The sequence below is a fragment of the Bubalus kerabau genome, chromosome 3 (genome assembly GCF_029407905.1).
Source record: "Bubalus kerabau isolate K-KA32 ecotype Philippines breed swamp buffalo chromosome 3, PCC_UOA_SB_1v2, whole genome shotgun sequence".
In the NCBI taxonomy this organism is placed as follows: domain Eukaryota; kingdom Metazoa; phylum Chordata; class Mammalia; order Artiodactyla; family Bovidae; genus Bubalus; species Bubalus kerabau.
Window position 1 is genome coordinate 182279526 of NC_073626.1, and position 61663 is coordinate 182341188.

The window sequence follows — 61663 nt, forward strand, 5'->3', positions numbered from 1 at the left end:
TGTTATTGAGATGTATAACATCAGTCTAATCTTGGCACTTTGTAAGGGAGGCTATTTCTCCCTGCCCTTCCTCTTTGTCTTTCAGATTTTCAATTTTATCATGATATTTTGTGTGGATTTTTCTGCTGTTGGCGACTCCATGAGTCCTTTCAGTCTGATTTCATTCATTTTCCTTTAATCCTGGAACATTTAATCTCTATTATTTCTTCAGTTCTTCCTTATTCTGCATTTTTCGTCTTCTCTCCTTTCAGGACACCTACTTTTATTCTCTGTCTCTCTTTGATTTTCTTTTTCATTTGTTATCTCTTTATTTTTTCCTGCTTCCTTCTGGGACAGTTCTCAATCTGATTTTCCTCTTTACTGAATGCATGCGTGCTAAGTCAATTCAGTTGTGTCCGACTCTTTGTGACCCTATGGACCATAGCCTGGCCAGGATTCTCTGTCCATGGGATTCTCTAGGGGAATACTGGCATGGGTTGCCATGCCCTCCTCCAGGGGATCTTCCTGACCCAGGGATCTAACCCACGTGCGTCTCTTATGTCTCCTGCTTTGGCAGGCAGGCTCTTTACCACTAGCACCACCTGGGAAATGTTAATTCAATTGTATCCAACCTGATATTTTAACCATCTATTGTGTCCTTTATTTTTTTTTCACTACAAATTTGTTTTTTTTTTTTTTCTTTTGTGCCAGAGCCTGATTTAGAGTTGATTTGACAGCCATATTGGCCCAAAACGTATAATGAGGCAATGTGAAGCATTTCTGAATGAAGAAGTGGAGAAAGGAACAGGCTGAGAGATGGCAATGTCTCTTTCGTCGCTGGGGCACAGGGTCTGGCTGGATTGCAGAACTCTGTTCTGTTTACGGAACATGAGAACAGAGCGCTTTCCTCTGTGGCGCTTCTGACCTGAGGCTAAGTAGAGGGGAGGCGTGGACTTCTGCCAGGTGTGTCCTTTATTTTAAGTAGTATATCTCCCATGGGCTTCCCTGGTGGCACAGGGGTAAAGAATCCGCCTGCCAAGCAGGCATCACAGTTTGATCCCTGGGTCAGGAAGATCCCCTGGAGGAGGAAATGGCAACCCATTCCAGTCTTCTTGCCTAGAAAATCCCATTGACAGAGGACCCTGGGGGGGCTGCCGTCCATGGGGTAGCAAAAGAGTGGGACACCACTTAGCAACTAACCAACAACTGTAAGTTTCATAGCTAATCTTGTGCTTTGGTTGTCTCCTATGACTTGTCCTTGTATTATTCTACAAAGGTCTTCCCTTATCTTTTTAAGTATTAATAAAATTATCATGCTTTACTTCAAAATCTTGGTCCATCTACTTCAATCATTCTGCTTCAGATGACATATGCTGCTTGATTTACTGTCTTTTATAACAGTTGTACTTCTTAGGCATCTAATTATTTTGGTGAGTGAATTCAGGTTCCCCTGGGGGTACATGTTCTCAGCCTGGTAATATGCCCTGCAGAAGAGCCAGAGGCACTTGGAAAAGAAAAAATGAGCCCAGGGGCAGAGAGATACAGACTGCCTCAGCCACTCTCTTCTGGTTGGCACGCTGCCTGTGTGTCTGCCAGGCTTCATCTCTGAGTTCCAGGGAGCAGCAGCCTTGGCAGGAGGTCAACTCCTTTGGTGGGATTCTACAGACTGGGGTGGGGGCTGGGGTTGGAAGGACATCGATGGGCAAGTGAATACCTGAGCCTTGGTCTGTTTTGATTGATTCCTCATCTCATCAGGGCTTTGAGCTGCTCCAAGGGCTTCCATGGTGACTCAGTGGTAAAGAACTTGCCTGCCAATGCAGGAGACTCAGATTCAATCCCTGGGTCAAGAAGATCCCCTGGAGAAGGAAATAGCAACCCACTCCAGCATTCTTGCCTGGGAAACCCAACGGACAGAGGAGCCTGGTGGGTTGCAGTCCATGGGGTGACAAAATAGTTGGACATATCTTAGAGACTAAAACAACAGCAGACTCCCCCAGGGCTGTAGCTGCCAACTTCTGCACTACAGGGACAGAAGGCAGCGACTGTCCCAAGACAGGGAGCAGGGACCCAAAGCGGGTTAAGTGTCTTTAGAGAACAGTGCAGAGGTCAGTCACTCATTCCACACTGAAAGTGTGTGTACCACGGCACTGTGCCAGATGATGGGGGAGACCGTGGGATACGGTCCCTGCCCTCGCGGGGTTCACGCTCTGACAGCAGACTAACAGACTCAGCCTAGTTGCCTACTAAGGTCCCCATCCTGGTCCTGCCTTTTGAGCATCTCACTTAGTCTTTCTAAGCTTCAGTTTCTTCATCTGCAAAATGGAGATGATAAAAATATCATCTTGCTTTTCTTTAATTGACATACCTCATGCTTAAAGATAACTAAATTTGTCAACCTTGATTCTAGATTCACATTCTGCCACCTTTTCTTCTGGGGGACTGACAAGATATCTCAATTTTCCCCCTACTCTCCCATAGGGTTAGGTTTTCAGGAGACAGTTCATGCCAAGTGATTACAAACGATTAGCAAATGCCCAGCACCCTGAGAGCTCTCAAAAATATGAATCGCTGTTGTTATTATTACTATGACCAATGACATCGTTTCTGGGGATTAGGTAGGAACATGAAGCTGCTTCTGTACAATAAATCAATCCTCTTTTGTCCTCTGGGCAAACCAGTTACGTTAAGGTCTGAGACTGGAGAGAAGACCAACGTAGGGCATCTACAGTTTCTACAAAAGAGGACAGAGTGGACTTGGCTCTTGGAAAAGTTTTGGTCAAGAAATAGTGAGAAAGGGGGTAGGAGTTGGGAGGGAGGTGAGGAAATAAACCAAGTGACATTTTCCAGAAAGAACTACTAATACCGCCACAGGCATTAGGAGTTTGGATAACTAGTCCCTTTTCTGCAGTTTCTTGCCTGTTCTTTTCTTTTTTTTTTCTTAATTGCTGAAGGCAGTACAGGGAGGAGGTTAGGACTTCCTGGAATCTCAGCCTAGCTTCTGCCTAGCCTCGGGGCCTGCGTCTCTCCAGGACCCAGGAGACCAAGTGCCCAGGGCTCACAAGACTTTTGGGAAACATAAAAATGTTTCTTATTTCTTCCAAAATCAGAAGAAAACAGGAACTTTTAGGATGAACAAAATGTTTTAATGTACCAATACAGTTATTAATATAACTGAATATTTTTTATGGAGCAAGGGGCCCACCAAGGCAAAATGGCGTCCCGGGTTAGCTCTGTGACCGCCAGCGCTCTGTGAACCTCAGCAGGGAGCGAGGGAAAACCACTCACTTCCTGGGCTGCCGTGGTGGGAAAGGGACTGAGGCATGTGCAGCATTTAGTGCTGTGTGGGCCTCAGCAAGCAGGAATTAACCACTGACCATTTATCTCTCTCTGAGACCTGAAGGCTAAAACCTTAGGAATATCTGGAGGAGAGTTAGGGAATCAGGGATAGCAGCTGAGGGAACAAGTTACACAATTGCCTTTTAAGTTTTTTATTCATTTATTTTTATTTATTTTTCCGCCATGCGGTGCAGCATGTGGGATCTTAGTTCCCCAACCAAGGATCAAACCCATGCCCCCTGCATTGGGAGAGTGGAGTCTTAACCACTTGTGAACCAGCAGGGAAGTCCTCGTAGGGTTAATTTTTTTTGGCTGTGCCACGGGACATGTAGGAACTTAGTTCCCCAACCAGGGATCAAACCCATGCCCCCTGCATTGGAAGCACAGTGATTTAACCACTGGACCGCCAGGGAAGTCCCACACTATTGCTTTTTATTGCACAGCAGACTGAAAGAGATGATCCCTGGTGGAGGAACAGATGAAAGCTGCGGAAGGCCAGGCCCCATGTGCTGGGGGCTCTGCAAGAAACCAGACACACAGCAGGAAAAAGCGGTCTCTATGAACTTTCAGCACAGGCCAGAGGCAGGTGTTAGTCTTGACGAATGAGTGAGTAACTGAGTGAATGAATGAATGATGAGTAAACTGTGGAAGAACTGAAACACCCTGATGCTCGTTGGCCTGAACAGCTGACTCAGTAGGTACCAAGACACAAGCTTCTCTGAAGGGGAAGGGAAACTCATCTTTATAAGTAAGGGCCTTGGATAGCATCCCCTTTAATAAACTGGGAAACCGAGGCTAAGGGAGGTGATGTGGCTTGAACAAAATCCCACAGCTGGAAAACCGAGGCCTCCCTCCCCGCTCTGCGCCCCATCCTCCCCGCTGGCTGAGGCTGCCCTGGCCATCCAGGGTCTGCACGGACCCCTGACATGCCAGGAGCTTCCAACACCACCCCCTCCACCTCTTCAAGCCGCCCACTGGGTACCATAGGACCTGGCAGCCCTGCTGAGGGCCCCAACTGCTCAGGAGTGTCTGGCCCAGGCAGGAGGCCCTCACCACAGGCCTGGAAGCTGGCTGAAGAACAGGCCTCTTCTGTCTTTAGAGATCGGCACAGCCCCTTTTCCTTCCTTAGGCCAAACTACAGCCACCACCCCCGGGAGCTTCAAACCACAGGAGAGCTTCCAGCCCAGCTGCCATGCTCTGGTCCTACCCCTCAACTGTACTGACACCCAACCCTGCTGAGGAATCCACGGAGACTTGCTGACTGGCAGGCTCTGGCCTTGGCTTGGTCCCCTTTCTCCCTTCCTGCCTCCTCCTGCCCACGGAGGACCTATTGTCCTGATAAGGAACTCCTTTGAAAAAAGACAAAGCAGGATCCACCCTGCAAGATCCCGAAGCAAAGAGTGGGATATCAGAAGCCCAGACGCCAATGACTGCATCAGGAGGCTGGATGGATGGAGATGCAGAAACCGATAAGGCAGTGCGCTCCGTGCTTGGAGGTGGTCCAGGAGAAACAAACCCACCACTGATTCTGGGCTGCCTGCAGAGGCCCTGGTAAGGTAGCCTGCAGGGTACACCCCAGCACAGGCACTGCTTGGCCAGCAATACCTGGCCCAGGTTAGAGAAGTTCCTGCTTTGGATTATTTTTCTCCAATAGCAAACATATATCTTTTAAAAAGTAAATAGAACATATATAATTTGGGGTCTTTATTTTCAATATATATGAGGGTTTTTTTTTCCTTCTTTTTAATTAAAAGGGTTTACTGGGCCACTTAAAATCCACGTTACCTTTCCTTTTTTAACCTTCCATTCTATTTTATTGGAAGACTGGAAAGTACAGCCAAGTGTTGTGGTATTCATATTCCCAGAGAATCTCCCAGATCACTGTAGTGACAAAGCACTTGGATAAGGAGACTTGAGGTCTCCCCTAACAGTTCTTCACTGGGTGTATCTCATCCTTTCTGGACTCCAGTTTCCTCATCTGAAGGAGCCCTCTATTACCTTTAAGGGTTCCTGTAGCATCTATTTCTGCTTTATTGACTATGCCAAAGCCTTTGACTGTGTGGATCACAACAAACTGTGGAAAATTCTGAGAGATGGGAATACCGGACCACCTGACCTGCCTCCTGAGAAACCTATATGCAGGTCAAGAAGCAACAGTTAGAACTGGACATGGAACAACAGACTGGTTCCAAATAGGAAAAGGAGTACGTCAAGGCTGTATATTGTCACCCTGCTTATTTAACTTCTATGCAGAGTACATCATGAGAAACGCTGGGCTGGAAGAAGCACAAGCTGGAATCAAGATTGCTGGGAGAAATATCAATAACCAACAAAGGTCTGTCTAGTCAAGGCTATGGTTTTTCCAATAGTCATGTATGGATGTGAGAGTTGGACTGTGAAGAAAGCTGAGCACCGAAGAATTGATGCTTTTGAACTGTGTTGTTGGAGAAGACTCTTGAGAGTCCCTTGGACTGCAAGGAGATCCAACCAGTCCATTCTAAAGGAGATCAGTCCTGGGTGTTCTTTGGAAGGAATGATGCTAAAGCTGAAACTCCAGTACTTTGGCCACCTCATGCGAAGAGTTGACTCATTGGAAAAGACTCTGATGCTGGGAGGGATTGGGGGCAGAAGGAGAAGGGGACGACAGAGGATGAGATGGCTGGATGGCATCACCAACTTGATGGATGTGTTTGAGTGAACTCTGGGAATTGGTGATGGACAGGGAGGCCTGGCGTGCTACAGTTCATGGGGTCGAAAAGAGTCCGACACGACTAAGGGACTGAACTGAACTGAACTGATTGGATAAGACTCTTGAGAGTCCCTTGGACTGCAAGGAGATCCAAACAGTCCAACCTAAAGGAAATTAGTCCTGAATATTCATCAGAAGGACTGATGCTGAAGCTGAAACTCCAATACTTTGGCCACCTGATGTGAAGAACTGACTCATTTGAAAAGGCCCTGATGCTTGGAAAGATGGAAGGTGGGAGGAGTAGGGGATGACAGAGGATGAGATGGTTGGATGGCATCACTGACTCAATGGACATGAGTTTGAGTAAACTCCGGGAGTTGGTGATGGACAAGGAGGCCTGGCATGCTTTAGTCCTTGGGGTCACAAAGAGTCGGACATGACAGAGCTACTGAACTGAATTGAACTGTAGCTCCTATACCCTGTGATCCTGCAGGATAGGGATCAGACTGGATGTTGCTTTCCTCCTCTCAGAGCCTAGGGGGTCTTTAGGGGGCTGACTATCAGGCTGGGAGAAGCAGCACAGTGTCCAGGCCTGTCCCTCAGGTGTAAATTCTACCAGCAGGGGATTCTTCCCTGAGAAAAGACCCTGATGGTGGCAGGAGAGAAGGCAGAGGCTCAGAACATGTGATGGGGGACACACCTTTCAAGGTAGGGGGTGGGGATTGGATGGGAGATGAGGGTGATGGTGGGGAGGTGGGTAGGAGGGGAGAACTTGAGGTGTCTACATCACTTTTGTAAAGAGATGCTCTCCCTGGAAAATCAAAGCTCTCCTCTCAAAGCCAAGAGCCCCAGTCCTCAGCCTGGGTTCATGCATTCCACAGACATTCACTGAATGCCTGCTATGTGCAGGGGCACTGTTGTAGGTGGGGATATGGTGAGAAAGGAGGCAGGCTTACTCCCTGAGTTTACAAGTCAGTGGGAAACACAGATATCCAATGATTATGAGCAATCATGGAAAGCACTAAGAGGAAACGCTTTGAACTTGGCTCTTTAGAGAGATACAGTGCCTCCCATGTCCTCTTGATGTGTTTGCCCAAATCTCTCACCTCCACTTCAGATCTCTGCTTTCCTAGTCACCGCAGGGAGATGGAACCCTCAACAGGCTGCCTGCCAGGACATCAGACAGGCTGTAGGCTCCCGTCTTGGCTAAGAGTGGTTCCACCTCGAGGACACAGCTCCCTCCTGGCCTGAGGCGGCAGTGGCCACGGTCCACAGGAGGAGATGAAGGATGTGGGAACCGGCTGTGGGGATAAGCTTTTCCCCACAGAGCAGATTTCCCCAGAGACCCAGCACGATCCCCTGGCCCAGCTCCCCATGAGCCTGGCTCAGCACGCACACCTGGGGGGTTGGCCCACCTGGCCCCACACGGCCCCCTTCGGCTACCTCACCAGCAGCCAGGACACAGCAGGACCAGGTGAGGAAGGTCCCACTGCCACGAAGGGGCCACAGGAGCCCCTTTCCCGTTTCCTCTTCCATTCTCATCAGGCACCCGCCGTCCTTTGCTGTCTCTTGGCACCCCTGACCCCTGCAACTTGGGGATGGACACTTAGAGGATGTGAGAAAGGCATCTGACCTACCTAGAGCTCCAGCTGCTCCATCTACTGCCATGTGGCCACCAGGTCAGGATTCCAGCATTCTGTGTGCCTTCCCCTACTCTGCGCTCTGGCTGAGCTTATCGTGTTACTCCCTTGCCCCCCTCAAGAAGGGGTGCCCCAAATCTGTTGCTTTGGGCTTATCTTAATCTGTTACACTGCTCCATCCACCTAGACCACCGTCTCCTATCCATACCCATCTGTTAGGATCTGGCCATCTGTAAATTCACTGTTTATTGACTACTTGCCACATGCCGACTGTGGTACTACATACTCACTCATTGTTCATTCATTCAACAAATATGCGGTGAGACCTACTGTTTTGTTGTTGTTTAGTCTCTAAGTTGTGTCCGGCTCTTTTGTGACCCCAGGGACTGGAGTCCCCCAGGTTCCTCTGTCCATGGGGCACCATATAATGGTGAACCAAAGAGACATGGCCCCTGACCCCAAGAAGCTACAGTCTGGTGGAAATTAATAGCTCATTTTTACTGAGTGCCTATAATATATAGACCTTGTTCTAAGCACTTATCAGATAGTCAGATATGGATCTGACAATCTGTCAAAGAAATTGCCTTGTTTACGGAGTAAAGGAAACCATGTTAGTTAGTTCAGTCGCTCAGTCATGTCCGACTCTCTGCGATCCCATGAATCGCAGCACGCCAGGCCTCCCTGTCCATCACCAACTCCCACAGTTCACCCAGACTCACGTCCATCGAGTCAGTGATGCCATCCAGCCATCTCATCCTCTGTCGTCCCCTTCTCCTCCTGCCCCCAATCCCTCCCAGCGTCAGAGTCTTTTCCAGTGAGTCAACTCTTCGCATGAGGTGGCCAAAGTACTGGAGTTTCAGCTTTAGCATCATTCCGTCCAAAGAAATACCAGGGCTGATCTCCTTCAGAATGGACTGGTTGGATCTCCTTGCAGTCCAAGGGACTCTCAAGAGTCTTCTCCAACACCACAGTTCAAAGGCATCAATTCTTCGGCACTCAGCCTTCTTCACAGTCCAACTCTTACATCCATACATGACCACAAGAAAAACCATAGCCTTGACTAGACGGACCTTTGTTGGCAAAGTAATGTCTCTGCTTTTGAATATGCTATCTAGGTTGGTCATAACTTTCCTTCCAAGGAGTAAGCGTCTTTTAATTTCATGGCTGCAGTCACCATCTGCAGTGATTTTGGAGCCCCCCAAAAATAAAGTCTGACACTGGAGAAATGCAAAGTCCTGCCCAAGACTCCCTTGTAGCTCAGTCGGTAAAGAATTTGCCTGCAGTGCAGGAGACCCAGGTTTGATCCCTGGGTTGGGAAGATCCCCTGGAGAAGGAAATGGCAACCCACTCCAGTATCCTTGCCTGGAAAATCTCATGGACAGAGGAGTCTGGTGGGTTGCAGTCCATGGGGTCACAAAGAGTCGGGCACGACTGAGCGACTAACCCTCACTTAAGGGGCAGAGCAGGGATTCCAACGCCCAGGCTGACTGATAACAAAGCAGCAGCTCTGAGCACTATGCTTTCTTTCTTCATGCTTGTTTCATCACTCAGTCGACTCTGACTCTTTGTGACCCCATGGACTGTAGCCTGCCAGGCTCCTCCGTCTATGGCATTTCCCAGGCAGTCTTCTCCAGGGGATCTTCCCCATGCAGCGACTGAACCTATGTCTCCCGCAGCTCCCTCACTGGTAGGCGGATTCTTCACCACTAGCGCCACTCAATCCCACTTCCTGCAAGGAAACTTCCCGACCCTCCTCCCAGACTAGAGGGATTCCTAGATCCTTGGAAGCCCGCTTAGTATATGACACACCCATGTCCTCCTCCTGACAGGTACCCAGACCACAGAACGCGTCCCCGCCTCCTTTCCCCGGGGCTGCTGAGTTGGCTGATCTGAACTAGAACCCTGGGTTCTTCCTCCTAGCTGTGAGTTTTCATTGCAGATGCTCCTCCAAGAGGGGCTTCCACACAGGTCCGAACCTTCCAGGCGCCCATTTCACAGATGAAGCCAACAGAGGTCCTGAGTGGTTTAAAATCACTTCAACCTCCTGGCTGGACGGGTCTCTTTTCTTCCGGGGAGTCTCGGTCCCTCCGAAAGAGGCTTAGTGAGGGAGGTGGGACAAGGAAACGACTCGCCTGCCGGATGCTCGGAATAACACGCCCCAAATGCAGGCTTCTCCGCGAGGGTCGAGCTTGCGACGCGTGCCCCATCCCCATTTCCAAAGCCCGAAAAAGACAACCGACCTCCCTCTCCACTCGGACCACAACCCACCGCCCTCTGGGCGCAGACCCCAGGCACTTCCACCAACGAAGGGGGAGGGGGGTGGGTGGGACTTGGGGACCCCTCACCTTCCTCTCTCGGCTCGCCTCCGAGGATCGAGGCCGGCAGGTGGCCTGTGACCCGCCGCGCTCGAGCCGGACCGCCAGTGCCCCCGGAGACTCAGGGTCCCCCCTTCCCGCTCCTCCTACCTGTTCGGGGGAGCCCCGCGCACCGGCCGCCGCCCCGCTCCGCCTCCCGCCAGCGCCGCAGAGGCCGCCCCGGCTCCAGCTGCCCCGGGATCCAGCCCCCGGCCCCGCCCCATCGCGCGCAGGTGATCCCGGGAGGGGCCCCGTTGCCGCCTCGGTCCCTGCCTCGGGGGCCGCCCCAGGGGCGCCAGGCTCGGGGCACTGGCTGGGCGGCGCTTCCTGGCCGTGTCCTCACGCTTCTCCCGGCCCAGGTCCTTCTTGGGGTTCCAGTTCGCCCAACCCAGCCCCTCGGTCCACCAAGGCCACTTCAGCCAGGGCCGAAAGGGAGAAGGAGCCTTACAAATATGCCAGGCTAGCTAGATGTGAACTGCAGGGAGTCTGTTAGGTGTCTTTTTTTTTTTTTTTAATAATATTTGTAGCCCTAAAAAAAATTTTTTTTGTTGGAGTATAGTTGATTTACAAAGTTGTGTTAGTTTTACTTATATAGCCAAGTGGTGGAGAAGGCAATGGCACCCCACTCCAGTACTCTTGCCTAGAAAATCCCACGGGCGGAGGAGCCTGGGAGGCTGCAGTCCATGGGGTCGCTAAGAGTCGGACACAACTAAGCGACTTCACTTTCACTTTTCACTTTCAGGCATTGGAGAAGGAAATGGCAACCCACTCCAGTGTTCTTGCCTGGAGAATCCCAGGGACGGGGGAGCCTGGTGGGCTGCCGTCTGTGGGGTCTCACAGAGTAGGACACGACTGAAGCGACTTAGCAGCAGCAGCAGCAGCATTTTATATACAGTAGTGTGTATATGTCAATTCCCATCTCCCAATTTATCCCTCCCTGCTCCCCTATCCCCTGGTTTGTTCTCTACATCTGTGACTACTTGTGGTTTGTAAATAAGTTCATTTGTATCCTTTTTTTTAGATTACACATTAAGCTGAATCATATGATATTTGTCTTTCTGAGTCTGACTTCACTCAGTATGACAATCTCTAGGTCCATCTATGTTGCTGCAAATGGCATTAATTTTGTTCTTTTCTTTTTTAATGGCTGAGCAATGTATGAGCCGTGTCTTTATCCATTCCTCTGTTACGGACATTTAGGTTGCTTCCATGTCCTGGCTATCGTAAATGGTGCTACAATGAACACTAGGGTGCAGGTACCTTCTCAAGTATGATTTTCTCTGAGTTTGTGTCTACAAGTGCAATTGCTGGATCATATGCTAGTTCCGTTTTTAGTTTTTTAAGGAACCTCCATACTATTCTCTGTAGTGGCTGTACCTGTACACTGCTGCTGCTGTTAAGTTGCTTCAGTCGTGTCCGACTCTGTGAGACCCCACAGACGGCAGCCCACCAGGCTCCCCCGTCCCTGGGATTCTCCAGGCAAGAACACTGGAGTGGGTTGCCATTTCCTTCTCCAATGCGTGAAAGTGAAGTCGCAGAGTCGTATCTGACTCTGTGCAACCCCATGGACTGCAGCCTATGTACCTGTATAGCTGTCTTTAAAGTTGGATTGTGTGGGGAATTCCCTGGTGGTCCAGTGGTTAGGACTCCACGCTCCCACTGCAAGGAGCATGTGTTCCATTCCTGGTCTGGGAACTAAGCTCTCCAAGCTGCATGGTGAGGCCAAATAAATAAATAAATTGGAATTATGCTAATCTGACTGAAGGGTTTGGGGGAGGCTGGGGTCTGGCCAATCACAGAATGTTACATGGGAGGTTTGCCAGCTGGCGAGTGTCAAAAGCTCTGCCCTGTAGAATCTGGCAGTCTCCTGCATCAGGCTGGTTTGTGGCTGGATCCGTGAAGCCTAGCACTCTATTATGGACACACAATGGGCCCTCAATATTTATAGAAAAGGAGAAGAGATCTTAGGGGAGTCCCCGTTTACAAACAGGAAACTGAGGCCCAGGCTGCAGAGGTGAGTTGCCCACAGTCACACAGCAAGGGAATGACAGAACCAGGAGTACAGTCGGGTTTCCCCACTGTGTTTTCAAAGTATTTCTAGAAAATGTTTGGTTTGGGGCCTATTGCTTTGCCACTGGTGCCTATAAGATGCTGTCAAAGCCTTGATAACTTCTTCCCAAGTTGACTGAGAACTAAGAGAACCATGTGTTTTCATAGGAAACTCTGGTGATGTTTATTAAAAAGGATTAAGACGTGAAATTCTGTGAATCACTATATTGTACACCTGTAACATTGATATATTAACTATACTTCAATTAAAAAAGAAGTGCAATTCTATCATTCTACTTTTTTTTTTTTTTTAAAGTGAAAGCAGGTTTATTGAGAAAGAGACACGTTCCATAGACAGGATGCTGTCCATCTCAGAAGGTAAGAGCAGCCCCAGGACATGGAAAGTCAGAGCAACCTGTGATTCTACTTTTTCAGTGAATACTTGAAACATGGTCTTTGGCTTCAGAGAGCTCCTCTGTGATGGGAGAGGCAGAAGGCAGGGAGAGTTCACTGAAAAATCACTCTGTTCTTGAGAACTGAGATCTATGAGGCCACCTCAAGATGCTTCCAGAAGCTCTTGCTGTGTTGTGCAAGGGGTCAAGAGCTCTAAAGTCAGATGGTCTCAAGTTCCAATCCTTTTTAAACCTCTTTGAGACTCAGTTTCTTTCAGTTGAATGAAGGTAATATACCTACGCTAGTATTGTTGTGGTGAGAATTAAAAATGAGATAATGCTTATAAAATGCTAGGTAAGTGGAAGAATTTTTATGCTAAGTGGTAGGGGCTGGGGAGGTGGACATGTTGACACAAGGGGACCTTAGCATCTCTGGTACGGTCCCCTCTGAGGGATTCAATGATCTTCAGCTTTCTGTCATCCATGGCTCTACCCCACCCTCTGCTTCTCTGTTAACCCAGGCCAACCAAGTCATAGGACACCTGCCATGTCAGAATGGCTTTGCACACACCTGCCATGAGGGATCTGGGGATGAAACTCTGAAACCCAGCAGGACCCTGCAAAGCCTTGCGTGGTACAATATCCTCTGTGTCCCTGACTTCTTGTTTGGCCTTCTCTGGTTCCAAACAGCAGACTCAAGCAGTCAGCGATTAGAAAATAGAGTCAAAGGACTCCTAGTTCCTCCTGAAGGCATGTAGATAATAATCTGACACATACCCTTGCATTGTCCTATAGAAACTAAGCCACCCCCACTCACTGGAGTGACTGGTGACTACATGTTGACCATAAGGACACAGACTCCAGACTGGTTGGAACAGGAAGGTGGATGCTTGAGATTCAAAAACCATCTCCCTGTTACGTCACCACCAGCCAATTAGAAGAATGTCCATAAGCTGATCATGTGCCCTGCGACCTATCCCTAATGCTATAATACTTTTAAAACTCTTGCTTAAAGGCCAGGGGAGTTCAGGTCTTTTGAATACTAGCTGCCCGTTCTCCTTGCTTGATGCCCTGCAATAATTGATGCCCAGCACAATAATTGTGCTGTACTTTCCCTCAGTACAATCCGTTGTCCGTAGATTGGCTCTGCTGGTGTCACGTGAGCAGACTCAAGTTCAGTCTGGTAACAACTCTTCCTCTCACCAGCCTCCCTCATAAGGAGTTGACCAGGGTCAGACATACAAGCCAAGCTCAGCGAGGCAGAGGCATAAAAAGGCTCTAGCTAAACTTCTTCTCTCAGTTTATTTATTAAGTCCTCCTGTTCACGACAGGCCAGGCACTCCGCAAGGTGGGGCAGAATCAGTGGGGGCCCTGCCTCGTCCTGTAGACGTCACCTTCCAGAGGGGCTGTGGGGACAGCTGACATGAAGCACAAAAGATGGTCACACAAGAGAAGGACAGTCTGGGAAAAGTCCCCTGAAGGACATAACATGCTGTTTTTGATTATTATCGGTGGGAGAGCAGGAGCTCCTTCAGAAACAGAGGGAAGGGTGAGTACCATCTGCCAGGAGAAGACAGCTGAGCTGAGATGGAAAGGACAAGCAGGTAGATGGAGGAGGGGCTGTGGCTGGGCAGTGTTCTGGAGGCAGGGAAAGCCCACAAGGTCAGATGGTTGACTGGAGTAGGAGCAGAGGGCAGAGTGGACAGGAGGAGATCAGAGGCAGACAGAGGTCAGATCTTCTAAGGTCTTGAAAGTGAAAGTCACTCAGTCATGTCTGACTCTTTGTGACCCCATGGACTATCAGTCCATGGAATTCTCCAGGCCAGAATACTGAAGTGGGTAGCCTTTCCCTTCTCCAGGAGATCTTCCCAACCCAAGGATTGAACCCAGGTCTCCTGCATTGCAGATTTCATTCCACGAACCATGAAACCCATGGGATGGGGAGTTAAGAAAGGCAGTGGCCTGATCTAACCTGTTTGTTTATTTTTTCTTTTTTGCCTGTGCTGGGTCTTCACTGTGGTGCACAGGCTTCTCTAATTGTGGTGTGTGGGCTTAACTGCCCCATGGGATCCAAGTTCCCTGGCCAGGGATCAAAGCTGTGTCCCCTGAATTGGAAGGCAGATTCTTAACCACTGGACCACCAGGGAAGCCCCCAAGTGTTGAAAAGTTTAGTGCCACCCTCCCCACACACACATCCAGGGAGGGGAGAGGGGCTGGAGATCGAATCAATCTTCAGTGGCCAAGATTTAATCAATTGTGTTTAGATAATGAACCCTCCATAAAAAAGCCAAAAGAAGCTTGGAGAGCTTTCCCAGTGGGCAAAGAAGGCTACGTTCACATGCTGGGAGGGTGGCGCCCCCCAGGCTCCATGGAGACAGAAGCTTCTGTGGTCAGGACCCTTCTGGACCTCGCCCGGTGTATCTATACTTATGGCTTTTCATTCGTATCTTTTAATATCCTTTCTAATAATCTGGTAACCTAGTAAGTAAACGGTTTGCCTGAGTTCTGTGAGCCATTGTACCAGATCAATCAAGCCCATGGAGAGGGTCCTGGGAACCTCTGATTTCCACCAGGTCATCAGAAGCACAGGTAATAACCTGGACCATTAATTAGCATCTGCAGCGAGAGTCAGTCTTGTAGGACTGAGCCCTTAACCTGTGGGATCAGATGCTATCTCCAGGGAGATAGTGTCAGAACTGAGTTAAATTGTAGGGCATTTGCTGGTGTCACACAATTGCTTGGTGTAAGAAAACTACCTGCCCCTCCCCCGCCCCCTTTCCCCAAACACATTTGCTGGCCAGAAGTGTCAGAAGTAAAGCTGCATATTGAGAGCAGAGGAGATATGAGTACGTTTTTGCATGAGTGTAGAAACAGAAAATAAAAACAGCACGTGCGGACTCTGACAAGTATATAAAATGAATGTCCGTGTACTGATGAAGATTTGAAGAGTTTGGCAGAGTGTAAATAAAACATGGGGATTTTCCGTGTTCTTTTTTTCCCTGTAGAGAAGATGGTGTTTATGTTAAACAGTTTTCTAAGTGAATTAAAATGGCTCATGAAATTACCCAACAAACCACCCCTGTTTCAGATGTACCATATGGATCCTTAGGCTCTGGGAGATTTAAAAAGAACAAAAAAAACTGCTCTTTCCACATAGAAGGTACTCAAATGCATGGAGCTAACCTTCCTTTTCTTGTTAGCAGAGGGTGTTGCTGCAAACCAGCCTTTGAGCACCTGGGTTTTTATCTCCTGGCTGGAACTGTTCAGTCTCTCACTTCTGCCCTCAAAGCCTTAATCTGCTATTTATGGCTTTTGAGATGGTTGCTGGGGAAACAAGACAAATGTCACAGAGGATTAGAATGCAATTTCGAGGGGAGACAAAGCACAGAGATTCATGAATCCAGAGACATCCAAGTCCACACTGACTCAGCCAGCACACACAAAAGAGGAGGCAAACATACCCAGGCCCATTGATTCTGAAATCAACGCCTTGCCTCTCAGCCAAGGGGATGAAGACAGCAACAAAGGCCAACAGACTCAGAAACCACGATTCTTAACCATCTACAGTGCACACTGCGTGACTGTCCATGTGACTGTTGCCCATGTAAATAGTACTCTTTGGGGACTTTCCTGGTGGCCCAGTGGTAAAGAATCTGCCTTGCAATGCAGGAGGCATGGGTTCAGTCCTTGGTCTGGGAACTAAGATCCCACGTTTGTTGCTGTTCAGTTGCTAAGTTGTGTCTGACTCTTTGCAACCCTATGAACTACAGCACGCCAGGCTTCCTTGTCCTTCATTATTTCCCGAACTTTACTCAGACTCATGTCCATTGAGTCAGTGATGCCATCCAACCATCCCATCCTCTGTTGTCCCCTTCTCCTGCCCTCAAATTTTCAAGCATCAAGGTCTTTTCGAATGTGTTGGCTCTTTGCATCAGATGGAGCTTCAGCTTCTGCATCAATCCTTCCAATGAATATTCAGGCTTGATTTCCTTTAGGATTGACTGGTTTGATCTCCTTCCTGTCCAAGGGACTCTCAAGAGTCTTCTCCAGCACCACATTTCGAACGCATCAATTCTTTGGCGCTCAGCCTTTATGGACCAGCTCTCATGTCCATACATGACTACTGGAAGAACCATAGCTTTGACTAGATGGACCTTTGTCGGCAAAGTAATGTTTCTGCTTTTTAATACACTGCCTAGGTTTGTCATAGCTTTTCTTCCAATGAGCAAGCATCTTTTAATTTCATGGCTGCAGTCACCATCGGCAGTGATTTTGGAGCCCAAGAAAACAAAACCTGCCCATCTATTTTTCCCCATCTATTTGCCATGTCATGATGGGACAAGATGCCATGATCTTAGTGTTTTAAATATTGAGCTTTAAGCCAGCTTTTTCACTCTCCTCGTTCACCTTCATCAAGAGATTTGTTTTATTTCCTCTTCACTTTTTGCCACTAGGGTGGTATCATCTGCATAACTGAGGTCACAGAGCAACTATGCCCGTGGGCCACAACTATTGACCCTGTGCTCTAGAGCCCGGGAGTTACAACTAGTGAGGCCTCGTGCTGCAGCTTCTGGAGCCTGTGCCCCAACTAAAGAGTCCATGCGCCACAGTGAAATATCCCATGACACAACAAAAATCTCACGTGCCCCTACCAAGGCACGACACAGCCAAATAAATAAATTTTTTAAAAAGTGTATTCTGTGGTACCCAGAGATGTGATCCAGAGGAGGCAGGGCCCATTCCCCCAAGCTGTGGTCCTGCATTTGGATTAATTCCCATTTGAGTTCTGGGAGCATCTGGGTGATGGAAGGTGAAGAAAGGAGAGAGTGACCAAGACTGAGCCAGACTTCTGGAACTCCCAGCAAGCCACCTGGTCTCTCGAGGCTTCTGTTTTCACGTCTGTAAAATGGCAGATTGGGCTGTTTTGTATCTGAGGCTTCTTCCAGTGAGTTTGACTCTCATGACTGTCGCTTTAACCAGCTAGCCCATGTCACACCTGACAACTTCCTCATTTTTATGATAATTTTTAGGAACCCTATGATTCAATCTCACTGGTTGCTAGGGAAGAATTTTCTGTTCCCAGAGTGAAAACGAGAGGCTGTAAATGAAGCCCTTTGGCCGCCAGTGCAAGCTGCCTTTCCTCACCTTGGCAAGGAAACTGTCTTGTTATCTAGGATTCTAGGAGCACTTCCTGGCAGCAGCGAGCCTGTCGGCATCTCTCTCTGCTGCTGGATTCGCTCTCCCCTGGTACCTCCTGGTCCCCTCTAATATCACAGTCACCCTAGGAAATCCAGAGCAGGAGTAGAAGGAATATACACACACAAAGAAGTGACTCCATTTCCTTCTGGGTGACCTCAGGCAGATCTCCTAACCTTTCTGGGTCTTGATTTACTCTTCTACAATTCATTCACCCATGCAAATATTTACTGAGTGCCTGCTATGTGCCAGCAATGAATAAAAGGGACAACAACTAGTGTCTTGATGAAGCTGATATTCTCATATGAGGGGAAAACACTAAAAATAAATAAGCCAGGGATAGGGCATGTTGGAAGGTGGTAAGTGATTTGGGGAAAAATAAAAGGAAGGTGGACTGGTGATATCTGCTGCCTACCCAAAGAGTTGCCATCAGGACTGAATGAGCTGATGTTCATAAAATTACTTCCTCAAACAGTAATGGGCTATGCAAATATAAAGGATAATTATATCATAATGTTTTGTTCAATGAAAGCATATTCAAAAGATCCGAAAGGCATGGAGAATGTGGTGACCCAGGAATGAAGAAGCCAAGTCAGCTTGAATCATGGCTGGAACCGGGAAGGGAGCTTGGACATCCTCTAGCCCAGGGATCTGGCAGTCCCTCAGAGTCACCCATGTGCTTTGAAAAGAGATCAAAGTCGCTCTGCAGAGTCCCTGGAACCTAAGTCTCTGAGGGCAGGGACAGACATGCACATAGTTTCTTATAACCATCCAGGTGATGCTAATGTGTGATCAGGGTGGAGAGCAGCATCTGACCACAGAGAGGGGAGGACTTACCTAAAACCTGAGGTCTTTCCTCCCCCAGGCCCAGTGTCACTGCGTGTCACTTGGCACCTCGTTCCCCTCCCTGCCGGGAGCCCCCCAGGGCCGCCGTGGCGTCTCAGCCCCTCCCCCCACCTTCCTGAAGGCCGGAGTGGCTCTCTTGACTGTGTGCTCACTCAGTCATGCCCAACTCTTTGTAACCCTATGGATGGCAGCCTCCCAGGCTCCTCTCTCCATGGATTCTTCAGGCAAGAAAACTAGAGAGGGTTGCTATTTCCTACTCCAGGGGATCCTCCCAGCCCAGGAATTGAACCTGCATCTCTTGTGTCTCCTGCGTTGGCAGGCGGATTCCTTGCCACTGTGCCACCCGGGAAGCCCAGTGGCTCTCTTACCTGAAGGCTAAGAAACTGCGTGAGTTTTCAGCAATGGCCAGGCTGTTGATCACTCCGAATTCAATTTCTGTTATGGGCTGAATTGTGTTCCACTGCCTGAAAATTCCTATGTTGGAAGTTCTAACTTCTAATATAATTTCTTCAGAATCTGATTGTGTTTGGAGATATGGCATTTAAACAGGTAATTAAAATATTAATAAAATGAAGTCGTATGAAAGTGAAAGTGTTAGTTGCTCAGCCATGTCCGATTCTTTGCGCCCTCATGGACCACAGCATGCCAGGCTTCCCTGTCCATCACCAACTCTTGGAGCTTACTCAAACTCATGTCCAAGAGTCGATGATGGCATCCAACCAACTCATCCTCTGTCATCCCCTTCTCCTTCCACCTTCAGTCTTTCCCAGCATCAGGGTCTTTTCAAATGAGTCAGTTCTTTGCATCAGGTGGCGAAAGACTTGGAGTTTCAGCTTCAGCATCAGTCCTTCAAATGAATATTCAGAACTGATTTCCTTTAGGATTGACAGGTTGGATTTCCTTGCAGTCCAAGGGATTCTCAAGAGTCTTCTCCAACACCACAGTTCAAAAGCATCAATTCTTTGGCGCTCAGCTTTCTTTATGGTCCAACTCTCACATCCATACATGACCACTGGAAAAACCATAGCCTTGACTAGACGGACCTTCATTGGCAAAGTAATGTCTCTGCTTTTTAATATGCTGTCTGGGTTGGTCATAGCCTTTCTTTCAAGGAGCAAGTGTCTTTTAATTTCATGGCTGCAGTCACCATTTGCAGTGATTTTGGAGACCAAGAAAATAAAGTCTCTAACTGTTTCCATTGTTTCCCCATCTATTCGCTATGAAGTGATGGGACTGGATGCCAATATCTTAGTTTTCTGAATTTTGAGCTTTAAGCCAACTTTTTCACTCTTCTCTTTCACTTTCATCAAGAGGCTCTTTAGTTCTTCTTCACTTTCTGCCATAAGAGTGGTGTCATTTGCATATCTGAGGTAATTGATATTTCTCCCAGCATATCTTGATTCCAGCTTGTGCTTCATCCAACCCAGCATTGCGCATGATGTACTCTGTATATAAGTTAAATAAGCAGGGTGACAATATACAGGCTTGATGTACTCCTTTCCCGATTTGGAACCAGTCTGTTGGTCCATGTTCAGTTCTAACTGTTGTTTCTTGACCTGCATACAGATTTCTCAGGAGGCAGGTCAGGTGGTCTGGTATTCCCATCTCTTTCAGAATTTTCCATAGTCTGTTGTGATCCACAGAGTCAAAGGCTTTGGCATAGTCAATAAAGCAGAAATAGATGTTTTTCTGGAACTCTCTTGCTTTTTTGATGATCTAACGGATGTTGGCAGTGTGATTTCTGGTTCCTCTGCCTTTTCTAAAACCAGCTTGAACATCAGGAAGTTCATGGTTCACATATTGCTGAAGCCTGGCTTGGAGAATTTTGAGCATTACTTTGCTAGCATGTGAGATGAGTGCAACTGTGCGGTAGTTTGAGCATTCTTTGGCATTGCCTTTGGGACTGGAATGAAAACTGACTTTTTCCAGTCCAGCAGCCACTGCTGAGTATTCCAAATTTGCTGGCATATTGAGTGCAGCACTTTCACAGCATCATCTTTTAGGATTTGAAATAGCTCAACTGGAATTTTATCACCTCCACTATCTTTGCTCATAGTGATGCTTCCTAAAGCCCAGTTGACCTCACATTCCAGGATGTCTGGCTCTAGGTGAGTGATCACACCATCGTGGTTATCTGGGTCATGAAGATCTTTTTTGTACAGTTCTTCTGTGTATTCTTTCCACCTCTTCTTAATATCTTCTGCTTCCGTTAGGTCCACACCATTTCTCTCTTTTATTGTGCTCATCTTTGCATGAAATGTTCCCTTGGGATCTCTAATTTTCTTAAAGCGATCTCTAGTCTTTCCCATTTTATTGCTTTCCTCTATTTCTTTGCGTTGATCACTGAGGAAGCCTTTCTTATCTCTCCTTGCTATTCTCTGGAACTCTGCATTCAGATGGGTATATCTTTCCTTTTCTCCTTTGCCTTTTGTTTCTCTTCTTTTCTCAGCTATTCTCGTGGCAAAACTCCGTTAGCCTTTGACCTGCTTCATTTTGTACCCCAAGGCCAAATTTGCCTGTTACTCCAGGTATCTCTTGACTTCCTACCTTTGCATTCCAGTCCTCTATGATGAAAAGGACATCTTTTGGGGGTGCGTTCAACTTCAGCTTCTTCAGCGTTACTGGTTGGGGCATAGACTTGGATTACTGTGATATTGAATGGTTTGCCTTGGAAAAGAACAGAGATCATTCTGTCGTTTTTGAGATTGCATCCAAGTACTGTATTTGGGACTCTTTTGTTGACTATGATGGCTACTCCATTTCTTCTAAGGGATTCTTGCTCACAGTAGTAGATATAATGGTCATCTGAGTTAAATTCACCCATTCCAGTCCATTTTAGTTCGCTGATTCCTAAAATGTCGATGTTCACTCTTGCCATCTCTTGTTTGACCACTTCCAATTTGCCTTGGTTCATGGACCTAATATTCCAGGTTGCTATGCCATATTGCTCTTTAAAGCATCAGACTTGACTTCCATCACCAGTCACATACACAACTGGGTGTTGTTTTTGCTTTGCCTCTGTCTCTTCATTCTTTCTGGAGAAGGCAATGGCACCCCACTCCAGTACTCTTGCCTGGAAAATCTCATGGATGGAGGAGCCTAGTAGGCTGCAGTCCATGGGGTCACTAAGAGTCAGACACGACTGAGCGAATTCCCTTTCACTTTTCACTTTCATGCATTGGAGAAGGAAATGGCAACCCACTCCAGTGTTCTTGCCTGGAGAATCCGGGGGACAGAGGACCTTGGTGGGCTGCCGTCTATGGGGTTGCACAGAGTCGGACACGACTGAAGTGACTTAGCAGCTTCATTCTTTCTGGAGGTATTTCTCCACTTATCTCCAGTAGACTATTGGGCACCTGCCGACTTTGGGAGTTCATCTTTCAGTGTCCTATCTTTTTGCTTTTTCATACTGTTCATGGGGTTCTCAAGGCAAAAATACTGAAGTGGTTTGTCATTCCTTTCTCAGTGGACCATGTTTTGTCAGAACTTACCACGAAGACCAGTCCTCTTGGGTGGCCCTACATGGCATGGCTCATAGTTTCATTGAGCAAGACTGGGCAAGATGGTCCATGTGATCAGTTTGATTAGTTTTCTGTGATTGTGGTTTTAAAAGCATAAAAGCGTATACTTAGATAATTAAAAGCATATACTTAATTACATATACATTTAAAAGCATATGCTTAATTATCCATGTTCTGATTAGAGTTTGAAAGTTTATTTCCACTGCTGTTTTGTTGCAATTATGAATGGTATCTTATTGCTTACAGTTTGGCTATTGATAGTGGAAGAAAATGCTACTTATTTTTGAAAGAAATTATTCTATTCAGCAACATCACTGTAACTTCTTAGAGATTCTGAGAGTTTCACTTGGTTTTTACATTTATCAAACCATGAAGTTTCCCTCTGATGTCCCAATCTAAGAATACTCTTACTTAGAGAAATTATTAAACAAATTTTAATTTGTAAGCCTATCCTTTAACTGATTAAAGTCAGGATTTTAGTAGAAAATTTCTTTCAGTGTTCTTCGTGCACCAGTGCAATGAAACACTCCTAAGCAAAAGGGCTCCATAGTTGATCAGAGTTTTGGAGACTCAGAATGTACAAATTTGTAAGTTCCTAGAAGCACAACAATATAGAAGCTGTTTAACTTTTCCAAACATTTCAGACAACAAGCTTTTCCCAAATAACAAATTTTGATACACCCTATTTAAATACCTAACCTATAAATTACTTACATTTATACTCTCTATGTCTCAGAAGACCAGGGGAAGTTTGGCAGAATTTTAGATCTTTCCTGTAAGCTTTAGATTTATATCTTTTTTTTCTTATAGATTAGAATTATATTTTGATGTGTTCAGTGAAGGCAGAGTGGGTTACTGCTCACTCCTCATATCTGTTCTAACATGTTTCTTGGTGATAATACAATTCCAATACAAACATTGTTGAATTTAACTTTTAAAGCAGTCTATTTTTTCCCCCCATTTTCTTTCTTTTATTTAAGTCAGCCTACTATTATGAGGTAAATTACCTAAAGCTTAATTCTTGTATTCTCTATTCTGCATTACAACAGTGTTTTATTTTTAGGTTATTTGCAGTGTTTTTCCAACTTGCTGTTTCAGGAAAGAATTTTTAGCTCCAGTGAAATCTTATTTTAAGGTCATTATGTACAACAGACTGCCAGGCCCCAGTCACCTGGAGGCCCAGCTCCACCTGGAGGCCACCCCCCAGAACACAGCTTGAAAACATCTGGGACAATGGCAACGTCCTCAGCAACTCTGAGTTAGTGGTATTAAAACAGAAAAACACTACTGATTTTAAGAACCTTTGAATCCTAGTATGTTTCCTCCTGAAAAACGAAAGATATCAGTTCAGCAGAGTAGAAGAGTGTGGTAGAGAGAACCTGGGGACAGAGGCAAGAAACTCAGATCTCCCAAGTGGGCGACCATCCAGATGTGTGAACTTGGCGATGTCTCTTGGGCCATTTGCTCGCAAAGGTGTGAGTAGGAGGCGTGGGGCGGGGGAGTGGCGGCCACTGAAATACGTGTGTTCTGAACTGTCCTGTGAGCTCTCACAGCTGCTGGAGGGGGGGCCTGGGTCTCCACTCTCCCACCCTGCCTCCTTTCAAAAGAAGCAGCTTTGTTTACCTATTTTTTTTTTTTTTTTTTTTTGGTAATCGGTTTTACACTGGGATTTATATAAGATTTTATTTGAACAAATAGCAGATGGCTTAAAAACTGGTATGGGGACTTCCCTGGTCCAGTGGTTAAGAGTCCACCTTCCAATGCAGGGGACACAGGTTTGATCCTTGATCAGGGGACTAAGATCCCACATCCTGCAGGACAGCTAAGCTCGGGCACCACCACTACTGAGCCCCCGTGCTCTTCAGCCCGAGCACCACAACTGGAGAGAAGCCTGGCAACTAAGACCCAATGTAGCCAAATAAACAAACAGAGAAACAATATATTTTTTTAAAGTGGTATGTATATTTTAAAAAATCACTGTACTAAATAATCTCTACAGTCATTTCTTCTAGCTTTAACATTTTGGAGTTTTTTTTTTTTTTTTTTTTTTAAACTAAGACAGAAAATAGGTTTTTACCAAAAATAAATAATTTTTAAAAAAGATGTATTTATTTATTAGCTGTGGTGGGTCTTCGCTGCTGTGTGTGGGCTTCTCTAGTTGAGGCGAGCAGGGGCTACTCTCCGTTGCAGTATGTCGGCTTCTCATTGCAGTGGCCTCTCTCGCTGTGGAGCATGGGCTCTAGGGTGCTTGGGCTTTGGTAGCTGCAACACATGGGCTCAGCTGATGCAGTGCACGGGCTTAGCTGCTCCATGGCATGTAGGGTCTGCCTGGACCAGCAATGGAGTTGGTGTCCCCTGCACTGCAAGGAAGATTCTTAATCAGTGGACTACCAGGGAAGCCCAAAGGCAAATCATTTCTAGCTGAGGAGCAAACCAGGGTAAAAACTTTTCTTGGTGAAGAACATAAACCAGAGTGGTTATTTCCAGAGTCAGTGGCGAGTCACCACCATCTTTAACTCCGGCACAAACACAGCACTAATGTGCAGTGGGATCAGGTTAAACAATCAAACATAATATTTCCCTTTTCTGCCTTTTCTGTGTTATTACCTAAACGTAAGTGATACTTATTGAAAATACTACAAAGAAAACTCAATTCACAGGATTTAAAAAAAAAACACAACTAACTTTATTAGCTTTAAAAACAAAACTGTTACCATTAATCACAAAGATTTCCCCCAAAATTACATTCTGCTTTTGTCACCTTGACAAGACAAGGAATGTTTAAATGTCCTCAAAATACAGAAGAGCTGAAGTTGACAAATAACACAGTATACACACTACGAATCGCCACTGTAAGCACACTGAAATGTGGAATACACACCTGTGAATTATCAGCCAGTTTTTGGAAGTATAGGAATATCCACTACAGATGATAGTAGCAGAAAGGTAACGTCCCCCAAAATGTAACAGAAGGTCAGACATTTGCAGATAAAATAATAAATCTGACTCCTGGGTTCAGTTAACACAGAAGTGAAATGGTGGAGAAACATTTCTTGAACTTGGAGGCTACGCACAGTATGCTGCTGCTGCTGCTGCTGCTGCTAAGTCGCTTCAGTCGTGTCCGACTCTGCGCGACCCCATAGACGGCAGCCCACCAGGCTCCCCCGTCCCTGGGATTCTCCAGGCAAGAACACTGGAGTGGGTTGCCAGTTCCTTCTCCAATGCATGAAAGTGAATAGTGAAAGTCAAGTCGCTCAGTCGTGTCCGACTCTTCATGACCCCATGGACTGCAGCCCACCAGGCTCCTCCGCCCATGGGATTTTCCAGGCAAGAGTACTGGAGTGGGGTGCCATTGCCTTCTCCAATGCACAGTATAGGAGGATTGAAATCACGGGGCCCCGACTTGGGCTGAGAAGCGGTGGGAGGAGTATGGCACACCAGCAGGACTAGCCACCTTTATCTCTCCTCAGTCCCCAATCTGAGTTAGGAAGACTGGGGACTGAATAGAAAACAACACAGAAAACCACAGATTAGGTGCATAGATATGTCTTCCCTTATGACAAGAATGAACAATCAGTCAAAGCCACGCAGGAGTTCCAAGAGCCTGCAGAACACAGTTTTGTTTCCAAAGGAAATGTAGGTTTACAGGAGAGACCACATGACTGATTTAGCAAAAGGCCTTCAAATTTTTGTTTAAATGGACAGTGATACTTTGACCTAGCCCAAGATTAGCTCTTTTTAACCCTAGCTGGAAAGTTCTAATTTGACCATTTTTATAATTTTTTGATCAGTGAATCTAGGAATTGGAAATTTCAGTTGCTTAGTTGCTTGTATAGTCATTAATAATGACACTCTACAAATTATTACAATTTCCCCCTGATTCACGGTTAAAAAACAATGGCATTCCAATGAAGGTGCTCTGACTGACCCCACTCCAATGGAAGTTTAAAAAACATGTATTTATCAAATTGTTGGACAAGGTTCATAAATCTTATTCTTTAAATCTGTTGAACCTTTTAAAAGACACAGTTCTACAACACGGACTTACTTCTTAAGCTAGAAGGCAACTACGTCTCTAAGTCTTTAGTTTCTTTATATTAGCATACTTATTGTAAGAAATTCCTTTCCAACAGGAAGATAAAAATGCAGGTGAGCCAAGAAGGGAAAGACTGACTGATCTCACCTGCAGGAGAGGTATGAAGTACATAACTCTGGAGAAAACAGAGATATCCACCAGACAGTGAGCCTGAGGCACCAAAGAATTTTGTTGTTTCCAATGCTTAATTATATTTTAGATTTTCCCTTCTAAAAAAAAGCCATGGACTGTAAACAAGTCTGTATAAAAACACGAAGCACAGGTCAGCCTTCAATCATTGACAGAATTGCATCTCACAAACACTGAGTGAGCATTCCCTTCCACAGCAAGCCCTTTCCAAATCATATTAGGTCTCATTCTGCTTCATTACAGTCATGTTTCAAGTATGCCTATTTATATTGTAATCCGATTATTATGAAAATCTATGAAAGCCTACATAAAATGTCACCACAATTCCTGGCTACCAAAATAACATTAAGTAGATTCCAAACCCAATGGTACAAGGACAACAAAAACACAAAACATGGAACATGAAATTCATTCATTGAAATTACTAAGTCACTGACTTTGTCAGATAAGAGTTTTCTTATTCATTGTATCTCACTGGGGAAAAGGAATTTTTTCCACTTTTGTTTCTTATGACTGGTTATCGTGGCCTCTGAGTGTCTTTAAGAAGTCAGTTCAAGAAAAAGTAGAGAAAAGCCACAGCCTGGACATTGGGACTGCCAATTCGAGAACCTGGGCTGCCTTCTGTGGGCTTCATACCAAGTCACATCGCCTGCTTTCTCATCTAAGCAACACGAGGATTCGACGATATGATTTCCAAAGCTGCCCTCAGCTCTGTAATTGAGATTCTGAGAAATCAAATATTTCCACTGTATATCACAACATTTTAAAAAGATGGGATTAATGTGAATGGGAAAAACAATCATATTCTAGAAGAATGAAAGAGCTAGACTGACGCTATCTCCTGGCATCTCTTTGATTTGAATATCCCATAAACCAAAATGTTGATTTAAACTTTTATGCTACAAACAATAAAGTCCAGTTGTACAGCACAGGGCGCTAGTCAATACCCTGTGATAAACCGTAATGGAAAAGAATATAAACAAGGATATGTATCTGTATGTGTAACTGAATCACTTTGCTCTGCAGCAGAAACTAACACAACACTGTAAAATCAACTATATTTCAATTACAAAAAATACCCTTTACGTTGAACTTAAAAGTTCCCAGTAGCTTTTATTTGGCTCTTAATTACCGATAGGCTTTAGTGTACAACATTTTGGAGAAGCAGAATGTGAAAGGATTAGTTTGCTTTCACCTGATTTTCAGCTCTCCAAGGCAAGGGAACTGTTTTTACCATTTCTGCCTCTTAGCACCTAAACCAGTAGATGCTCAGAGGCGTACACTTCTAAATATAACAGATTCACTTCTGGTTTCGTCAGGTGGGTAAAGTGAAAGAACCTAGACCACAAGAGCCCACGCATTGCAAGTTCTGTCAACTATTTTTATTGTATTATAATTTTCTTATCTTCTACAAATGTTTTTCCTAACAAAAAGCATCGTCTTCTTCCCTCATAATTGCCTAACCTGATTCGAGATTATGGTGTCTAAAGAAACCATGGCTATTATACTTACAGTTAAATCTAAGTGATGACTCAGTTTCAAAGAAGAAACTGAGTTCATGTACATGAACTTATTAAAAGGTACTTAAATAAAAGATTAATGAGACTCGTCTCTCACAAGATGGATACATGAACTGGATACAGAATAGTCAAAAAAGATCAGAGATCATAATACCTGGGGAGATTCTGGTTGATTTCACAATATTAAAATGTTGACGGGTAGGAATTGCCTGGAGGTCCAGTGGTTAGGACTTGGTGCATTCATTGCCAAGGGCTTGGGTTCAATCCCTGGTCAAGGAAATAAGATTCTCTCAAAGCTGTGGGGTACAGTCAAAAATTTTAAAAAGTTAATGGGTTTAGTAGTTTTTCTTTTAGAGCTCATGTTGTGGAAACACTATACTAGAAAGAACAAAAATATTAATGTTTTCCATTCAGAAAAGTTGCAGTGGAAGCTTGGAGTCTTAACCACTGGACCACCAGGGAAGTTCTCAGAAAAGTTTTACATATATTAAATTAAAAACACATTATTTAATATATACTAAATTTTGGTTTAAGTTTTTCTTTAATTTATTCAACATTGAAAAAAATAAAGAGAAAAAGAAATATTCAGGTAATTCGCATTGTTGGTGGGGCTTCCCTGGTGGCTCACGCGGTAAAGAATCTGCCTGCAATTCAAGAGATCTGGGTTCGATTCCTGGGTTAGGAAGAGGCCCTGGAGAAGGAAATGGCAATCCACTCCAGTATTCTTGCCTGGAGAATTCCATGGTCAGAGGAGCCTCGTGTGCTATAGTCCATGGGGTCACAAAGAGTTAGATACAACTGAGCAACTAACACTTAAATTTGCATTGTTGGACTATAAAAGACAGTTTTAAGTTAGGGATAGAATATTCTTTAATTGGAAGGTACAGCATGAAAGCCAAGCCAAATAATAAAACATCATGACTTTTGATCACTTAGAAAATTACAGTGAATAAATATTATCTAAAAGAAAACTCAAAAATTTCCAAACATTGAAAATACATACATTTCCTGACTTACAGAGTTTGTTCTGCAATGATAAGTTAGTGCACCCAGATAAGATTAAAAACTGGCTGAATTTAGAACTGCAAAGTAAATTTATTAAGTGGCTGCCAGTTAAACTGCCAAATAATAAATTTAATAAGTTTAATAAACAGCTTACAGAATCACAAATTTCAACTGAATTTACATCGAGGCTTACCGTAAGTGGTGGATATATACAAACAGAAGAGTTGATCATCTCAGCATATTTGAAGGTAAGGAAAATATAGGAAACTTTTTTTTTTTTGCAATAAAGTTTAAGTCCTTAGAAATAAATTCTACCACAATAAGAACATCTAGACCACAGAAACACGTTACCAAAAATGTATCGATAGCATGATCTGAATTTCTGCATTTTTCTTTCGTTGTCGTGGCGGCCACACTGGTTTATTAGTCCAAACTCACAAGTCCTTGCACAGACACAGCAAGGAGCCCCGGACACTTGCCTTACAAAGAAAACCTTGGGGGAGCAGAGAACCAGTATGGCCACCTGACCTGAAGCAAAGCATTCTTAGTCACGACACTTTTCTACAAGAAGGACTTCAAAGCTCACACAGACCACAAAAGGGTTAAGAAGATGTCTGTTCAATGATACACCCTCAAACACAAGTAGGAAACAACTGTGTTTTAAGGGAAAATGCCAACTGGAAGCCACGGCAAACAAATTTCACCCAAAAGGAACTCTGACCAGTGAATTATCCCTATCTGCTCCATCTTTCCCTAATTCACAGAAAAACAATGTGTGCGACTTCTACGTCAAAGCAAACAGAAGAATGTTTAAATGGACAATTTAAAAACAGTCTTCAGAAAATCTTATCAGTTTCTGATTTAAAGTCTATGAATGATGACACACAAATATGAATAATGGCCACTCAACTGGTGGTTGAAGACGGCCCGAGCTACAGGCCGGGACGTGTCACAAATGGGAGAGCATGGCAGCCGCCTGAGATCCCAGTCAGCAGGGTCACAGTCATCAAGCTCACAGGTGGTGCGTCTCGCTTCCAAAGCAGCAGCTCTTTGCCCGGGGGGCGTTATCAGGAACTGGGGTCTATTATGTATCACTCTGTGATGAGAACAGTGTGCTCGTAGATTTGGGCATCTTGATTCTGACAGTCGAAGGGAACTGGGCATTTCTTCCCCAAAGCTAAAGAAAAAAAAAAAACCACTTGAGAAAAAAAATGATTTTCTGTGAATTATTCTCTATGTCAGGTCTCTTTCTGGGCAAAAATTTCCATGTATATTGAATAGCTATTAATCTTTGACCAAAAGATTTGTTTGGAGCCAATAGACCATTACAAACATACTCAACTAGATTATTAAGACTGTAATACTTTTTATTATTATTAAGACTATTTTTAAGTTCTCAAAAATGGAACTGCCCTGGGTGACTACCGTTTTCACTTTGGGGTACCCCATGCTATCCAGAATCAGGGAAATCAATGTTTCTGGAGGAAGCCATTCTCCAAATTTGCTGTTTAAAAGGGTCAAGAGTTGCCACGTGGTAGGGGCTAATCCTTTAAAATAACATGCTGTTCAGAACGTCAGTTAAAAATTGTGCTTTTAACCGATCAGTTAAAACTGCTACTCCATGTTCTACTGTCCCCAGTGTGGGTGCTCCGCGCCCCCTGGCCTCCCCTTGGCTGAGCAGTGGTCACGGTCATGGGTGGGCATGTCCCCGCCATCCCTGGCCAGGTGGGCAGCGGCTCCGCGCCACACCACCAAAGCCTCAAAGCGCACAGTCGAAGGCCCGGGGCTCGCTCAGCGCTGCGGTCGGAGGTTCTGGGCGCCGTGTCTGGGTGATTTTCTGTTTGGGGTTTTTTGTTTCTTCTTCCTCTTCAGTTTCACTTTCACAGACGTGAACCACCACGCTCGGTGTGGACTCGGTTCCTGCGTGAAGTTCATATTTCTCTCCTGCGGAGGTAAATAGCAAAGAAAGGGTTCTGAACCTTGAAACTTCTTGTTCTACTCATGTTTTCATTGCTGATTACTGGCTTTTCAATCTAAATCCTATGTCATAGTACTTTATCTTGTTTAGCCATTAGAGAATTGATGCTTTTTAAGGTTCTTAAAAAATTCTGACATTTCGAGAAATTAGTAGTGAGGAGTACTGAGGTCTTGGGAGTTAAAATGCAAGTGCGAATTACTGGTCTATGAACAACGCACGTGTTCCTGCTTAACTTTGTAATGGTTTCTGGGTTCCCCTTGGGAGACACTTGTAAGGTTTCAGGCAGCATCGGCAATCTCTTAGAGCACCTCAGGGATCCAAGATACAGCTGTCATGTCTATAAACAACTTCCCCTCAAATGCCTTTTGTATCCCCTAATATTAAAGAAGACACAACATTATTTTAGGTGGATGACTACTATGAACCAACAATGGCACTGATTTATTATATTATTTTGGAGGGATGAGAGAGGGAAATTAAACAGAAGGAAAAGAAGAGTGGAAAAGAAATACAAGAGAAGAATCTGAAGGGATGATATGGTATCACCACCAATACCTTGATAAACTATTCAGTGTAGAAGTTGTCTGTCTGCTATTTCGATGGCAACTAATATTCTCTAATGATCTGTCATGTACTAGAATTAGGAGCAGTAAAAACTGCAGTTAGATTTACTATTACGTATATATCACTTAGTTCTTGTGTGTGTGTGTGTGTGTGTGTGGGCGCGTGCGTGCACTCAGTCTTGCTGAGTCGTGTCCAGCTCTGTGACTTTGTGGACTGTAGCCCACCAAGCCCCTCTGTCCATGGGATTTCCCAGGCAAGAATACTGTAGCGGGTTGCCATTTCTTTCTCCAGAGGATCTTCCCGATTCGGGGATTGAACCTGCATCTCTGTGTCTCCTGCATCGACAGGCAGATTCTTTACCACTGTGCCACCTGGGAAAGCCCTTAGTCCTTATAACCATGTTGAAGGGTAGCTCCTATGATCGCTATTTTAGATGAGAAAACAGAGGCTCAGAAAATGGAAGCCAAATAACCTGCTCAAGATCACAAAGTTAGCAGAGGCTAGAATCTGAACCCAGGTTTGTGTGACTAACTTCCACGCTGATCATGTTGCCACTAGTTGGCTAGAACACGGAAAGCTAGCTGAATGAGGGCTTTAAAGCAAAAGTTTGGAGAAAAAAACAGGCGAGAGAGAAGTTGGTTACCTGGTCCCAGTTTGGAAACAGCACAGAGTAGGTCATAATTTATAACAGGCGTTGCGTCCCCGCCCTGCTTCCACCCCACCGGAGGCGACGCGGGAGGGGAGATGAGGAACTGCTTGGCAGGCTGGGGCGGCTGTAAATACGACTTGTCTTGCGTTTCGCCGGACATCTGTACCTGCGGCGGGGGAGATGCTCACAGTTTATGGCCAGGCTATGTTTTTCACTTTCATCTTCCCATTAACTATAACACCTCTTTGGAGACAATGTAAAATTTCTCTTTGACAGGCTACATCTTCCAGAGGCTGGGTCAGAGTCTGTCTGGTTCACCACTGAACACTTAGTGCATGGCACAGAGCATTAGGTGCCCAATAAATAGTCGTCAAACAGAAAGAAAAAGCAATGTGTAGATGAATGGACAATGAATCGTACTAAGCACTGAATTCCAGTTTTAGAAGAGATTAGGTTATACCGTCACCATCGACTCCACCAAGACGTGTCCAAACATAGGTTTCATTTGTAATGTCAGACAGCAAACCCCATCTTAATTTTTTTTTTTTTAATTTTGAAAGCTAGACCAAGGGGAAAAAAATGCTTTGTGAAAAATAAAACAGTACACCTAACAGCTTATCTAATGCTTTTATTTCACTAATTCTTCCAAGAAGTGATTGGTTTGTCAGAGTCCTATCAATGGAGGATTCGAATAATAAGGATGGCCAATTCTCATTAACTTGCAGGATCCTCTGCAATTCCAAAGTCCAGGACAGCCTTTCTGTATATGCTGTCTGCTCCCTGCTCACCCCTTGGGCTGGGAGCCAGTTTCAATAGGGCGCCTCTTAGGAATCACAGCCCACGGAAATGAGTGCAGAGACTGCTTTTCTCACATCTTCCAAGGATGTCCATTCTAGACGACAGGAGAAAAGTGACCTTAAGGTGTTAGGGCTTAATCCTCTCAACCCCAGTTGAGAAAAGCTGCCAGAAAAAAATGAAGCCCTCTGTTAGGCTAAGCAAAACAAAGTCAGGAGGGCAAATATGCTTAACAAGTGTATATGTTTATGTATCTGTAAAACAATGGAAAAATATGTTTACATGATTTGCTGATTGGGATTCTTCATTTCAAAGACCTCTGATACGATGATAGAGAAGACGGAGAACTGACAGTATCGTTGGATGGAGGAAAACAAGTTCAGCCCACTCTGCCCTCTGCACAATGAAGTAAGTACCTGTGCGAAATACAGCTTCAGCTTCCTTCCGTTGAAGTCTGTCTCGTGGAGTTCTATTCGAGCCCGTGCTGCTGCCTCAGGCTTGCTGAAATTTATTCGGACTCTTCTAAAGCTTTTGAACAACTGAAATGTAACTTGGTCATCATAGATGGTGAAAAGCGCTTCAAATCTCTCCTACAAAGTGAGGGGCAGCACAGCAGAGAGAATAAGGGTTGGGGGGAGAAGGAAAACCTTTACCAAGAGGAAATTTAAATCATTAAACATAAGTAGTGGAGTAGAATTCATTATAATATGTTTTTTTCCCCAAAGAAGCATTCTTTTCTTACAGGTGCACAAGAACAGGTGTCCCGTTAGTCATATGCTAAATTCTGCAGTTTGCACTTATTTTAAAAATAACTTTATTGAAGATTATATTATGTAGAGTTCATATTATATGTAAAGTATTTTAAAATGAATGTAAGGTATAAAATGATAAAAACATGCCCAATGATAGAACAAGAACATCACTACCAATTTGAAGTCCTCAGCATGCCAGAGTTTTTACCTCCATCCTATTCCTTTTTAGCTTCAAAGTAATTATTTTCTGGAATTTCAAGCTTATCTTTGTTTTTCTTTATAGTTTTACAACATTTATAAGCTCCCCTAAAGGCTGAATCATGTTGCATGTATTCTTCTATAACTTGCCTTTTTCCCTAAGGTTCTTCCTTGTGGCTGTAACTGTGAGCCACCCTCTTCAGGACTGTATAATATTCCGTTGTACAGCTATACCACAATTCCTCTAATGCTGCGGGAATCTGGACTGCCTTCAGTTTTTGCCACTACAATGCTGTTATGAACATTCTTGGTACCCATATGCATGGGTTTCTCTGGTGTACACACTATAAGTGGAATTACTGGGCCTTTGTTGTTCAGTCACTAAGTTATACACCACTCTCTGAGACCTCATGGACTGCAGCACGCCAGGCTTCCCTGTCCGTCACTATCTCCTAGAGTCTGCTCAAACTCATGTCCATTGAGTCAGTGATGCCATCCAACCATCTCATCCTCTGTTGCCCCCTTCTCCTCCCGCCCTCAATCTTTCCCAGCATCAGGGTCTTTTCCAGTGAGTCAGCTCTTCATATCAGGTAGCCAAAGTACTAGAGCTTCAGCTTCAGCATCAGTCCTTCCAGTTAATATTCAAGATTGATTTCCTTTAGGATTGACTAGTTTGATCTCCTTGCTGTCCAAGGGATTAGCAGGAGTCTTCTCCAGCACCACAATTCGAAAGCATCAATTCTTTCGTTCTCAGCCTTCTTTATGGTCCAACTCTCACATTTGTACATGACTCCTGGAAAAACCATAGCTTTGACTATATGGACCTTTGTCGGCAAAGTCGCGACTTTGCTTTTTAATACACTGTCTAGGTTTGTCAGAGCTTTCTTTCCAAGGAGCAAGCGTCTTTTAAGCAAGCGTCCTGGGCCTCAACACTGACATATCTTTTACTTTAGTAGATGATACCAAATAGTTTTCCAAAGTGTTTGTACCAATTTACTGTCTAAGAGTGAAAGTGTGCTCTGGTTGCTTCATATCTATGCCAACATTTGATATAGACCTTTAAATTTTTACCAATGCAAAGTAAGGAATACGAAATCAGCTCTAATTTTGGTTATAATTCACATTTCTTTGAAAAATAAAGACGTTGAACCTCTTTTCATGTTTATGGGTCTTCTGGGGTTCCTCTTAACATGATATAGCTTCCCAGGTGGCGCTAGTGGTAAAGAACCTGCCTGCCAATGCAGGAGACAAAAGAGAAGCAGTTAGGTTCCTGGGTTGGGAAGATTCCCTGGAAGAGGGCACGGCAACCCACTCCAGTATTCTTGCCTGTAGAATCCATGATATGTGTGCTCATATCTTTTGTCCATTCTTCTATTGGGTTGTCTCTTTTAATTGAGGAATGGGAGTTCTATTGGGGTACTAATTCTTTGTTAATTATAGGTGCCATAAGTACTTTTTCCCAATTTTTTTTTTGAGATATACAAGTTTTAAATTTGAACCTTACTAAATTTATCAGTTTTCTTCCTTTTGTATTGTGTCTTGAGAAATCCTTGTATACTCTGAGATCACAATGATGTTCTCCCAGATGGTCTTAAAATTTTATGATTTCACCTTTCATTTTTAACTCTGTACTCTCCATAAAACTAAAGTGTATGAGATGCCCATCCCACTCCCACCAGTAACCACCGTCTATTTTCTGCCACTCTAGATCAGATCATATTTTTTTAGTATTTCATATAAATGTGCTTTTGGCCGGGGAGGGGGGGTCCTGGGTTTTTTCCCTGAGCATAATCATTTTGAGAGTCATATTACTGGGTTCTCTTTTATGATCCTTTTTATTATCAAGTAGAATTCCACTGTAAGGATATTTATGCATGTACCTGCTGACAGGCAACTGGGTTGTTACTAGTTTTCAGTTCAGTTCAGTTGCTCAGTCGTGTCCGACTCTTTGCCACCCCATGAATCGCAGCATGCCAGGCCTCCCTGTCCATCACCAACTCCTGGAATTCACTCATGTGAATGTGAATTCACATGTCCTTGTGTTGACTTTAAAAAACTACTTTGTGCTTTTTGTGTCAAACTTAGAAATTTAGAAATCTCTGCCATACCCAAGGTCACTAGGATTTTCTCCTATGTTTTCTAGCTTAGTTTTTACATTTAGGTCTAGGATCCACTTCAAGTTAATTTTTTATGTGAGACAAGAGTCAGAGTTCACTTTTTTCTTTCCCCATATGGCTATCCCTTGGTTCCAGCTCCCATGGTTGAAATGATTATCCTTCACTCAGTACATTGAAAACTATTCAACATAGTTGAAAGAAATTAAAGACCCAAATAAGTAGAGACACACACCACTTTCTCTTCGGGGAATCACCTGTTTGACATTATTGATTCTATGTATATTTACTCTCTATTTCATTAATTTCTACTCTTTGTTCTTTGAGTTTTTCCTTTTTCTATTGCCTTAAGTTGGATGCTGAGTCTGTAATTTTTCAATTTCCTCCTTTTTAATAGAAACATTTAAGGAATATATATTTCTAAATATTATTTTTTAGCTATTCCCACAAGTTTGAATATATATTACTTTCATTATTATTTGATTCTAAGTATTTAGTTTAATTTCCATTATGATTTCTTCCTTGTCTCATGAATTGTTTAGATATTTCTTAAAATTCCAAATAGGTGGGAGATTTTGCTTGTTATCTTTTTAACATCTCATTTATTTTCACTATGATCAGAGGTTTTTATCCATAGAGATATCAACCCTTCAATATTTTTGAGGCTTGCTTTTGTTACAATATTTCATCCATTTTCATAAATCTGCCATGCGTGCTTGAAATGTCTTTCTGTAGCTGTTGGGTGCCTGCCGTACCATAAATATGTTCAGTATGTTAAGCTTGTGTTCTTATAAGTTCTATATACTGATTTCTTTTAGAGGGGGTGTCTGTTTGAACTACTGATTACCAATAGGTTTGTTCAGATCTCCCACTCTTAGGCGGATTTATTTTTCCTTGTAATTTGCTCACTTTGGCTTCATACATTTTTACAGATATGTTAACGAATCTGTCTGCCAATGTAGGAGACTAAGATTTGATCCCTGAGTGAGGAAGATCCCTTGGAGAAGGAAATGGCAAACTGCTCCAGTATTCTTGCCTGAAAAATCCCATGGACAGAGGAGCCTGGCGGCCTAGAGTCCATAGGGTCATCAGATACAATTTAGCGACTAAACAATAAAAACAAAAAACAAGTTTAGAATTGTTTTGTCTTCCTCGTGAACTACATCTTTTATTATTAGTAGCCTCTCTCTTTCTCTAGGAATGTCTTCTGTCTTAAAGTCTGTTTCGTCTGATATTAATACAGCTGGTGTAGCTTCCTGTTGGTCATACAGTCGACTGCTGAACAGCAAAGGGTTAGGGTCACCACCCTGCCCAGTTGAAAGTCTGCATATAACTTTGCAGGGGCCCTTCGTATCCATGGTTCCACACCTATGAATTAAACCAACCATGCAGACTGTATAGCACTGTAGTTTACTGGGAAAAAATCTGCATATAAGAGGGCCTGTGCAGTTCAAATCTTGTGTTGTTCAAGAGTCAACTGTATATTGCACAGAACTCAATTCCTATCCTTTATTTCTGAACTTTATGTATTCTTTTGTTTTAAATATACCTCCTAAAAAGGTGTGTAGATAATTAGCTACTTGATAATCACATCCTTCTTCCTATTTCCTTTCAAAACAATTATTAAAATCATTCCAGAAATACATCATAACTGAATGTAACATGCAGACAACAGCAGTGAGTTATACGTATCTTTCTCTTTTAAATCCCAATATGTGTGAACTGATGAAGAATTATTCAAAAATGAAGCCATGCAGGAGTTGATGAGACTTTTTCTAAGTTTTGCTGGTTTTTTTCCCTCTCTTTCACATGCATTTCCCCCTTAATGTGGCATAAACACAGCTTATGAACTGTGTGACTTTAAGGTCCGAGGTGAGCAGAAAATATGAACAATTAATGTAGAGGCAAAACTTTTGCTATTTCCTATTTGAGGAAAAAGGTCAGCGCCCTTAGCTGGTAGCTCCGCCCCTCACTGTGTCCAAGACATCAGCACGTGGATTCCTGAGCTGTCCCTAACATCCCGGGAACAGCACAAAAGGGCTTTAGAAGAATGGAGACAGGAGGCGAGGGCTTCATCTATGGACACGGACTGAAAGCACTCGGGACAAACAGAATCCATTCAGAAACCAAATTTTTTTTTTTCCCCTCCTTAAATTGTTTTAGAAATAATTCCCTGGAGCTGCGCTGGGCCCTCACTGAGGCGTGTGGGCTCTTCATCGCTGGGTTCGAGCTTTCTCTGGTCGCAGAGGGCGGGTTACTCTCTAGCTGTGGCAGGTGGGCTTCTCTTGTTGTGGAACAGGGGCTCTAGGGTCCCCAGGCTCAGCAGTTGTGGCATATGGGCTCCAGAGCGCACATGGTCAGTCCTTGTGCTGAGCGGGCTTGATTACCCCGCAGCCTGTGGGATCTTATTTTTTGGCAGGCAGATGCTTAACCACTGGACCACCAGGGAAGTTGTAGAAATAATTCCCTTTTATAGGTTTCTGAATTCCCTAATGATATAAAAGTAAGACCATCCTGTTAAACAGGTGCCAGTTGCACATTTATTCCCTAGAAGATCGCAGGGACCCCATAGAATCCACAGCATCACTGACCTCTCTACTTCTTCAGAGGTCACATATTATTCATCTCTGGCAGTACAACAGTTATAAGGAAAACAAATAATTTGGCCTAAAAACCCAGGCTTTTCCTGTTATGTACGTTTTCCATAAAATAGAGATCAGAGCTGCCTTTATAAGCAGAAATCACCCATGCAATAAGTGAGCAGCAGAAATGACTACAGATAGCTTGCACCCGAAATATGTTAAGGATAACACATAACCACACAGTTTCCTGGGAACTCAAGGTTACTCTGCAGCTGGGCCTTGGGTGCACTAAAATCACGGAAGGGGAAAATGGGAAGGTCAGATAGGAAAATAGGCTTCAGGGAGTGACAGATAAGGATGGCTGCGAGATGCGCATTTCTCAATCTTTCCAGAATTAGGGCTGCTCTACTCTTTGGTCCCCTGCCCAAGGCAGAGAAGGTTCATCGCTGGGTTCATTCACTGAGGAACAAAATATGAAAATGATTGTGCTGCACCCGTCTGCTTTGAACCAAAAAATCCTGAGGCATCCATCATTTCTGTACATTAAGTTGGAAAGTGAAAGTTACTCAGTTGTGTCCGACTCTTTGCAACTATACAGTCCATGGAATTCTCCAGGCCAGAATACCAGAGTGGCTAGCCTTTCCCTTCTCCAGGAGATCTTTCCAACTCAGGGTTCAAACTCAGGTCTCCTGCATTGCAGGCAGATTGTTTACCAGCTGAGCCACAAGGGAAGCTCAAGAATACTGGGGTGAGTAGCCTATCCCTTTCTCCAGCAGATCTTTCCGACCCAGGAATTGAACCAGGGTCTCCTGCATTACAGGAGGATTCTTCACCAACTGAGCTATCAGGGAAGCACAGAAGTGACGTTTCAATCCATTCAGCAGTGAAATTATCTTTGGAGTCCTAAGGCAAGAGAATTTCACATTCTCTTTCTGTAAATCTGAGATAGAAAATTCCACCCATCCAGAGTCTAGTGGCTACAGGTTCACCGATGCCAGAGGCAAGGTTATTAGTTTCGCCTTTTTTCCCCATGGCTAAGGTGGAAAGAATTCTGTGATGACGCTTTACGGAAGATGTGTGCACGATGCAGAAGTCATTTTCCAGCAGCTGAGGGGGAACTGCTCACCCTAAACGTCGAGAAAATGCAGACCGCCACTTCAGGAGGGGAGTGAGACCCACCACCACAGCCACCACCTGGTCACACTAACAGTTAAGCTCAGACACATACACACATGTGCGCACACACACACTCACTCATACACTCACTCACACAATCTTCAAGTTACAAAGGTACTGACTGCACTCAATTCCTGAGACTCAAGCCCTGCAGCCCTTCAATAAACAGAAACACTTCATCTGGTTTTTCTGGGGAATATCTATTAGAGACGGACAGTCGTCAAAACCGTAACTATGAGAACTTCTAATGAGGTCCCAGCTGTTGACAGCCCCCCAGCAGCACCCATGGCTTTTGTCTTTTTTCTTTTTTTCAGCCTAAAGTTTGTTTAGTTGTTTACTAAAGAGAGCAGGGAAGACAGAGTAGCAGATTTTAAGGCCTCCTGGAGGAAAGAACAGGTGGAACAAAAGTAGGGAGACAGGACAAGTGGAGAAGCAGAGAATTCTGTCTCCTGTTAACAGTCCTCTGGCCACTCCACTGAGCTACTGTTTTCATGGGCACTTTGAAGAAGCAGTCCGATTACAGGGCAGTTATCCAATCTAAGACTCAAAATGGCCTGCAAAAACACTTCAGGTTTGCAAATGCATCCAGGTACTTGGGCTCAAACAGTTTTTTTCCCCTAAAAACATTTATTTGCTTATTTATGCTATACTGGGTTCTTAGTTGTGACATATGGGGTCTAGTTTCCTGACCCACACCCCCTACATTGGAGCACAGTGTCTTAGCCACTGGACCACCAGGGACGTTCCCAACAAGTTTGATCTAAAACATCAGAAGTTGAGGAAAACCACAAACATGAGTTCTTTCCCTAAAAACCATGAGAATTTCCCCAGGAACAAGGAAAACAGTTTCAGTTGCTCTGTTCCCAGTGCTTAGGCTGCAGCTGTCAAGGGCAGTATTGTCCACCAGTGCAACTGCACAAGGAAACCTGCAAAGGCCCTCTCTGGGGTGGCCACCCGGAACCTCACTTCCTCCTTCTTGCTCTCCCTGCCCACGAAGCAGGAGACATCAGGAAGTTCAGGTTCAGCCTGCAGTCTCCAAGAGTGTGAGCATCCTGAAAGGCAGGGAGGACTAGGAACTGTTTCAGGCTGAAAGAGACGAAATAAGACACCTGACAACCTAATACGTTGAATCATAGTTCAGTTCAGTTCAGTCGCTCAGTCGTGTCCAACTCTTTGTGACCCCATGAATGCAGCACGCCAGGCCTCCCCGTCCATCACCAACTTCAGGAGTTCACTCAAACTCACGTCCATCGAGTCGGTGATGCCATCCAGCCATCTCATCCTCTGGCGTCCCCTTCTCCTCCTGCCCCCAATCCCTCCCAGCATCAGGGTCTTTTCCAATGAGTCAACTCTTCACATGAGGTGGCCAAAGTACTGGAGTTTCAGCTTTAGCATCAGTCCTTCCAATGAATACCCAGGACTGGTCTCCTTCAGAATGGACCGGTTGGATCTTCTTGCAGTCCAAGGGACTCTCAAGAGTCTTCTCCAACACCACAATTCAAAAACATCAATTCTTTGGCACTCAGCTTTCTTCACAGTCCAACTCTCCCATCCATACATGACCACTAGAAAAACCATAGACTTGACTAGACGAAACTTTGTTGGCAAAGTAATGTCTCTGCTTTTGAATATGCTATCTAGGTTGGTCATAACTTTCCTTCCAAGGAGTGTCTTTTAATTTCATGGCTGCAGTCACCATCTACAGTGAATTTGGAGCCCCCCAAAATAAAGTCTGACACTGTTTCCAGTGTTTCCCCATCTATTTCCCATGAAGTGATGGGACCAGATGCCATGATCTTCGTTTTCTGCATGTTGAGCTTTAAGCCAACTTTTTCACTCTCCTCTTTCACTTTCATCAAGAGGCTTTTTAGTTCCTCTTCACCTTCTGCCATAAGGGTGGTGTCATCTGCATATCTGAGGTAATTGATATTTCTCCCGGCAATCTTGATTCCAGCTTGTGCTTCTTCCAGCCCAGCGTTTCTCATGATGTACTCTGTATAGAAGTTAAATAAGCAGGGTGACAATATACAGCCTTGACATACTCCTTTTCCTATTTGGAACCAGTCTGTTGTTGCATGTCCAGTTCTAACTGTTGCTTCCTGACCTGCATATAGGTTTCTCAAGAGGCAGGTCAGGTGGTCTGGTATTCCCATCTCTTTCAGAATTTTCCACAGTTTCTTGTGATCCACACAGTCAAAGGCTTTGGCATAGTCAATAAAGCAGAAATAGATGTTTTTCTGGAACTCTCTTGCTTTTTCGATGATCCAGCAGATGTTGGCAATTTGATCTCTGGTTCCTCTGCCTTTTCTAAAACCAGCTTGAACACCTGGAAGTTCACACTGAGTGATAAGGGACTGGATTTTTGTTGTTATAAAGGACATTACTGGAACCATGGCCAAACTTGAATGGGGTCCAAGGATTATAATGATGTAATGTGTCAACGTCAATTTCCTGAATTTTGTTTTTGTTTTGTTTTCTTAGAATGCCCTTGTTTGTAGCAGATACATATTAAAATATTGGTGGTAATGGCCACCGTGGCTGGCAACTCACTATTAAAATGGATTAGAGAAAAAGCCCTTTGTACACCCAAACTAGTAAAAGCAGTTCTATTATTCAGTGACTTCAAGTGTCACTCCTCCAGACAGGCTTTCCCTGACCACTCTAGTTAAACACTGTCACCCATCAAGCCATTCTCTAGCCCTCCTCTGTCTTTGCTTTTTTAAAGTAATTTTGTTTATTTTTGGCAGTGCTGGGTCTTCACTGCTAGGTAGGCTTTTCTCTGGTTGCAGCCAGTGGGGGCTACTCTACAGCTGTGATGCATGGACTTCTCATTTTGACGGCTTCTCTCCTTGTGGATCACAGGCTCTAAAGTGCACGTGGCCTCAGCGGTTGCGGCTCCGGGGCTCGACAGCACAACAGGCTCAGTAATCGTGGCGCACGGGCTTAGTTGCTCCGCGGCTTGTGGAATCTTCCCGGGTCAGGGATTGAACCCACATCCCCTGCATTGGCAGGTGGATTCTTTACCACTGAGCCACCAGGGAAGCCCCGCTCTACTGTTCCTTCTTCTTCATGTGTGTGTTCAGTCACTCAGTCGTGCCTGATACTTTGCCACCCTGTGGCACTGTAGCCTGCCAGGCTCCTCTGTCCATGGGATTTCCCAAGCCAAGAATACTGGAGTGGGTTGCCATTTCCTCTTGCAGGGAATCTTTCCAACTCAGGGAATCAAATCCACATCTTCTGCACTGGCAAGCAGATTCTGTAACACCGAGCCACTGAGGAAGCCTATTTTCTTCATTGTACTTGTATTATCTGAACTTCTGATTCACTTGTTTGCATGAAATATTTTCCTCTTCTAATGTTCCGTTGGAGCTGGAGCTTCATTGCATCCACCACTGTCTCCCTAGAACCTTTAACCGTGACTGGTACAACGCTCGATAAACACTTACTGAATACACAAATCAAGGTCAGTTGTAGAGTCTGTAAACCGATGGTCTCCAAGAACATGACAGCTGATCTGACTGTTCAGTGATCTCTTAATATGCCTGATAGTTAGGATAACTAAATTCCTAACTAAATGATCTAAGACACTTTTCAACTCTTGTTTTTGAGACAAAGTATCCACAAGGGAAGCTACAAATATAATAGAAGATAAATGAAGATAGCTTCATTTCAAAATCTTACATCTAAAAATTCCTAAATGTTCTATCTAAGATGGGGCATCTAGGAACATTATAGCAAGTCTGCACTGCTATAATATTCTTACTGCATTTTATAAATCTGTGGTAGTCTGGGGGAAAACCTGGTCCTTCACAAAGCAATACATTTGAGAAGCTTTTATCTACAGTTTATGCAAAAGCATGTTAAAAGGAATAAAAATGTTAACTACCAGACGGGCAAAAATGCTTATTTCTGAAAAAATAAAGTACCGGTGATGCTACAGAGCAATGGGAACTCTTTTGCATGGCTGGTATGAATGCAAACAGTTGTAGCTTCACAGACTATTTGACAGTCTCTGCTAAGATTGTGAACAAGTACAACCTGATGAGCCAGCAACATCATGCCTGTTTACATACCCTGAGAAGACTCCCCTACTTCCACCAGGATGTACACAGGACACATACAGAACATTCACAACATCACTGTTGCAAGAGCAACATCTCAAAAATAACCTAAATGTCCAACGTAAGAATGCGTAAATAAATAATGCTATATTTGTAGACTAGGACAGTATATATAGCAAGGGAAATGGAATATATATTTCAATATGGATTAATCTTATAGATACAACATTGAGAAAAACTGATCTAATTATAATTATCCCTTTTATATAAAATTAAAAAATGTAACATCTTATGTACTTCACTGGTGTTATAGTTTTCAGTATATGGATGCTGCATATACTCTGTTGGATCTAAGTATTTCATGGTGCTATTGTAATGTTTTTAAATTTCAACTTCCAAATGTTGACTGTTGGTAAACAGACACGTGGCTGATTTTATATATTGACCCCGTATCCCACAAACTTCTTAAACTCACTTATTGTTGTTGTTCAGCCACCCCATCATGTCCGACTCTTTGTGACCCCATGGACTGCAGGACGCCTGGATAAAAGGTCAAACTCACTTATTAGTAGAGTTTTTATGTAGATTTCTTTCTAAAGAGACAATCGTGTCAACTGAAAATAGAGCAAAATTTAAAAATTGTATATACACATATACAGAGTATTAAGCTTGAACTAGAAGAAATGCCAATACGGGCATCTGCCAGTTTTTAGAAGTTTGTTTTATGCCACTTTGCTTTTACGAAAGACCTGCACTAGTACCTGTTTTCCGTAACAGAAAGAAGTCCAAGGAGGAGTCTTCCTTTTATGGAAAAAGGTGAAAATCACATTCAGCATCTGCTTTGCAGCAGCTGTCATGGAGGCAGCATGCCCCCCGCGTGGTGAGAGCGGCTCCACCAAGCGCCGTCCTCGGAAACTAGCCTCAGCTTCTCAGCATCAAGCACACTAGCCTGCAGCTGGGTCCGTGAGCATCTGCGCTTTACCTTTATTTATTTTGTGCATCTGTTAGCAAGATTGCCCCAAGGAACTGCTTTTCTGCTTTATACCATTTCAGCTTATAAAAGATTTCATAGGAAAACTACTTTCAGAGAGAGGGGGAAAGTAGACAGTTTTGGCCTATAAATACACCAATTTCATATTCATTGGAAGGACTGATGCTGAAGCTGAAACTCCAATACTTTGGCCACCTGATGTGAAGAGCTGACTCACTGGAAAAGGCCCTGATGCTGGCAAAGATTGAAGGTGGGAGGAGAAGGGGACGACAGAGGATGAGATGGTTGGATGGCATCACCGACGTGATGGACATGAGTTTGAGTAGGCTCCGGGAGTTGGTTATGGACAGGGAGGCCTGGTGTGCCGCAGTCCACTGGGTCGCAAAGAGCTGGACACAACTGAGCGACTGAACTGAACTGAAATATAATAAAAGGTTAAAATTGCATGGGAAATGATAAACACAGAGTTCAGGATAATGGTTATCTCTGGGAGAAGAGACAAGAGGCTCAACAGTATTAGTAAAATTTTATTTGCTAAATTGGGTGGGCCCGTGGTTTTTCTTTACATTAGTCTTTACCTTTTCACACAACCTAGAAACTGCCCCTTTTTTGAGAGGTTGAGATAGTGCCTCCGCACAGGAAGAATCACCAAACTTGGAAGTCATTAGCCTGTGTCTTCCCTGGGCTCCTAGGGAAAGTGGAATCCAAGGCAAGGGCACACACGGGAAGCTTGTTTTGGGAAGTAACCCCATGGGATAAGGTTGGAAGAAGGAAGACAAGTTGTCCTCCTGTCCAGGTTATGTTACCAAGCTGGTCACCTCTGTGAGCAATGGGGGCTTGATTCTGCTAGGAGCCCTGGGAGGAGCCAAGGAATTGGGGGCTGGAGAGTCAGAGAAGGAGGGACTTACTGGCTTCAGCCCCACACTGGTCAAGGACTGCCCTGTCTGCACGGCCAAGCAACTGCACAGGCAGCAGAGAAACACTGAGACAAAGGGAAGATATCCACATGCCATGCAGGACAGCTGCTGCCAGCTTACATCTGCACATAGCTGAGTGCTCTGGCAACAAGTGGGGTGCAAGCATGGGCCAACAAGATGCAACATCAGGCATGAGAGGCGCCCGTATACATATCAGTTCAGTCGCTCAGTCGTGTCTGACTCTTTGTGACCCCATGGACTGCAGCATGCCAGGCCTCCCTGCCCATCACCAACTCCTGGAGCTTACTCACACTCATGTCCATCGAGTCGGTGATGCCATCCAACCATCTCATCCTCTGTCATCCCCTTCTCCTCCTGCCCTCAATCTTTCCCAGCATCAGGGTCTTTTCCAATGAGTCAGCTCTTCCCATCAGGCGGCCAGAGTATTGGAGCTTCAGCATCAGTGCTTCCAATGAATATTCAGGACTGATTTCCTTTAGGATGGACAGGTCGGATCTCCTTTCAGCCCAAGTGACTCTCAAGAGTCTTCTCCAACACCTTACATTCATATATACATACACAGTACATGCATGTGTACATATTCTATACATATGTACAAAAGCATACTACAAAGAATAATCAACTCAAGAAAAATGGGGGGTTGCAGTTTTTGATTGTGATAAACATAAAATTTACCATTTTAACCATTCTTAAGTGTACAATTCAGAGGCATTAAGTATCTTCGCACTGTTGTACATAAGCACTATCCACTAGAATGTTTCATCATCCCAAATTCAAACTCTGTACTCAAAAACGGTAACTACTGACTCTCTACTTCTCATAGCCCCTGGCCGCTACCATTTACTTTCTGTCTCATGTAAGTGGAATCACACATTATTTATCCTCTTGTGCCTGGCTTATTTCACTGAGCATATCTTTCCAGATTTATCCATGGGATCAGAATTTCATTAGTTTTTAAAGATTGGACAATATTCCATTGTTTGTATACACTGCATTTTGTTTATTAATTTATTCACTGATGGGCATTTGAGTTGTTTCCATATTTTGTCTATTATGATTAATGCTGCTGTGAACACTGCTGTACATATATATAGTCAAGCCTCTGCTTTCTTTTGTGTATAAACCCAGAAGCAAAATCATGGGATCGTATGGTAATTCTATGCTTAATTCTTTAAAGAACTGCCATACCATTTTCCACAGCAGTCACAGCATGTTATGTTTCCACCAACAATGCACAAAGGTTCCAGTTTATCTATATGCTCGTCAATGCTTGTTTTCTGTTTTTATGATAAGCCATTTTATTGGGTGTGAAGTATCTCATTGTGAAGTTGATTTGCATTTCCCTAACTATTTGTGATGCTGAGCATCTTTCCTGTGGTTATTGGCCATTCATACATCTTCTTTGGAGAAATGTCTATTCAAATCCTTTGCCCAGTAATTGGGTGTACATACCCAATTTGGTTTTTGTTGTTGAATTTTAGGAGTTCTTTATATATTCTGGGTATTAATCCCTTATCAGATATATGATTTGAAAACATGTTCTCCCATTCTGTAGGCTGCCTTTTCACTCTATGAATAGTGTCAGTTGATGCACACATTTTTAATTTTGATGAAGTCCTAATGTGTCTGTTTTTTCTATTGCTGCCGGTGCTTTTGGTGTCCTGCTGGAGAAATGAATGCCAAATCCAATGTCAGGAAGCTTTCCCTCTATGTTTTCTTCTAAGTTTATAACTTTAGCTCTTACATTTAGGTCTTGAATCCATTTTTAATGAACTTTTGTATACCGTGTAAGGTAAGGGGCCAACTTCATCCTGTTGCATGTGAATTTCCAGGTTTCCCAGCATTATTTGTTGAAAAGACTGTTCTTTCCCCATTGAATGGTCTTACCATCCTTGTTGAAAATCATTTGACCATATATGCAAGGATTCATTTCTGGACTCTCTGTTCTATTTAACTGGTCAATATGTCTACCTTTGGGGGAGGCTTTCTTTTTTTAAATTAATTAATTTTTTAATTGAAGGATAATTGCTTTACAGAATTTTGTGGTTTTCTGTCAAACATCAACATGAATCAGCCATAGGTGTACACATGTCCCCTCCCTCTCGAACCTCCCTCCCATCTCCCTCCCCATCCCACCCCTCTAGGTTGACACAGAGCCCCTGTTTGTTCACCTTTATGCCAATACCACGCTGTTCTTTTTTAAACTGAGATACAATTGACATTAAGTACCACACTGCTTTGATTACTATAGCTTTGTATTAAGTTTTGAAATCAGAAAGTGTTTGAGTCCTCCAACTTTGTTCTTTTTCAAAATTGCTTTGGTTATTTGGGGGTCTCCCGAGAGTCTATAAATTTCAGGAAGAGTTTTCCTATTTCTGCAGGAAATATCTTTGGGATCTTGATAGCGACTGTGCCAAATTTGTAGATTGCTTTAGGTAGTACTGACACCTTAACAATATTAAGTATTTCATGGATATGAATATCTTTTCATTTATTTGTATTGTCTTTCATTTCTTTCAGCAATATTTTGTAGTTTTCAGTGAATAAGTGAAAAACGGATTCTAAAAGCAAGCTCAATTACTCTGTTACTCTGAAACGACTGTATAGAAGACTTGAATAGGATTTCTTCCAGCTCTAAACTTCTATGATTCTCTAGTATTTAATCTAGCCTTGAAGTTAACTAAATTTTTACTAATTCTTGGCCAGAATGGTACTACAGATTCAATTAAGTATTTACTCAAACTGTGTTACCTTCCAGGCACTGTTAAAAACACAGTTCACTAAATAGAAACATTCTTCCTTTGAATCTCCCCTTTCAATTTCCAGATTTAAAACAAATCAGTTTCCTCAAAAGACTTACTTCTTCTGGATTGAACTTTGTATTAGAACATTCAACAACTGATTAGGAGAATCAGAGGATTTCAGTTAACTTCTAAATATCATTTATTTTTCTTAAGTAATATGTTCTATTCATCTTTAAATGGAGGATATAGAAAGCAGATGTGCGACAGGAAGATTTGTATCATGCATATGATTACACAGACCAGAGAGAAATTTGGGCCAGTGTATCTGAAATCATAATTTCAGGCTAAATCTCCTATGTACTACTGAACCTCACTCAGCTCGGTACATCTGTCTTTCCATCACAACTCTGTATCACTAATCCTCAACAAATATCTTACAGAATCCATTTAGTCAACCTAAGAGGTGTTGCTCTGTACTAGGCAACTTTATTAGATGCTAGGTATCACTGATCAAAAAGCAGGACCAGGAGAGCAAGTAGAGATGTCCTAATATATCCCAACCTTTGTCATTAGAAAAACAAATCCAAAATCGTATGGTAAGTAGGTCAGGAGAAATAGTTTTATGTACAAAAGGTAGTGCTTTGCGAACAGACCCTAATGCAAAAGTGACATGCATTTCTTTATAAAGTCAGGTCCCAGCTGGAGTACTGCTTTGCATCAACATTTACCAAGATCCCTCAGACACACAGACGTAAAGCAGAAAGGAGAAGCACTCCAATTTCCCCCACCATAAAAACCTAAATTAAATCTTGAAAATCTCTCATGTTCAAATCAGAAGCCTGCTTAATTTTTCCTTATTTTAAGAAAGGGAAAACTGGGGTTAAAAACGACAAGTCAATAACACTGGAATGAATTCCAATCTGTTATAGAAAAATTAGGTACTAAACCTGTTGTGCTCTGGACTGAGCCGCTGATTAGCTGAGCACATGGAAAAAAGCGAACAACCAGGCTGCTGCAGAAACAGAAATGATGAGATAAAGTTTTCCTGTGGCTTATTTTTCTTACAGTTTACTATATTCTTTACTTTTCCTCTGCTACTTCACACCATTTTCAAGAAGCACTGGTGAAAATGTAGAGCGAGAATCCAGCGGTCTAAAATGAAGATTCAGTCTTAGCTGACAATGGTCCTTGTGTCACTCAACTGACCACTCAGAAGAGGGTAAAAGCTTATTCCAACAATTACAGAGTTCAAAAGAAACAAACATCTTTTCAAATCAGGAAAAAACTAAAATTCTTTTGAAAATAAGGCATTTAATTGGAATCAGAATTATTCTCCCCGTAATCCAAGAGAAGTATTTTTTATTTTGCTTGGTCTTTTGCACACATGTGGATAACCTGCACAAACAGATTAGCCCAGGAGAAATTAAAGCAAAAGAAGACACTGACAGAAGAAAACTACAAAGGGAACATTTAATTTTCCCTACTCTCAGTACTTTCAAGCATCTCTAAAGGCATGAGTATTCTATTTTACATCAAATTACTTATCCTCTCCACTGCAGGGCTCTCAAGGCAGAACTGTTTAAGTTCCTACTCCATCCCCTGAAGCCACTGGTTACAGTGCCTTATACACGCGAGGCACTCAAGTATGTACTGAGTCAAACTATTCATCATATCAAGTTCTGCTCCACGAGAGTCACCAGAAAGAAAAATACTTGGAAGACACAGATAACAAATTAAAAGGAAGCATGGTGGGATTTTGAAACAAAGTCTTAGAACATGCAAAATTCATTGTGTAACTTAAGATCTACAGGCTTTTGTGAGGCCACCGTGGAATGAAACGCACCCGCACATTCTCTTTTTTTATAGGTAAATAATGAATGAACCAAAGAGTAGACATCTTCATAAAAATAAATAAATAAACTCAATCATTTTGCCCTGGGCAGGTTACAGGAAGTAAAAAAAGAAATACTGAGAACTCTGTTAAAATGAAATCATTGTGCTCATATCAGTTGCTAAGTCATGTCTGATTCTTTTACAACCCCGTGGACTGTAGCCCATCAGGCTCCTCTGTCCATGAGATTTTCCAGGCCAGAAAACGGGAGTGGGTTGCCATTTCCTCCTCCAGGGTATCTTCCCTACGCAGGGACTGAACCCATGTCTCCTGCATCTCCAGCACTGGCAGGAGGATCCTTTACCACTGAGCCACCTGGGAAGCCCCAAATGAAATCACAAACAGTCCTAATTATGTTATTAGCCTCAGAAAAAGGCTTAAAATAAGTTTTTCTTTTGTGAATTTACTACCAAGTAATAAGAAGCGAGGCTAAAAGTCACGTAGCTTTTCTTTAACCACAAGCTACAAAAACGAATGAGTGTATCAATAGATGAACTTATTAAGACTTCATTCAGCATTCACTATAAACCAGTGCTTCTCAAAATGTGCATGGGGTAGGACTGGATTTTAAGCATTTCCTATCTGTTGCAGGCTGATATTCTCATGAAACATAATAAAAATGCCAGAAGGCTGAAAGTGAAAGCCGTTCAGCTGTGTCCGACTCTTTGAGACCCAATGGACTGTAGCCCGCCAGACTCCTCTGTCCATCGGATTCTCCAGGCAAGAGTACTGGAGTGGGTTGCCATGCCCTCCTCCAGGGGACCTTCCCGACCCGGGGATCGAACTTGTGTCTCCCTCATTGCAGGCAGATTCTTCACCGTCTGAGCCACCAGTGGGCCCCAAAATGCCAAAGCAACGTCTAAAGTTTGGTGCACACTTCTCTACCTGCCATGGACCAATAACAAACTTTGCAAGTAGGCAGCTATCAACTGCTTTCCCGAATCCACACACATTCAACACACTACCAAAGGCAGAGAAAGGAAGGGTGTATGCCTACCTTCTGCTCCGGCACCTCAAACACTGCTTCATGGACTCTGCAAGCAAAAAGTGAGGTAGGCAGGTCACTTAAATCCATCATCTCTTCCAAGTCATCTTCATTTTCACCAAAAACCATCTCTTCTTCCTCTTCGTGGTCAGCGCTGCAAAGATCTGACTGGCTATCATTCCAAGACTTCATAGCGTCCCTCAGCATTTTCCTCTAAAAGCAGGTCTTCTCCGTTTTTAAAGTTCAAAGATGTCTACCACGCATCAACTGTTTAAAAAAAGAGAAAACAACAGAGATAAGATATTGAAGGTCCAATAAGGTTCCAATCAATTCTCAAGACAGCAATTCATCAAAGGAGGCAATTTTATTCAGGGAAGATCAATCAACGTTGAAATCAACTCATCACAGTCCGCAGCAATGAATTCTATATATACTAATTTGATTTGCTTAGCATATTTTACATAAGATATTTCACAGGCAACGACTTATTATGAAAAAAAAAAAAAGGCTGGAAGTTTTATAGTGAAATGAGGTGGCGGGGAGGGGGGGGAATAATACAAAATGAGATACTATCAACATATACATCAGTTTACAAGCAGGGGGAAGGAAAAGAACCAGAACCTCCTTCACAGATTTGTTTGGGATTTAGGTCCACAACACTGAAACTTGGCAGAGCAGCAGAAAACCCACATGGATTCACTCACCATCTGCACCCTGAAATATGGCCTGCAATGAGCTGACTTCACCTTTTTTAACCAATCTGTTCTTTTGAATATACTTTCGAAGAACTAAGTTACACAGAACTGAAAGCTCTATATAAAGCTGGTCTTTGTTAATATCAGAAATATTAACTAGAGGCAAAATCTGACATAGGAGACAATTTTAAAAATGTCCTTTCTCTGAATGCTTAAAAATAAATCACTTTACCACCATGGACTGGATAGTGTCCCCCTGTTAAATAATGAACAGCGACTGCCTTATAAGACTGTTTTTATCCATTTTTATCTCTTCTGATGAACTGCACGTGACACCCACCAGGCAGGTGCCTTGACATTACACATTTCAAGATGCTGGAATTTAAGTCATTACCTATCAGGCACAAGAAAATTAAATAAGCATAATTATTACTACCTCTGCTAAGTCGCTTCAGTCATGTCTGACTCTGTGCGACCCCATAGATGGCAGCCCACCAGGCTCCCCCGTCCCTGGGATTCTCCAGGCAAGAACACTGGAGTGGGTTGCCATTTCCTTCTCCAATGAATGAAAGTGAAAAATGAAAGTGAGGTCGCTCAGTTGTGTCCGACTCTTAGCGACCCCATGGACTGCAGCCCACCAGGCTCCTCCGTCCATGGGATTTTCCAGGCAAGAGTACTGGAGTGGGGTGCCATTGCCTTCTCCTATTACTACCACAATATTACCTAATTTGTGATTTTTCTCTTTTATTTCAAAGAACATGAAGTTGCAAGTAGATTGCTTACAAAGAGTACAATATAGAATGTTAATTATGGGGAAAAAATAGTGATTTCCCCCCGTTATTCCACTATATCAATCAGGAAAGGCTAATTCTAAAAAGTAAATCTTCACTTGTTTTTATAAACATTTTCCAAATGTATACTGAGTGCTAGGTACAGGGAGCTATGAGATGAATAAAGCATGATTCCCATCCTCAAGGAGCTCCACCCAGCAAGAGTTTCTCCTTAACGACACCAACCACCTCAAAAGGATCTTGGCACCTACACATTTTTTTTCTGTTTTTTTTTTTTTTTTTTTTTAATTTGGCTGTACTGGGTCTTAGCTGCAGCATGAGAACTCTGTTGTTTTTTTTTTAATTGGAGGATAATTCCTTTACAACATTGTGTTGGTTTCTGCCATACAACAACATGAATCAGCCGTAGCTACACTTAGGTCCCCTCCCTCTTGAACCTCCGTCCCAGCCCCATCCGATCCCACCCCTCTAGGTTGTCACAGAGCACCTAGTTGAGCTCCCTGAGTTATAGAGCAACTTCCCACTAGCTAGCTATTTTGCATACGGTAATGTATATGTTTCTGCTAATCTCTCATTCCTCCCTCTCTCTCCTTCCCCCCGGCCCCCACCCCCCCGCCCCCGCCCCCGCTGTGTCCACAAATCTGTTCTCTATGTCTGCGTCTCTTTTCCTGCCCTGCAAATAGGTTCATCAGTACTATTTTTCTCAATTCCATATATACGTGTCATTATATGATATTTTTCTCTTTCTGACTTACTCCTCTAGGTTCATCCATTCCACTAGAACTGATTCAAATTCGTTCCTTTTCACAGCATGTGAACTCTTGGTTGCGGCATGCGGTATCTGGTTCCCTGACCAGGGATCAAACTCGGGTCCCTTGCATTGGGAATGCAGGCTCTTAACCATTGGCTCCTATACTTTTTTTTTTTTTCCCTTTAAATTTATTCTCTCACTGTTTTGGAGCTCAGAATTTTTTTCCCCCTCTTTGGCTGCCCTGCACAGCATGTAGGATCTTAGTTCCCTGACCAGGAATCGAACCTGTGCCTTGTGCATTAGAAGCACACAGTCTTAACCAATGGACCGCCAGGGAAGTCCTGCCTCCTATAGTTTTAATGTATCGGTCTCCACCCAGTCTTTCTTCTTCCTTAGCAAACATACTTCTACCCGAGTCCCTGCCCTCACCCCGCCCCAGTTTCTTCCATTTGGAGTCTGCCTGCCCCTCAATCCACCTCCCTCTGTCTCTGCTTCCCCTTTTCTAGAAGTGTCCTGGAAAGAGGAATCTCCTCGACTCCCATCACTCCTGAATTCTGGGCGGCTGGACTCCTGCCACCACCTTCTGGCTGAACCGGGCCCAACTGGACAGCAGCAGCCTCCTCGGGGTTGGCACCTGCCTCCGGGCGGCCCCTGGTCCCACCCATGCACTGTGGGATGTCTCCGTGCCCCTGCCTCCCAGCACTCCGTCCTCCTCATCTGTCCTCAAAGTGGGTCCTCTCTCTCCACTCACCCTTTACAACTCTCTCTCCTTGAGGTTTCAACGCCATCCTCTTCGCCATCTTCCTCTTCCTGAGCGCTTTCATCCACGCCCCAGCATTTAACTACGCCGCCGCCAGTGTTTCTCAACTCTGCTTCCTGCTTCCCTGTGGTTCACCCGCATGACATGTGTCTATCAAGACCGTCTCTCGCTTCCGACAATTATTCTTAAGCCAGGAAAGATGTCACCGAAGTGAAGGGGGAAGCAGGATCTTGGGCACTAGAGGGGATGGTGGTTGAAAAACAACGTGACCCTGAGAGATTCTAATCTGCCCCCAAGTCCTTCCTGCCTTTGCACACGGAAAATCTCAGGTCTGTGTGAGTTACATACCTGGACTCCGCCTCTCTCTCCTGACATCTAGACTTGCAGACTAGTCTTTTTAGCTTTCCACTGAATATGCATAACTGGGTAGCCCACAGGCAACTACAACTGTTTAAAACTTCTTCCAGTAGATTATTGTGCTGGACATCTACAATCTGGAAAGGGGCCTGATAGGGGGCACATGGTATCTCATTGTGACTTTGATTGTAACCTTTTCTTCAAGACCAAGTTGTGGAGGGTAGTCTGTAGCTTTCACAGCACTGTGTTCATTTCGCTGTTAAGAGTACTTACGATTGTTTGTTTACAAATCACTCTTAGCTACCAGAGCATGAGTGCCTTTGAATCCCTAGTCCCTGGCCCAGTTTCTAGCTCACAGTATATGCTTAATAAGGATTGCTGAATGAAAGCAGACAGCATTGTGATACGGCAGCACAGACAAAGGAAAATTTAATTCTGTGTGAGGATGAAAGACAGCTTCTCAGAAGAGAATTTCAGCAAGAAAAGAATGGGGTGCATTCCAGGCGAAGCCAACAGTCCATGGACAAAGGCGGGGAGACAAAAAGGTCAGCAGGCACAAGACAGGAGGTCTGCTGTGGCCGGAACGGACCACGTTTGGTGGGGACGGCGGGAGACAAAGTCAGAAAGGTGGGTTCTGGCTGGGCTGCCTTGAAAGCAGGGTTGCAGAGTTCTGACATAGAAATTAGTCAAGTTTAGGGCTTCCCTGGTGGTCCAGTGGTTAAGAATCCATTGCAGGAGACACCGTTTCGATCCCTGGTCCATGAAGACTCCACACGCCGCAGGGCAGCTGACCGCGGGTGCCACAACTGCTGAGGCTGCACTCGAGAGCGGAGCTCCCCGGCTCGAGAAGCCACCACAATGAGAAACCCACACCCCACAGCCAGAGAAAGCCCGTGCGCAGCAACGAGAGCCCAGTGCAGACAAAAATAGATAAAAATTTAAAAAGTAGTCAATATTACCATGGTAGTGAAGGTTTTAGGCAGTTTAACTTCCAGTGTGACTTCAAGTGGGAGGTCTTTTTATCTCTTATCTTTTAAGAGACACTAATGCTTTATTCCCCGCCCCATTAAGAAGAGGCAAGGAAAACACTGGGCCTGGTTGGAGAGTCAGGGAGCTCCAAATGGCTAGATTTTAAAATTTGAGAAAGTCAAGCTATGTTTGGTAAGATTTTCTATTGGTCTCAAGTACCTTCTTCCAACCTCCAAAAAGAAAAAAAAAAAAAAATCAGAGCACAAGAAACAATCCTTCAGCTGACTTAAAAAAAAAATTTCTTAGAATGTTACACCTTCATTTCCTGTTTTCTGCCTTCATTTCAGGGCAACTTTTTCTTTTGATATAATTTCAAACAGAAAACTATAAGAATAGTACGAGAAATTCCTGTATACCCTTTTCTCAGAGTTACCAATTACTTACATTTTGGCCCATTTAAAAAATCATTCCCTCATTTTTCTATATACACGTTTTTCCCTGGAACCATTGAGATTAAGACAGTATTGCTCCTTTCACTCTCAAATAGTTCACTGTATAAGAACAAGATCATTTTCTTGTATAATCCACAGTTCAATTATCAAACCAAGTACTTTAACAATGATATAATACTGTTATTGAAATCAGAGTCTATTTTCAAGTTTTTCCAGTTATCCCCTATAACTTACATAGGTTATTTTATAGGTATTTCCCCTTCAGTTTTTTTAGATAATTGTTAAATTATTTGCCTTTCATCAAAAATTATTTCAATAATCTTTATAGTATTGCTACATTTTCTTCACTTATACATTAGTGTATACTTGATACAGTTTAACAGGATGGATTAATGAAATCCCATAGTAACTACAAATAAATCTGAACAATATATATCTCAGGAAGATTCAGGCTCAATAATCAGAATTTTCTAGATTTAAACTCTGTCTCCTGCCCCGAGTACTCCTGACCCAGGGATCGAATTCACATCTCTTGCGTCCTCCACTGGCAGGTGGAATCTTTACCACGGCACCACCTGGGAAGCCTGCCCCCTGTACTCGATGTCAGGCACATTAGTTCGCCTCCTTTTCTGTTTCCTCAACTATAAAATGGGGGTGATAAATCCTTATCCAATAAGGATATTAGAAGTACTAAATCAGAGAACACATGTTGGGTGCTCAGAATGATGCTTTGCATATAGTTGGTGCTCAATAATTAATTATTTTTACATAGGCATAATCTATGCCAATGTATTTTTGGGTGGAAAGGATCCCAATAATATCAGAACCTTTGATGGAACTGATATTAAAATTACAAAATGAGAAAAATACACACCCAAATGATCTAATGCCAGGTAACAAAAAGGACACAAAAATAAAGCTACAAAAACAAAACTAACACTTTGAATCATTTCAAGAAAACTGTTCAGTCGCAGCTATCAATAAAACCAGCTCCAAAGCAACCACTGGTGTGGTGATATAGTTCCAATATGAAATTATGTAAACATTTAAAAACAGAGAGCTAGCTGAAAAAGTCCACGGTGCACTTTTCAAGGACCTCAAAGAACTTTATGTTGTAATTCAGCGCATGCTGTATTAGAGACATCATCTTTCACCTGATGGTTCTCTTGCTGAAGGCCTGCTGTGAGATTTTTTTTTTGGATATAGCTTAAATCAACATTGTCAACCATTTCATAATTTTCTGATATCACAAATGCAGCTAGATGTGAACAGAGATGATCAGAATCAACCAGTGGAAAAAACAATCTTAGCACATCTGTAAAGAAATCATAAGTTATTTCAGCTGGTACTTAAGAAATAGCTTGATTTTATTAAGAAAAAAATTTACAGAAGTACACTGCTTCAATGTTGATATTACTGGAGTCTGTTAACTCTGCTCCGCTGCAACTCCTACAAGACTAAGGTGTCCCTCAATTTCCTAACTCATGGAAATATGGATGGGAAAGGGCTAGACCAATATCCATCAGCTTTTATAAGCAAAAGTCTGTGGTAATCAGGGTTTAGCATCATCTGCAGCACAACTGTAGCTGTGGCTGGCTTCTGGCAAATTGGTTCCTCATGGAAATATCAAATGAGTGGAAAACTCCAAGTAGCATGACCATCTGCTCAGATACAAGCCTTGTGACAAAAGTAATCATCAAGGGAAAATGTCAAGCACGTGAATCTGACTTTGCATTTTAAATTCTGATCAGGAAAAGGTAAATTCCTCTTCCAGGATTAAAAAATAATAATAATTTTTCAAAACAGTATGCTTCTCAGCTTGGTGAATGTTTAACATATCTTAGCTAGATGCAATTTATTATTTTCCGATGTGATCAATCCATACTGGAAGCAAACAAATACCTCATTTCCAGCTCCACACGTGCCCTGCTGAATAACCTGGGAAAAGTCATCTGGCTTTTTGAGTTACATTTTTCCTCTCAATATAAAATGAGGAAAATACTCAGAGATGATGTTGAACTACTAGATACCTTTTTAAAATTTCCATACTATAAGTTTAGACTAAATTCCTTTTTTTTTTTCCCTCCAAAAAAAGAACCCTCTGGATTGTCAGTGTGAGGGTTTCAAATAGCTATCCTGCAAGGCTGTTATCTGTCACTTCCTCCCCATTCACTACTTACAGGCAGAAAATCTTACTACTTTCTAGTAGTTGTGGTAAGGGAAAAAAAAATGGTGCCATAGTTAAGGTGAAAATTAGATTTTTGAATTTTGTATGTTTCAACGACCTGTGTCCGCTTTTCATATGTAATTCAGAAAGGGTCCTGTTATAATTACTGCGATGCAGTGAAGTACTTTTCAGCGGGAGAGAGAAGTAACAATAATCAACTGGCAGAACAAATGAAAATAACTGGTTTTAAAGAATAACTGAAGTACAGATATAAGGACTGATGCTATTTCTTTCGCAGCATATAATTCATTTCCCCTCACTATAACCTTTACATTCGAGGGGAAAAGTGGAGATCCACTGTCTGTCTGACCTCCACCTCCTGTAGTTCTCTGGGTCTAGATAATAAATGGCATTGAACTTCAGAGCTCCCATTATTTCACAGACTTCAGTCTAATGGATTTCCAAATCACACTATTTTTCATGATGCTTTGCTGAAGTCTTTCAACCACTATATCCTCCAGCCCCATACAAAATCTGTACTCACTTGTAACATGCACATGTTTAAAAGTTTTACAAATGTCATAATTCAATAGTGGAAAAAAAATCTTGCCTTCTCGAAAAGCACTGAGATCTCTTCCCACACTAAGAAAGAAGTTTTGCTAACCCAGTAAAACATAAAGCTGACAGCGTGGCTAAAGAAGGGGACCTGAGTTTTCAAGCCTTTCACTGTCTTCCTGCATCAAATGTCCGTTTCTAGAAAACCAGTACAAAATCGCCACCAAAAAGCACGACCGTCGGGTGACACACAAACATCTATATTCTGAGTCTCAATATTTTGTGTTTTATAATTTAGTATTTTGAACCACAACTAATGAAAACAGTCTTAAAATTAATCATTTTAAATCCTGTGTAATCACAGCTACAACGAGTCACGCGTGTGTTCTCCATCGGTTCTGACTCTTTGTGAGCCCCTGGACTGTAACCCGCCAGGCTCCTCTGACCATGGGACTTTCCAGGCAAGATTACTGGAGTGGGTTGCCATATCCTCCTCCAGGGGATCTTCCCGACTCAGGGATCGAACCTGCGTCTCCCAAGTCTCCTGCACCGGCAGGCGGATTCTTTACCAGGGAATCCCTCAATTGATTATCAAATAGTACATGTGAAACTCTATGAAATGCAGAGACTTCCAGGCTTCCGCGGTGGCTCAGCGGTAAAGAATCCGCCTGCCAATGCTGGAGACGTGGGTTCCATCCCAGGGTCGGGAAGGTCCCCTGGAGAAGAAAATGGCAACCCACTCCAGTATTCTTGCCTGGAGAATCCCATGGGCAGAGGAGCCTGGCGGGCTACAGTCCATCGGGTCGCAAAGAGTTGGACACGACTTAGAGACTAAACAACAACAGATAACTTTCAATAAGACGGAGTTAATACTTTTGAGCACTGCAGTAAAGAGTCATGTTAAATAATTCTGTTAGTATCTGCAACACGGACCCGAACTGCTCCCTGCCTGACGGAGATGATCAGATTTTGCACGGCAGCTGAGACAAGCAAGCTGAAAACAGACCTCTACCGCTCTACTGGCCCAGGCAGCAGAAGGAAGCAGACAGACAAGTTTCAAGAAGTTATCCAATAGGTAATGCGGTGGTTACCCACGCATCACTGAGAAAGGAGAGCAACAACAAAGATGGGCTTCCACCTTCTGGTCGCCCCGTTTTACCACCTGCCCCCCTTCTGCGTTCAGGAGCAGGATGGACCTGTCAGCTTTTCAAAAGGTCAAACAGCTGTTGGGAGACAGATCCTTTCTCTTGGTTGTGTTCTGCAAATACACCACCCCAGAGCTGTCAGAGAAGACCCTGGGCGCGAGAAGGGCTGGACCCGGGAGGCAAAGGCGCAGCATCTCTGGGGTCTGACGCACAGGAGCGCCCACCTCTCCAGGGCACAGGCGGACTGTTTCTTTCTTTCTTTCTTTCTTTCTTTTTGGTAACTTTCCACACCCAGTGCACCCCAATCCTCCCCAGAGCCAGGTGCAGAGCCTGCTAGGAGAGGCGGGCGCGGGCCCCACTTGGCGAATCGGAGACTCACCTGCGCGCGTGGTCGCCGCAGCAGGCAGGCAGGTAAGGGAAGGAGAGGCCGGGGCTGCCAGACGGGCTACGCGGGAGCTCGGGGTCGCAAAGGGGCTGGGCCTCTGGGGAGACACGACGGGAGGTGGCCGCGGCTGAATCTTGTGGCACAGAACAAGAAGGTCCGCCACGCCCTCGGCCCCGGCGCGAGCTACTCCCTGGGCGCAGGGCGCGAGCCGCGACCGGGCGAGCTGGGTGGTTGGCTTCGGGCGCGCGCACCCGGCCCCGCGCGGCTCAGCTCCGCCTCCGGCGAGCGCGCGCGGCGCAGGCGCTCGAGGTCTGCCGCCCGGCAGGGGCGCGCCGGGCCCCGACGCCGACAGGAAGCGGCCACGCCCCTCGTGTGCGGCCGTGTGGGCGGGGCGCGGCTGCGCGCACTTGGCTTGCAGCCCCGGGTTTTCTCTTCCGCGGAGAGCTCGGGGGCTCGGGCCGTCACGCTGGGTGCGTGGTGTTCAGGTTCCCCCGACGGCTGGACCTTAGGCGATCTTTGCGTCTTGCATCGTGACCAAAAGTAGCTTATCTCTTTTTTATTTTTTTTCCTGTTTGGCCCCATTATGTCGATGGCAAGAATAATTAGTAGGAATATTACGAACATTTACTGCGAGCCAATTACTATGTACACTGCACCGCGTGCTTTGCAGGATTTACCTCACGTAACCTCTCAAGCAGCGAACCGAACATTGTTATCCTCCTTTTATAGAAGAGATGGGCTTCCAGGAGCTTAATTGCCCATGGAGAGGCAGCTAGTTATGTGGGTGGCTGAGCTATAGGTTGCATTGGAGTGCTGTGCCTTATTCTGGGCTCTGAGCCAAGGTGGAATTCTGGCGCCTTCTCATCTGCCTTTCCTCTCCACTCTCCCCTCCCTTCTCTCCATCGTAGGTACAATACTAATAATATTTACAGTTCTAATATTTTGTTTCTTGTTTGCAAAACACTTTTCATGGCACAGTCTTTCTTGATTCTCCCTGAATTCTCCGGAAACAGTGGGGCATAATTATGTTTATTTTACAAATAGAAAGACCAAAGGCCTAAGCTGTTCAATAAGCTGTCCAAAGTTACAGTCTTAGGACTGAGGTTTCCTTTGGCAGGTTATTAAAAAAAAAATCCGCCCCCCCCCCCCCCCCCCAGGCATCTGAGCCAAGCCTTGCAGGGAGCCTGTGTCTCCTTCTCTTAGTTCACAGAGAGGTAAACAGTGGCACAGAACAAGAAGGGAATTTATCTGAAGGATGTGAAATTAGAAGAAAACCAGTTTCTGATCTCTCACACATAGCCACCTTTGAGGCAAAGTGAAGCAAATTGAGGGTCAAAATCAAGGAAGCCCTGCTGTTAGGCACTTAGCCTCTGGGTTCACGGGACAGGAAGAAGGTTTAAGGTGTGTAGAATACATGGACCTAGAGACTCATACAGAATGAACTAAGTCAGAAAGAGAAAAAGATC

At 44.0% G+C, this 61663-nt stretch overlaps 1 protein-coding gene across 3 annotated transcripts; it reads right to left on the reverse strand.

Moving 5' to 3' along the window:
• Positions 1 to 24664: 24664 nt before the first annotated feature.
• Positions 24665 to 60516, reverse strand: RCAN3 (RCAN family member 3). Of its 3 annotated transcripts, XM_055574118.1 has the most exons (6): positions 60192 to 60510; positions 51183 to 51437; positions 33155 to 33328; positions 31938 to 32109; positions 30497 to 30696; positions 24665 to 29929 (listed from the first exon to the last, which is right to left on the reverse strand). In XM_055574118.1, the coding sequence occupies exons 2-5, from the start codon at positions 51375 to 51377 to the stop codon at positions 30512 to 30514; spliced, it is 726 nt and encodes a 241-aa protein (XP_055430093.1). In that variant the 5' UTR covers positions 51378 to 51437; positions 60192 to 60510; the 3' UTR covers positions 24665 to 29929; positions 30497 to 30511. The 3 variants fall into 3 exon arrangements, with proteins under 3 accessions (XP_055430093.1, XP_055430092.1, XP_055430094.1); XM_055574117.1 differs by having other exon boundaries at positions 24665 to 30696; positions 60192 to 60508; XM_055574119.1 differs by lacking the exon at positions 33155 to 33328 and having other exon boundaries at positions 24665 to 30696; positions 60192 to 60516.
• Between the last annotated feature and the right edge of the window lie 1147 nt (positions 60517 to 61663).

What these genes read in the sequence shown, in the direction of transcription:
- RCAN3 (XM_055574118.1), bottom strand. Translation starts at nt 51,377, where the DNA reads ATGCTGAGGGACGCTATGAAGTCTTGGAATGATAGCCAGTCAGATCTT. An exon ending in TTGAGGTGCCGGAGCAGAAG is followed by an intron (nt 33,329 to 51,182) that starts GTAGGCATACAC and finishes CTCACTTTGTAG; the next exon opens with GAGAGATTTGAAGCGCTTTT. An exon ending in TGAAGCTGTATTTCGCACAG is followed by an intron (nt 32,110 to 33,154) that starts GTACTTACTTCA and finishes CCCCCGCCGCAG; the next exon opens with GTACAGATGTCCGGCGAAAC.